Raw genomic sequence first — 72089 nt, 5'->3', positions numbered from 1 at the left:
AGAATAAAGCAGCTAAAGGCTTGAATTATGCTCTTCTTACGGCCCCCCTTCACAAAACCCTTTAGAGCATGTCGGCTCCCAGGACATGAATAGCACCTCATAGATAGCAAAGCTTGGAATGTGACTCTTCCCCCGTGTGCGGCTTGCTTCCAAGAACAGAAGCACTGTGTTCTGTTCAACAACTAGAAGATGCCTCCGCACTTTCTAAATTGCACATTGTTACTAGAATAGACCTCGAAAGTGTCATACTCGTCGGAAATGTCCATCATCATTCCGAGTGCAAAGAAACTCAATAAAAAGGGGGTGTTAAACGTGTCATAGCTGATTGTATGATATGCATTTTGTATATATATGTAACTGATGTACGTAATTCACGCTCTTGCGTCTCTCGAGGTCTAGAGAATACACGTTGCGGGGCGTGAGACCACAGTTGGCCAATTGGGACTATTTTGCTTGAAATAAACCCTAGCATTGGGAATTTTAACCTTGTGTCTGGCGCATCCTTTCGTATATGGTTATTGCCTTGTTTTCATATCACGAGGGGCCCCTGAGGGCCCCTTTCAAGATGGCGCCTGAACAGGGACCCTCCCCCACTTGCCCCTTCGTAGACGTTGTAACGGAGTAGAGGCGGAAGAACGGCGAGGACGGGACGATCGAGCCGGGATCAAGAGGTGTACGGGGCGCCCTGTAGAAGTGAGGAGAGATTCCTTCGCAGATCTGCACACATCTGATCCCTGATCGACGTACCGGGCCAGAGGGCAAAGGAGGCGAGGGTCCCGAAACGAGGCAGAAGCCAGAGAAGCGCAGACACGACGTTGGGATAGGTTGCTTCAGGACACAGGTGACTTGTTTTATCAGGTGAGTCATTCCCCGATTCAAACGAAACCCTGATTATTGGTAGAGTGTTGATTTTGCAAATTCAAACATCCAGAGTAAGGTTGGTTAACCAAGGGGAAGGTTAAAAACATGCCTGGAGTACTGTCCACTTTAGCGGGGCTTTTCCGCTGCGGTAGACAGTCCTTGGAAAATGGCCAAAGTGCACCGCCTGGGGGAACGTCGGCTTATGACATGTATGCAAAATATGGTGTGGGTGCGATAATATTTTGTGAAATTTGGCATAGGCAAATTAGAAAGCAACAGGACCATCAGTGGCCGATTAATGGTAGCTTTGAGATTGCGAGGATAGATAACCTAGAACGGGTGTTGATAAGGGAAATAGCGCAACCCGCAGCTTTTGAGACTATCAAAGATTGGAGGAGGGAAGCAATGCTCCGACTTAGGAGTAGAGAGAAGCATGCGCGTAGGCACAAATTGAAGCTTGAGGTAGCAGAAGAAAAGGAGGAGGAGGAGGAGTGGAGAGCAAGTCTAAGACGGGAAGGGAGACGTGAGCAAATGAACATAGAAGGAATATACCCGCAGCGGGAACTACACATAGCAGACAAATTAATGGAACATTTGTTAACCCATACGGGTCGAGGCCCAAAACCAGGATCGAAACCAAACACGCCAGTAGTGACTGTGCAGGCCCAACCAGTAGCTCTCATACCCCCTCCCGTAGCCCAAGCACTTCCCCTCACGCAAGCATTAACCTACGCCCCACCCACAGCTGGAGCCCTCCCACAAGCGCAAACCGCACATGCGCAATTTCCCAGCACCCAGCAAGGCCCTTCACAGATGCCACCTGAGTCACTTGTCCCATCCACACCTCCCGCTCCAGAGACAGATTCAGCACCATCCGCCCCTCCCGAAGTCGAAATTGAGACCGGGGAGGCAAGAGGCGGGGCTGAAGGAACAGGATTTGGACGGGTAACTCGCAGTGCGATCAGCAAAGAAAGAAAGGTTGAATTACAGCAAGAGGCAGAAATGTACATAGAAGGAAATGATGGGACGGCAGCATTGGCCTCATTATATGGGTACCGAAGAAGCAACGAGAGACAGGTAGTGTTGGAATACATGGGGACATTTTTGGTGGGAGAATGGAAAAAGTTACTTGGGAATTTACTGCCACAACGATTGTTAGATTTGAACCAATTTGCATGTTGTAGAATAAAAAATGAAGAAGTAAAGGAACATGTGAATGGACTTTTTGATCTTAAAAATGAAATGAAAGATAGATATGCTGAAATGTTTGCTACACCTGAATATAGTCATGAGTGTATTAAGAAAGGTAGGAAGGAGGTGTCGAGGTTGTATATGCAAAAATCGTGGCCGACAGTTTTTCCAGGTGGTGCAAAGCATTTGCCGGCACCGGGACAAATAGGTGATAAACAAAGATTGCAGGCATGGGTGGGGGAAACAATGCGATGGATGTCGAACAAAAGAACGTCAGTGGAGGAAGTAAGTGAGATGTGTAATGGGTACCCATTGGAGATGAGAAAAGAAGCTATGCGAACGATGGTAGGGGTGTTACTGCAGCAGGTAATTGGATACAATAGAGGTAGAGGAAATGCACAAGGCAGGGGAAATTTGAATAATATGCACGGGGTGTCATTGGGATTAAATCAATGTGCGTACTGTAAAGAGGAAGGACACTGGCGAGCGCAATGCCCGCACCTACAGAATAGAGGTGGGTTTGGCCAGAGAAGGCCTCATAGAGGACATCAGGGGTCAAATGGCCCAAGCAGAAATAGCATGCAGCAGCAGCAGGGATATACCAATGGAGGTAATCAAAACCAAGCTCAATAGAACCAGGCATTGAACCAAGGTGTTCCGAACCAAAATCAGGGCGGGCAGGGCCAACAGAGAAATGATCAGAGTGGAAGACACCAAGGGGGAAATGGGAATATTTTTGATACACAGCCAAACACGTATTATAGCAGCAGCGGTGACTACACATCGGACTATGTGTTATTTTCGCAATAGGACAGCCCACGGCAGGGGTCGGAACCAGTGTCTATTCCCGTGAATCAGAGAGGACCCTACGTAGAAATGGAATAAGGAGCACCGTTTCCTTGTAGATACAGGGGCACAAAAGTGTTCGATAGACCACCACTTGGTTCCGGAGATCCCACTGTTGGGGCAAAGTAATGTTTCTGTAGGGTTCGCAGGTACCCCAGTAATTAACCCTTTGTCCGAAGCTGTCCCAATTACAATAGGACCATTTATGGAACAGTGTCCATTTCTTCTGACAGAAAATTGTGGGGAGAACTTGCTAGGATTAAATTTGTTGAGAAAAATGGGGGCAGTTATACGTTGTACGGCCGATGGGGTGTTCCTCACGATTTGGTCTCATGATGCACCGGTGACGGAATTTATGTCAGAAGCGTTACCAGAAGAGCTAAGTAGAGTACCAACCTGTCTGTGGGCAATGCATGATAGCGATGTAGGATGCTTGAAAATAGAGCCAGCAAAAATAACTTTGAAAGAAGGTGTTACATTACCACGAATTCCCCAGTATAAAATTTCTGTTGAAGGTGAGAAGGGATTAAAGAGTATTGTTACTGACCTGGTGAGATTGGGGGTGGTTGAAGAAATTGCAGGTAGCACGTGCAACAGCCCGATTCTTCCAGTTTACAAGAAAGGAGGCAATGAAGTACCATATCGTTTCATAATTGATCTGCGCGCATTGAACAAAGTGGTAGACCCACAATTCCCTTTGGTCCCAGATGTCACAACAATACTGACAATGATACCGGCCACTGCAGAATACTTTAGTTTAGTCGACTTGAAGAACGCGTTCTTTAGCATTCCAGTGGATAAAACCAGTAGATATCTGTTCGACCTCCCAGAGTGAACGCGATCATTCACATTCACACGCATTCCACAAGGATACACAGAAAGCCCAAGCATTTACAGCAGGGCACTAAAGGAACAGCTAGATATGCTAGAACTACCAACAGGTTACGCACTCTTGCAGTACATAGATGACTTGTTACTAGCTGCTGACACAAAAGAGATCTGCAAAGAAAGTACTATATTACTATTGACACACCTAGCGACCCATGGTCACAAGGCAAGTTTGAAGAAATTCCAGTATAATCAAAAGGAGGTGTCTTATTTGGGTTACCTACTTTCGAAAGAAGGTAGAAGATTAACACCAGAATGCATAGAAAGTATTTCTAGTATGCCTATTCCAAAAACTCAAAAAGGAGCGAGAGCTGTAATAGGCATGGCCTCTTATTGTCGGCAGTGGATCAGTAATTTTGCGTTGATTGTGAAGCCGATGATAAAATTAACTAAAAAGGATGTAGTGATGCCTTTACAGTGGGATGAAGAATGTCAGAAAGCGTTTGATCAGTTGAAAGTGGCTTTATATTCAGCGCCAGTTTTAGACCCTCCTAACTATAAAAAGATCTTTAGACTATTTGTGAGCGAGAGTGAAGGATGTGCATTGGCGGTTTTGACACAGGAACAAGGTGGAAGAAATAGGCCGTGCGGCTATTATTCTTCCATGTTGGACCCTGTAGCGCGCGCACTACCACGATGTTTGCGATCTGTTGCAGCGGCTGCTGCGTCAGTGAAACAAACAGAAGGAATGGTATTGGGGCACACTTTAATTCTGATGGTGCCACATGCCATAGACGTTCTATTAAATAGGACACAGACGCAACACCTCACCTAAGCTAGACTGACAAGATATGAGCTCATCTTGTTTGCACCCCACATCCAAATTATGAGGTGTAGCGCCTTGAATCCTGCAGAATTGCCCATAGCAGAAATTGGTGACAACGAATCACCACCCCATGATTGTTTAATGCTCACTGAGGAAGAAACGAAGGGAAGAGTTGATATGAGTGACACCCCACAAAAAGAGCCGGATGGGGAGTTTTTCAAATTACCAGATGGCACGTCAACTGCCGCGTATGCTATCACTACTCTAGAAAGGGTTGTGGAAAGTAAAAGAATCCCATATAATTCAGCACAAGCCGCAGAAATTATAGCCTTGACTAGAGCTTGTGAACTCTCTGATAATTTGAACGTGAAATACGGACAGCCAGTACGCCTTTGGCGTGGTTCATAACTTTGGCCGACTCTGGGCTGAGAGGGGCTTCTTGACATCACATGGGGCCAGGATTCAGCATGGCCCTTTGATTGTGCGGTTGTTGTCTGCACTCACGTTTCCAAAGCGCCTGGCAATAGTAAAATGCGAAGCGCATAAAAAGGTGACATGCAAAATAGGAGAAGGAAACGCATTTGCAGACAGGATTGCGAAACAAACTGCCACTGACCTACATAATAAAATGATGACAGTACAAACAGAGGAAGTACCTTGTATGATAGAGAATGGAGTTGCCACAGTCAAAGAAATGCAGGCTGAGGCCACGACCGAAGAGATTCAGGGGTGAGCTGAGGGCTCTGCTTAGTTTGATTTGGAAGGATGTTGGGTGGACAAAGAGACCAAGAACTGGATGTTGCCAAATTGTTACGTAACCGCAATGGTTACAATGGCGCATAGCCCAACCCACATTTGCGCGAAGAAGATGGTACAGCATTTACCCACAGTATGGAAAAATGAGCACATAAAAAAGAATGCAGAAAGGCTAGTGCAGAATTGTATTATGTGCCTGCAACACAATGTAGGGAAGGGAACCGTGACTCCAGTAGGTAGTTTTGGCCCACCCTCTATGCCATTCGAGGTGATCCATTTTGATTTCATAGAAATGGAAAGGTGCCAGAACTAAAAATATGTGTTAGTGGTCATTTGTACATTTAGCAAGTGGGTGGAGGCATATCCTTTAAAAGACTGTACTGCCATGTCAACGGCAAAAGTAATGTTGAAGGAGTATTTCTCCCGGTTCGGGTTGCCTTGTGTCCTGTGGTCAGATAACGGCCCACACTTTGTGGGCGCAGTAGTACTACAGATCTGTGCAGGTCTGCAGATTGACAAGCGATTCCACAGCTCCAGGCATCCGAGTTCCGCCGGACTTGTTGAGAGACATAACGGCGTATTAAAGTCAAAAATAGCAAAAATCTGTGCTGGGAGCAAGTTGAGTTGGGTGAATGCATTACCCCTAGCGCTATTGTGTATGCGCACGTCTGTGCAGGCTAAAACTGGGCTCTCCCTATGAAATTATCATGGGGAGACCGGCAAATGTATGGTGCGCACCGCAGCCCAAAAGATTATGTGAGGTTGAGCATCCCGTGTTAAGCACGTACTGTGGCCTTTTAATGCAGAAGTTGCGTTTGATTCATCGCAGGTGCAGGAGGCGTTTCCAGTGCGATACACCAGACTGGGGCACGCGCTGGAGCCTGGTAGCTGGGTCCTGATTAAAAACTTTCAACGGAAGACGTCATTAGCACCCAGGTAGTGCGGCCCTTACCAGGTACTTTTGGCGACACAGACGGCCATTCGAGTGGACGGTCGCAAGGCATGGATCTATGCGACACATGCCGAAAGATTCCCAGGACTGCTGACAACCTCCGACGACCAGAGAAAGGAAACAGTCTCGGAAACGAAAGCAACTGTTGCCAGTCCACTGCCACAGCATCAGCCTGAGCGAGAAGTGAAACTTGAAACAAAGCTAAGCGAGAAGTGAAACTCGAAACAGAGCCTGAGGAGGCTGCCAGAAAGGGGAAAAGGCGAAAAGTGCCCCAACGTTGCCCAGCAGATGCAACATCACTGCCGAGCGACCAAAACTCTGCATTGCAAACACCAGCAGAAACAACGCGTGTACCCCTTTGGCGCCCACCAGCTTCTGCAAACGCACCAGAGCCAAAGAAAGAAACTACATCATTGCCACGGTGCTCATCGCTACCCATCATTGCACCGCAGGCTGACACCGAGCCTGATACTGGAAGTGCATCGGCACTGTTCACCGATCACACAATACCAGGAGTAAAACGTTACGATCTCAGGCCTCGATAGGCAAAATGATCCACAGATCTTTGGTGCTTTTCTTTTGCCTTTGGTTCCACTCACAGACTGAGTAGGAGCCAGGGTGTAGAGGAGAGAAGTGTGAGAGTTGTGCAAGTCAGACAATCCAAGACTCGCGGCTCCTCGGTGCGCTTATAATAGAGTACATGTGTCAGGAGCCAGAGCGGGACAAGCTGGATGCACATAGTACTCCGTCAACAAAGAACTGTTCAGAAATAGTTTGAGCAGTGGAAGAAAAGACAACTAATCTTGCTTGGAGTGGATAAGTGATTGAGGTTGTGGGAAAAGCTGGCAGAATTGAACTGTGACATTTCCGTTGAACTTTTCTGGCATCAAGAACAAGAGACATTTGCGACGAACTTTGCCAGCAAGAAGAAGGACAATGAAGAACAAATCAAGACCGGTTTCAGCTTCCTCCTGCACCCCTGCTGAAAAGATGATAGTTTTAGAGACTGTAAATTTAGGGAAAAAGCATGGTAAAAGGAATAAGGTACTGATTTGGACATTGGTCCTGTGTTCTCTAAGTATGGTAGTACCAACAATAATAGCTATTACACTATGGTTCCTGGAGTCCGCGCATTCATTAGAAACACTTTTGCCAAAAGCAGCTACTGAAAGCCCGGTTCATGTAATCACTGGTACTTTGTCCCAAATGGAAGAAAGACATAGAGAAGGGTATGGCAACAATACATTGTTGCTCATCATGAACATGACCTATGCGGTTTTAAAGAAAAAAGGTTGCTGGGTTTGTGCCCATTTACCACAGCACGGTGGGAAAGGGATAGGCTGGTATGTACAACCGTTACCAATGAGTTATGCATGTGAAGTATCGTTGAGTGCAATGTTCTTTGGGAAATGGAACAAGAGTAGTACGGGCCAGCTAGATGAGAACAATATGAATGAATTTGAGGAAGTGATCATGAGACCTGTGGGTTGTTCCATATTCCACAAAGCTCGCATGTTTTCACCAGATCCCATGAGGAAAAATACACGAAAGACAACCAGACTAGATAGATTACATAGGCAGAATAGACCGACCCTGCCAGCAGAAGAAACATCAGTATTGACATTTCGAATGAGTGATGAATGGAATAAAGATGCTGTGCCCCCTGCCTATACAGTGGATTACAGCCCCAAAACTGCTCCCCTATGTTTAAAGAAAAAAGGTTCCTATAAAGTAGGAACGTTTAGCAGCTGCCTGAACGCAGTGGTTTTTAAGCACGAAATAGAACCCGTGTACGTAGGGGACCCTGTTTACTTTATATGTGGGGAAAAAGCATATCCATGGTTAGCTAGGAACTGGGGAGGTACGTGTTACTTGGGTCTACTATTCCCAGAAGTGTTCCTCTTAGAAACTGCAGAAGTAGTAAGGCGATTAAAAGGTAGAACCCGAAGGAATAGTGAAGATGGAATGATAGCAATGGATGTAGCCAAATCGTTTATACCATTCTTGGCCCAAATAGAAAATTCCTATAATATAAGAAAACTGTGAATATTAAAAAATACAATAGATTCAACAACGGATATTTTATTCAATATGACGTTAGAAGAGAAAGGAATAAGACTAATGGCACTACAAAACAGGATGGCTCTCGATATAATATTAGTTGATCCTGGGGGAGTTTGCAAACTCGTAAAAACTGCATGCTGTGTGTTCATAGATGACTACTCCCCTACCATATTCAGAGCCATCAGGAAACTGCATGTTCTTAGTTCCACACTCTCTACTGAAGAAGGGGGTTGAGGGGATAGGATCCTGGTTTTGGGGACTATTGCGTTCCTGGGGATGGAAGCTAATTTCGATACTAATGATGGTACTCGGGATATTCATAACATGTTGCTGTTGCATACAATGCCTACCAATAGTTTGCACTGAGATAACTGAGGGATGTACTAAGGGATGTATGCACATGGTGTTGAGAGGAAAACAAACGCATGGCCGAAATAACAGAGACACTGATGAAACAAAAACAGTAAAACAATTCATGGCTATAGACATTAATGATGAAGATGATGCTCATGATAGCATGAGGTTCAGACATAGATACCCCAGACTTATACTCATCAGAGGAGGATACAATGAATGAATAAGACGTTTGGCATACGGCCAAAAGGAGGGGTTTGTCAATCTGGAAAAATTAATACCCTTCATTTTGGATGATAGATGTATCTTGATGGCCGAAGGCCAACCGTCTTATGCACAGAATTATAGAAATACAGACTGCTATGCTTGACCAACAAGCGGCAATTTTAAACGTAGCAAGAATTGCCATTTTGCTTGTTAACCATTGCTCATTGCTTTCTGTCTAAACTGCTTTGCAGCTTGCAATTCTTGTGAATTCTGCTTACTCTGCTCAACTGTTAACATTGTTGCCTGAATATGAAAGGGCAAGGCCGCGGGACTGAGAAGTTCGTTGAAACTCCTCATGAGCAGCCCAGAAAGGAATGCCCACGCTCCCTCTCTGTAGCCTTGAGGGAGAGCTGCAGTGCATTTAATCATTTCACAGCTGCCAGCCAGTCTCGTACTGTGGTAGAATATGTTAGAATAAAGCAGCTAAAGGCTTGAATTATGCTCGTTTTACGGCCCCCCTTCACAAAACCCTTTAGAGCGTGTCGGCTCCCAGGACGTGAATAGCACCTCATAGATAGCAAAGCTTGGAATGTGACTCTTCCCCCGTGTGCAGCTTGCTTCCAAGAACAGAAGCACTGTGTTCTGTTCAACAACTAGAAGATGCCTCCGCACTTTCTAAATTGAACATTGTTACTAGAATAGACATTGAAAGTGTCAATTGTCATGCTCGTCGGAAATGTCCATCATCCCGAGTTCAAAGAAAGTCAATAAAAGGGGGGTGTTAAACATGTCATAGCTGATTGTATGATATGCATTTTGTATATATGTAACTGATGTACGTAATTCGTGCTCTTGCGTCCCTCGAGGTCTAGAGAATACACGTCGCGGGGCGTGAGACCACAGTTGGCCAATTGGGACTATTTTGCTTGCAATAAACCCTAGCATTGGGAATTGTAACCTTGTGTCTGGCGCATCCTTTCGTGTATGGTTATTGCCTTGTTTCCATATCACGAGGGACCCCTAAGGGCCCCTTTCACTACTTCCTCTCGCCCCTCCAGAATGGCCAACTCTAATCTCCTTCTGGTGCCCAGGTTCAAACTTACAATGGGCCTCATTAGGACCCAGGCGGTAAGGGGTTTACGGCGGTGTAAACAGCGCCGACCCTTACCGCCTGATTCCGAGGTCCCTTAGCGCCATGGAGGATTTAACACCTGCTTTTAGCAGGTGTTAAAATCCATGGCGCTAAGGGACCATGTTGTTAATTACGCCACCGTAATTTACGGTGGCGTAATTAACGCCTTCCCACTCCCATTATGCCCTATGGGGCAAAAATGGGAATGGGGAAGGGTAAATGGGGATTGGGGACTTACCGCCCCGCCAACCTTGGAATGGGGCGGTAAGTCCGCCAACCACCATGGCGTAAACATAGTTTACGCCATGGTGGTAAAGGTACGACCCAGGCGGTAACTTGCCGCCTGGGTCGTAATGAGTCCCAATGTCTGGAGGGAACAGCTTTCCGGTAAAAGCAGCACAATTCTGGAACTCCCTTCCTCCTACTTGCAGGGAGGACCTTCCCTACCGCCAATTCAGATCTAAGACCATCTATTGGCTCAAGGCTCACGACACATAAAGACCGCCTGCTCTCTTGCTGCCCTGATGCCCCACACCACTATGATTGTAAATATGTACATTTAGGTTGTCATCTGCTCGGCGTAGATATCTCTCGTGAGACAACCGGCATCTTGTATATAATATTGCTTATATTGTCTATCGCTATAATTTATGCCTCCTCAGCGTGCATTGTTTCTATTTTACGCGGCCAGCACTGTAACCACAGCTGGACCGCGTACCTATGTTTGTAACCAAGCTTTGCAATCCTCTTTATGCCTCTGCGCCTTGCTACCTCTCGGTTAGGTGCGCAATATAAATAAATAAAATACAAATTGAAATAAGGTACTGTGTTCTGCTTGGGGAAACTGGGTGAATCCCTTTTCTTCATCTTCAAGGCTTGCCCTTGTCTTCCCTCCTTCTTATAACTTTTGCTTCCGAACATTGACAATATCAAAGTACTCTTGGCTACGTTGAATCGTGAACTGTCTGACTGTGTGATCTTCGGCAACTGGTCTCCGGTGTCACTTGACCCTGGCTCTGGCCCTTTGACTTTTGAACTCCTGTCTCCGAGTGTTTTTCGATTCTGTCTGCCTAACCAAAATATTGCCTGTGATTTTTGCCTCCAACTTCCTCTAGGTATCTCGGGTGCTAAGTGTGTTTTTGCCCCGGTAGCATTTCATGTCACGGATAAGCGTTTATTTGGTAGACCGAACTGTCAAAAAGTGATCGCAATCGTATTCGCGGTAACGTGTTTTGTTCGTAACACCGGTCCATTCAAACACAGGGTACTTACCTTGAGAAATACTGTACAAAGTGAATTGGTTAGTTGTAGTATAATTGACGTGTGGTTTGTGTTTAAGTTTAATAGAAGTGTTGTGTTTATAACAGATGGTTTAAAAATAAATGTACTTATATTTTTCTACCTGAAACCTTGAGTCAGTGTTTGCTTGAGTCACAGTAATTGTGGTCCCTTTGTGTAATCTCTGCTACTGCTGATATACTCTTGAGATAAGCCTGGCTGCTCCGCCACTGCTACCACTCTGACATAGTAGTACAGGCTTGTACCAAAGGTAAACTTGTATTGCCACTTGTAGTCTTAATTGTGTGTAGTGGGTCCTAAGGGCACTGCACAGGATTCTGGCTAACAACTGTCAGTGATTTGGTGCCTCTGTCTCACATCATCGCCTCGTGTATGCCTGTGTGTTGTGACACACTGCTTCTTCCCATGCACAACCACGCCTGGCAACTGGTGTTTGCCCTGTTAAGCTGGAGGAGCCGACAGCGTGTTATAAATGGAGCGCACATGGAGTCGGTTCACCTCGTCGCCATTGTGATGCTCTCTCTACCTGGCCTTTGGATGTTAGCAGTGGAGGCCAGGGATGAGCATATGCTGTGCGCGCACTGTCAGGAGCGCTAAAATAATACACCTGCACACATTGTGATTGTACTCGGCTCTGCCGTATTTCCGGTCAGCCTGTATCTTTATTATCCTCCTCCTCCCCTTGTCACGTAGGTGACCCCCCCCCCCTGCTCAGGTGACTCGGTTCTGCCTATTCTCTGGGTTTTTACGTTCTTCTCCGGGCCCCCATGGAACAGCGTGGAGTCTCTGGGGTTTCCCACAATCCAAGGAAATTCGCCCACACCTCAATGTGATTGACTACAAACATACCGTCTGTGGTCAATCACATCAAGGTGTGGCTGGAAACTAAGGATCTGCGACAGATCTGAAGGCCGGCGCCGTTAGCAGCATCTCCTGCACTGATGTGAAGAGCGTGACACCCAAGCACATGCACAAAAAAAAGACTGGTCCAGTGGGGGCGGGCGGGGTAGGGGCAGGGCATCAGTGACATCATTCCCCGGGTTTCCCTTTTGGGAACGTAGACCGCATACCTGCCTAACCTCTGGGTTTATCCCGGGGACTCCGGGTTTTCACGCTCTTCTCCGGGTCTCCAGGGAAGAGCGTGGAGTCTCCGGTTTTCTGCTGCAGACCCAGTGTTTAAATAAACATACTCATCTGCAGGCATTTCACATTCATTGTTAGCTGGGGCTCGATTTACTGTGGTGTTGGGATGGGCAAAGAGCAGGTGGGCCATGTTTCAAGAGATAGAAATCTGCAACATCCTGGGATTAAAAACAGCTGCCGGACACAATGCCCTGTGATTATAAGCGGCTGCCAGACACAATGCCCTGCGGTTATAAGCGGCTGCCAGACACAATGCCCTGCAATTATACTCGGCTGCCAGACACAATGCCCTGCGATTATAAGCGGCTGCCAGACACAATGCCCTGCAATTATACGCGGCTGCCAGACACAATGCCCTGCAATTATACGCGGCTGCCAGACACATGCCCTGTGATTATAAGCGGCTGCCAGACACAATGCCCTGCAATTATATGCGGCTGCCAGACACAATGCCCTGTGATTATAAGCGGCTGCCAGACACAATGCCCTGCAATTATACGCGGCTGCCAGACACAATGCCCTGTGATTATAAGCGGCTGCCAGACACAATGCCCTGCGATTATAAGCGGCTGCCAGACACAATGCCCTGCGATTATAAGCGGCTGCCAGACACAATGCCCTGAAATTATACTCGGCTGCCAGACACAATGCCCTGCGATGATCTGTGAATTCTCATGGTAAACAGATGCAGGCGACTGACACAGCAAACCGAGACGTGACCCCAGGCAGTTACCTAATCTATCCAGCTTGAACCACATGGAGTAAAATGACTCAATGCACCAAAAAGAAGACAAGCGCATTGAAATTAGAAGTGCATTTCTGCAAGTGCAGTGACAAACAGCGCATACCCATTAAAAACAAATCACTTCAGGGAGACAAAATTAAGATCCAGGAACCCAGGGAGGCCTTTTGCAGCTTCTATTCACATCACACCAGTCCGTTTGCCTCAGCTGTCCCAGTGGACCTTACCAATAGGTAGATCGCAAAGGCCTGGCCCCCACCTTGGGAAGATACCACACATGGCTGCCTGTTGCAAAGAAGTCAGTGCTGTTGATGTGCTGCACCTGCTTGCAGCGTGTTTTGCTTTTGATTGTGTGGATTAGTGTAAGGCTTCCAAACGCAAAAGGGCACTCCAACAATGGTAAATGCGTTTTCTGAGAGCACAGTTTCATTTAGTGCAGTTTTGTGCACATAGCCGATCACACATTCAATATATTTTAAGGAACTGAAAGCATGAAATTAGTGCAACCTAGGCAAATAACTTTCTTTTGAGGGGGCGGGGGGCAGTGGTGTGGTGCACAGATTATAATAGAATTTCGAATACTGCAAATATGTTTCTATAGCAGCTACAACAACTGAGTTTACCCTTTTGACATGTCGGTGGAGCCTTGTACAATTGGGCGGAGTCTTGTGTGGCTGTGGGTGGGGCTTAAATCTCAGGGTTTTTGATTTTCAAATGTAGGCAGGTATGGTCATCATCACTGGGGGGCTGTGTCTCCTGCTCTGAGAGGCAGTGTCTCGTGCTCTGGGCTTCTATATTAGATTAAATAAAGGGGTTCTGGGGATGTGGTGCTGCCTCTGAGCGTGGGAAGGGGGGGGCAGTGCCTCAGGCTCCGTGCTTCTGCATTAGATTAATTATTGGGGTTCTGGGGATGTGGTGTGCTTCTGAGCATGTCCTGGGGGGGGGGGGAAGTGTCTCGGGCTCTGGGCTTCTGAGGGTTTTGCGAAAGATGAGGAGTGATGGCTCTGCTCTAAGTTCGCTGGGAAGTGCATTCCATAGTTTGGGAGCTATGTGCGGGAAGCCTAGACCACCGGCCTTAGCTCTTATAATGAGTGGGACTTTCAGCTGGTTGGTATGTTGACTTCTTTTGGGGTGGGTGGAAGCGACTCTGTTGATGGATTCAGTTAGATAGGATGGTGCTGAGTGATTCAAGCATTTGTGCGTGATGGTTAGAATTTTGAAGCTAACACATTCCTTAACAGGTAACCAGTCAGCATCTCACCTGACTTGAGTGATGTGCATTCTTTTGGGAATGCTGAGAGCTGCGCGTAGTGCATTGTTCTGCACTATTTGAAGCCTAGTGAGGTTTTTGGCTGAGGTGCCTGCAAGGATGGCATTGCAGTAGTCCAGCTTAGCACCTATAGTAGAACGGGCGATGGAGAGGCAGTTTTGGGGGTTCAGGAAGGGTTTAATGGCATTTATGAGTTTGGTGGTCTGGGCAGAGGCTGAGGCAATGGTGCTGACCTGTCGTGTAATATAGAGGGTTGAGTCGAGGTAGACTCCAGTGTTTTTACGGAGGTGGAGGCGGGGATCTTGGTGTTGTCGATAGTGAAATTATCATACTTTTTGTTACGTTTGGGCAAGATTTCTTTGGGGCCAAGGAGTATGATCTCAGTTTTGCCCCTTTTGAGGCATAGACCATTTATTGCCATCCAAGTTTGGATGGTGGTGTATATTTGGAGGAGGGCTGTTGCGTATTGGTCTTAGTCGCCAGAGAGGGGGGACAGTACTTGTGTTTCATCGGCGTAGTTCGTGTAGGCTATACCGAGCAAGTCCAGTAAGTCAAATAGTGGTTTAGTAAATAGGTTGTAGGGTGGGGCTGTACAAGAACCCAGGGGCACTCCGCAGTGAATAGTATCAGGGGCTGCGTTGGCCTGGTCCGAGTAGACTTTCATAGCTCTACCTTCTAAGGAGGAGGTTATCCAAGAGGTTGCTTTTTTGGAGAAGTGTGCTGCGTTGGAGAGGTGTGAGGTCAGGATGTTGTGATCAACAAGCTCAAACGCAGCCGAGAGATCTAGGAGAAGCAACAGGGCTGGTTTGCCCTTGTCCATAATGTTGGTGATTTGGGTTTTGAGATCCAGTAGTGCGGTGTCTGTGCCATGACCTTTGTGGAAGCCAGATTGTCAATTGCCCAGGGTGGTGTTGGATTCCAGATATTCTTGGATTTGTAAGTGGGCCGCTTTGTCAAGAATTTTAAGGAGGAAAGGGACTGTGGTGATGGGGCGGTAGTTGTTGGGGCAGGTGGGATCAAGGGAGGGTTTCTTTGAGAGGGTGGACCCATGCTTCTTTAGGGCTCCGAGGTACAGTTCCTGTGGCGAAGAGGGCGTTGATAAATGCAGTGATGATAGGAGTTAGCGAGACAGCACATACCTTGATGACAGAAGGTGGGCAGATGTCGCCGTTACAGGTGGAGGGTTTGATGTGGTGGTGGAGGAGATCAGTGACTTCCTTTTCTGTGACGTTTCTAAATGAGAAGAGAGGGGTGTCAGGATGCTGGATGGGGCGGATGGGCGGGGGCAGGTTTCCCTGGTTAGGTAGGGCTTTGCGTTGGGAATGGATCTTTTCTTGAAGAAGCTTGATTTTGTTAAGGAGGGCTGCTTGAATGCTAGAGCACCAGGCTTCATCTTTAGTTATTTCATCTGAATTGGTGGGTGGGGTGATGAGATCTTTGAAGATAGTGAACATTTCCTTTGTTTTGGAGTTCGCATTGTTTATTCTGTGATTAAAGAATTTGGATTTGGCTTTAGAGATAGCTTTTTTGTACATAGAAGAGGTAGTTTTGAAGTCTGTCATGGTGGAGGGGCTTTGCGACGATTGCCACTTAGCTAGGGCAAGGCGTTTGTTTTTGCATAGAGTAGCTGGATCTTCAGTGAACCAGGAGTTGGAGTGCATGGATTTTTTTTTTTCTTTCTTCTCCTCTGAGGGAGCTATGGTTTCAATGGCATTAGTAAGAGTGAGGGAGTAGATGTTGGCGAGAGCTGTGGGGTTGTTGACAAAGGGTGGTTTAAGTTCGGGGATGTCCAGAAGGGGAAGGATGTTGTCCTTGGTAAGTTTTTGAGCTTCTGACTTTGGCGGGTGGGGTGTATGAGAGAAATTTGGTGGTAGGCTTAGCGGGGATGGTAAATTGAATGCAATGATGGTCCGTCCAAGGGAGGGCTAAAATCTTGGTGATGTCAACTGTGCAATTATGGTCAGCAATCCAGTCAATGGTGCAACCTTTGCAGTGAGTGGGCTCTGCTACTTTATGAGCGAATCCTAGGTCGGTGAGGTCTTTGGCAAGTGATGAAGCTGATTTGTCCTTCGGGTCATGGAGGCCTAAGTTTAGGTCTCAGAGTAGGAGGGTTTTGGTGGAGGTTTTTAAGTTGTTTCCAAGAATTTGTAGGAGGAGCTTTTGGTAGTCAGGGGCTGTGCCAGGTGATAAGGAGATTTATAGTGCAGTTAGGGGAAAGCGTGAGCTTAGCATGCACAAGGTCAGCATTATTTTCCCAATGTTGATTGCAGAGTCTAATGGAGAGGGACTCTTTAGCAACGAGTGCTACACCTCCTCCTTTGGAGGTTTTGCAGTCCTGTCTGTGAATGGTGTATCCTGAAGGAAGCGCAAGAGAGATGGCTGGGCCTGAGGCTTCATGTAACCAGGTTTCTGTGATAGCCAGCAGGTCGAGGTCTAGAGAGCTGATGAGCTCATTGATTTCTAGGGCGTGTGCTGGGAGAGAGTGAGCATTGACCAAGGCACATTTAAGGGCAGTGGTGCATTGTAGTTTGCCGGGCGAGTTGGTGTTAGCGGGGAGATTATGATTGGCAAAGGTGAGCTGGGCCTGGATGGGAGGTAAGCAAGCTGGTGTGTAGATAGGTTTCTGGTGCAGATGGGCTGGTGTGAGTGGTGTGAGAGAGCTGAGTCTGCAGTTTCTGATGTGAGAGGAGAGCGGGATGTCATGGTGCACGCTTGGCTCTGAGCGAGCCCTGAGCCTCGCGAGTCTGGTGAGTGGTGTGATGCGATCCTTAGGAATGGATGAGATTTTGCTGTGGAGCAGGGGTAGCACGAGGGAAGTAGAGGAGAGGTGCTGTGGAATTTGTGGTAAAGTGCATGAGTAAGTAGAGGGCATGGTGTCAGTAAGGCGGCAAGGTATGGTTGGGAGGAGTGTAAGCGCAAGGAGGAGGAGTGTAGTGGTGGTGATGAGTGATATTTGGAATGGGGACTGGTGGGCAAGGATGCGGGTATTGAAGCCAATATAGCGAGTTTGTCGCTATATTTAGCGATTATTCAGGGCCCTCCAGTGACTTTTTAGCAGATTTTAGATTACGTTTGATTTGAAAGTAACTTGAAAGCGAAACTCGCTCAAACTCTCACACTTCGTTGTTCGTCCGTGACCGTCCCCTGCCCTGCCACAGGTGGGGCCTTCTAGTCCTGACCCGTTAATCCGGTGGTCCGACTCGAGTGTGTCTTGGTGCCTGCCCTGGATCCTTCAGTCGCCACTGCCGTGCAGCTACAATAAGTCTCCAGGACCTTACTGTAGGCGCTCTGATGTGCGTGTGTCGGTCTTTGGGCCTTTATTTGTTGTGCTTATGTTCTGGGTCCTATGATGAGTTCATGAAGAGCCAGTAAGATGCTGTTCTGGGAGGAGGGGGTTACAGCAGGGTAAGGGAGAGGGGGCTACTCTGGTGAGATTGCAGGTAGATGGTGAAGGTTCCAGGGATGGATGAAGGAGAGGGGAGTGAAAATTCCAGGGAGAGATTTTTGGTAGGTGGTTAGGACGCTCATGGGTTGTAGAATTTTGAAACCCAATTGGGAGATGGGGTCGTACCATTGGGCACACTATTGTGTATTTACACTTTCATAGAACAAAAAAAGTTATTTCCAAACTCAGAAATACTGTTTGCATTTAGTAGTTGATTAGTTTTCTTTGGAATGTGTTTTTTTGTCGGATTACTGCACACATACTCTGTAATGTGTGTGCCTAGGCCCCTTTCTTTGTGTTTTATCACATATATTTATAAAGATGTTATATAATGCTTGTCAAACTGGTTAATCACAAATTCTGCTTTTGTGAATTAAACTGTGGGCTCATGGGTGGCAACTTTTGATTTTCAGTACAGGGGTAGAACATATCCTTTGAGCACAATCCAACTGCCAGTGCCAGCCCTGCCTCCTCTAAACTCAACCACAGCCCGGCCCTTGTGTGATTCCCCTTTTAAATTTGTTTTAAATGTGTTCCATTTCCACCACTGGGTAGCACCTCAATCAGGCCAGATTATGTATTTCGTAAACAGGATGTTTGTTGACTCTTTTATTATACCGTGCACTTGCCCAATCGCAGCGTGCCAACACGCCTTCTCGGCTCCCAGGATGTAGCCATGGACCTATTAGCTCCATGGCCGCGTCCAAACCGGGCTCCATTACCGGCTTCCTGCAATGGGGACTTACCGGGTCATTCCGACTTAGGAGGACCCGGTAAGTCCTCCTTGCAGGAACCATTACCCATTCCCATTGAGCCCCCATAGGGCTCAATGGGAATGGGGATGGAGGTAACAACGGGCACATTACAAGTGTCCCGTTGTTACCTCCCTCTACCCCTTGCGGGACCTGTAAAAGATGTCTGGTTTTACCAGACGTATGTTCCGGGTCCCGCAAAGGGAACCTCGTAATACGCGCTCCCGGAATGAAGGGGGCCGGTCCCGTTCCGGCCTCGTTCCGGCCTCGTTCCGGCCCCCTTTATTCCAGTTGCGCAAGGGTCGTAATGAGGCCCCATGTCTCTGTAACCAAAGCCTGGCTGTGTGGGCAAAGATTGCTTGTGCAAGGGTGCTGAATGATGGGGGGCAGTTGGATACTGTACTACTATGGCAGCCTAGTTATGACATGTGCCCTCATTCCGAGCTTGGAGGTAAATTCAGGTACTTACCGGCATGGCGGAAAGAATTAGACCGACCTGGTGACAGACCGCTAATTGTGGCCCATTACGACCTTGCGGGCACAAGCTTTTCGCCATGCTGGTAAAGTACCTAGCGGCATGCCGCTAAATGGCCCGCAAAATCCCCTACTGGCATGCTGCGAGACGTACTTAACAACACCGCCACGGAAGCAGCGACATCTGTAAATAACGGTGACCATAATTTACGGATGCCGTAAATTACGGTCACTGCAAAATAACGGAACCGGAAATATCGTCATCGCACAGGAACGGGAAGGAGCGTGGGGGCCATCTTTAAAAACACAATCCATTGCCATACTCATCAGGCTGCACCCTTGGGAGCAATCTGAAGTTTGGTAAAGGCCTACACACCCGGTACCAATGCCAAAAGCCCCGAAGAAGTCAGCGGACCGGCTCTGCAAGAAGCTGCAGGCCATAGTCGACACCCTGACGGCGTGTTCAGCAGCAACATGCAGCGAGAGGCAGTGCTCTGCAAAAATAACATCTGGACACAAACCGCCCAAAGGGTGAGCGCAGTAGGCACCACCCCCTGCACCTCCAAGGACTGCCACAAGCAGTGGGATGACTTGCGGGTGAGGGTGCAGAGCCTCCTCTCCACCAACCGAAGTCAGGCACTGCAGACTGGAGGGGGCCCAAGTTCCCCAATGAGACTGGAGCCATGGGAGGAGACATGCGCGTAATTGATCCGGACCAAATCCATAGAGGGCGTCGGCAAAATGGAGTGTGGGGCACCGTCGTCTGCCGATGGAGGCGAGTGTCCAAAGTCAACACTGCCAATGGCAATTACATGATGAATACACCCCCAAGGGCCATCCAAGGCACCTTGTCATGGTGCCCTCCCCCATCCAAATAATGCCGAGCCAACTGCCACGCAATCAAGGGGCAAGTGCAAGTACATAACGCACATCAACCATAGTGCACTAACTGGCACATCCCATTATGCACATTGTGCAGCAGGTTCAACAGTGTGCGAGTCAGACTGCACATTTCCAGGACAGGATGAGTTACTCCGACACCTGCTTACATATCAGACACATGCATATGTACTAGTGCTGTTGCAACGCCCAAAAGGCCACAAACCCCAAATGACTGAAATGTGAATGCACACATTGATGTAATTAGCGTCTCAAACATTCACTCATGTCCTCCCTCTCTTCTATCCCCACAGGCACTGAGCATGAGAGCGAGGAGCCTGAGACGAGCTGTCCCACCACCTCCACGGGCAAAGGCAGGGTCTGCCGCATACCAACCCGGACAAAAACACCCACCCCAGCTCCCCAAAGGTCCATGGAGGATGCACCACCCCAATCCCTCCATGCATCGGCGCCTGCCACAATGGCCACCCCAAGGTCGGAGGAGTCGAGCATTGCTGGGGAGGTGGCAGCCACGGCCCCCCTGGAGAATGTGTACAGCCCCTTGTCCATCTGTGGGGCGTCCGAGGAGGACTTCTACCCCACCATCCACACCCCAGAGCCCAGCAATGTCCCCCAGGCATCGTGCAGTGACTCGGGAGCCTGAAACACCTGGCCGAAGTGCACATGGCGATGCACAGGAAGACGCCGATCCCGGGCCCAGCTCCCCAGTCGAGCCCATGCCAGGGCATGTAGGCCCAATCCCCTGCAGGGATGAACCACCATCACTGGATGCACTTCCTGCGACACCGCTGACTGCCCTCATCACTGGGTTGATGGAGGACAACCGCCAGGCCAGGGTGGAGTGGCTAGACGAACTTGGGGAAATGCGTCAGTTGGTCACTGAGAGCACGAACCGGTTATGCGACGTCCTAGGATGCATTGCAGATGCCCTTGAGGCTGCGCATCCCAATCAGCCGCCTCAGCAGGAGGACACCCCCTCATCCAGTCTATCCACCCTGGCAAGCCCACCGCGACGCACTCTGCGTTCCATGCAGCGCCGGTACATGGCTCCCCCGGGAGCATGGAGTAGTCGGCATTGCTGCCACATGTGGCCTTGATGGACAACATGGGACTACTGTTGTGGAGTTGGGGGGTGCGGGGGGTGGGTGGTGAGGGTTTGTTGTGGAGTTGGAGGGGAGGGGAGGGGAGGGGGGTGGGGGTGAGGGTTTGTTGTGGAGTTGGGGGGAGGGGGATGGGGGGTGGAGGGAATGTTCACACTTATCCATTTAAATTTACAATACACTGTTGGAGTCGCAAAGTTTAGCCTGTGTCGACATTCATCATTGTGCATGTGTATTATGACGTCTGACAGTGCATGGTCTACAAGTATCCACACACCCAGTGCCCTGTGTGCCCATGTAATGCCACCCTCTGCTGACTTGTGTTCTGGTTTTGATGTCCAATCAATGTTTGCCACACGACATGTCCCTCCCGCGCACCGCCTCCATGATGCTGTCTTGCCCCTTCCCCCTCCTTCACTCCATCTTCATCTGGTGCTAGCAGTCCCATGTCAGGGGACAGGGCCACGTTCTAAGGGATGCACATTTTGTTCAGCCTTACACAAGACATGGGGGTCTTGGACACCTACACATTGCAGTAGATGGGTCCCCCACCAGTCCAGCTTCGGCAACTCATATGCAAGCCAGGTGGCTGCTTCATCTGCACGCATGCACGGGTATGGGCAGTATTGTAGGCCTCCTTGGGCCTGTTCTGTGGGTTTGTGACAGGGGTCCTGTACCATGGTGTCAAGGGACAGCCACCAACACCTGCATGTGTAGCCAATGAAGGTAAGTGTCTTGACTGTCATGGTGGAGTACTGGACTTGTCTTACATGGTAGCAGGTCATTGATGCCCATACGCACATGTCCATGGATGCATTTACCCCATTCATGGCCCCAATATGTGTCCTATGCAATGGAATGCTGTAGGGGGGAGCGTCTTCGAGATGGTCTATGAACAGTGGCCCGCACATCTCGTGGTACGTGCTTCGTTGATACATGCAACAGTCTTGATGTTAGATCCATGAAGTGCTGTGTACTGTGTGAATCCGTAGTTGGGTGTGTTGGCTGTAGTCAGTGGCTCATATTCATCATACTGCTCTGATCCATACTATGGTGTATTCCACCACTCCTATGGGTGTGCCAAACCGGTGATGTCGTGTGGTATCCCTGCTGCCCTCAGTTCTCCGGTGTGGTGACATGCTGGAGGCTGCCACATTCTGCATATGCTGTGTGTCTTTCTATATGCCCTTACGGTTGTTGGGGCCGCCAATGAGTGGTGCATGTGTTGTGGGATTTGGCCTTGTCAGATGTTGGTTATGTTGTGTTTGGTGTGTGCCTTACTCCATCTATGTGGGAATCTGTACTCATGTGCCGTTACACTGGTTCTGTGGCACGGTGTTTGGTGTGGTGAACATCGTGCACTGGCTTCATCATTTCGACCCAGTTTGTTTATGCAGGCACCCACCTCATGGTACCGATGCACTGGCATGACACAGTCAGACGACTCACCAAGCAGCCAATCACGTCATCCTGCATGTCGCCCCATGCGGCAGGGTAGCGTGGAGGTCAGCTGGCCCATTGAGTCATGAGTTGTTCCTGGATGTCGGGCCCACCCATGTGTGATGTTCTTGCTTGCATTACATTCCGTCTGCACGTTGGTGGAGTGGTATTGCTTGCGGTTGCAATCCGCCACCTGCATGCCTAATCCACGTGGGTGCAGTCAGGGGCACCCATGTCATTTGGCATGCCTGCCAATGCATGGGGGGCAACTTTGGTGTCGTATATCTCCTGGGTAGTCCATGTTAGGGATTAGTAGCCCCTTGTGTGCTTGAGGAGGTGATCCAGCACTTGCTTCTGCGTCCGTGAAATGGACGGTTGTGACATGCCATGCATGGGTCCCACTGTGTGTTGGTAGGTGCCTGTGGCATGGGTGTGGGGCACAGGCACCACCTTCAGTTGAGCGGGGATAGTGGTGTGTATTTGTATGCTGCTCGCTTATCTCGTAATATCTCAGGCCAACTATGGTGGTGATGGTGTCACAGTCAAGCTGGTAGGGGGTGTGTATCTGCTCAGGGGTTTCCTTGAGGGACCGGACCTGCTGCATGGGTATGGGGGCTGCTGGGGTGGTGACGGAGGCTGCACTGGTGCTGCATGCTGGGCCTGTCTCACCCTCCTTCTCCCCCTGTGTCTCCTCAGTGGTGGGGCCTGGTGGTGTTGGTGTTGTTCTTGTGGTTGTGCCCTTGCAGGCAGGGCCTCCTGCTTCATGTACTGCTACCACTATTGGTATCATCTTGGTGTGGGAGAGGGTGTGGTGTGTGGGTGTGATCCTTTTCTGCTGTGGCAGACTCCATTGCCTCCACCTGTGCTGATTGTGTGCACCTGTGGCTCTGGGAACCACTGCTCAGGGTTTTTTACTCCTTCTCTGAGATGCCTGTATGTACTCCATGCCGGTAAGGTACTTTACGGGCTTGAGGAGGCTGCTATTTATGTGTGCGTGTTACTTATGATCAGCTCCGGTTTACGCCATGCCGCTAATTTCGGCATGGTGGGCCGTGCGCACGACCCAAGACGGATAATTACGGCATCGTACTTTACGGTACCATAAATAGCGGTCTAACAGGTCAGAATAGCCCGTAGCGGTAAGCGATGCCGGTAATCCTTTACCGGCATTGTTTTTCCCTTACCTCCAACCTCGGAATGACCCCCATAACCTTTTACCTTCCTTTTTCTTGTAGCTCCTATCGGGCTCCAGGGTTTCTTGATGGTCCTTCTGGTCTGTCACGACCCTTAGGGACTGAGACCACTTGCACTAGGCAGCAGCAGCAGCAGTCCCTCCCAGTCGCACTGCTGTCATTCAGAAAAGAAGGATATGTCAGTGTTCACCCATCGTCCAGCGTACACGGCAAATGAATCATGCATGCAGGAAGCTCCGCTGACTGATCCCGCCCCATCTTACATTCAGAGTAAATGTAAAATGTTCTTTGTGTCTAATATAATCACTGCATTTCACTCACACAGGCTCAGTCACTTACGCACCTCGTCCACTGTGTGTGTGCGCCTCTCTGTGGCGTACGCTAAACATCTAGCTGGCTAGCTCATTATGTCTCAGTCTAAACTGTACACGCAAAAATACAGAAACAGAAAGGAATGAGAATCAAACCCTGAATTCAAAGCCATTTATTGGAGATGGACGCGGGCATACTGCCTGTATTGTAAGGCTGATTTCTACGCCAAACTTAGTGATGTAAAAAAAATACATGACAACTCAAAAGCATACTCAAGAGGCAAGCCTTACAGTTCCACCGAAAACAAGCTGCCATTTATGGTTAAAAAAATTGACTCTGCAAAAAAGGCTGAGGCCCCCATGGCATTAGCTATCGCTGAAAAGTGCTCCATGATGGCATGTGATTACATTAGATATGCATGTAGAGCTGCTTTTTCAGACTCACTCTGCTGCTGCTACCCACTTCCAAATGCACAGGACAAAGTGTACAGAAATGATCAATGGTGTTCTAGCACCACACTTTCTGAAAAAGCTGGTCGCAGACGTGGGTGACCAGCGTTTCAGCCTCCTTGATGAGTCCACAGATGTAAGTGTTTCTGAGTACCTGAGGGTTGTGATAAGGTACTTTAGTGACAGCAAGCAGACATTTGTGTCAACATTTCTGGGGCTTGTTGAGTTGGAGGGAGAAGATGCTAGATCTATAGCCTGTGCTTTTGTGGTTTTCCTCAAGAAGTGCTGTCTTAAAAAAGAGAAACTCCTGGGGATAAGGACTGACAATGCCTCTATTATGACGGGGATTAACAATGGGGTCCATAAAGTGCTGAACGAGGAGTATGGCCTCAAAGATCTAGTTCTTATTCACTGTGTGTGCCACTCTCTGTAGCTCTTTGTGTTGTCTGCACTCTCTGCAGCTCTCTGCACTCTCTGCACTCTCTGCAGCTCTCTGCACTCTCTGCAGCTCTCTTCAACTTGCTGTAAGTCATGCTTCCAATGACACCATCCCCCGTTGAGTAGAGTACTTGGTACGAGAGACTTATAACTGGTTTTCAGCGTTTCCAAAGCGCCTGGAGGCCTTCAAGCCACATATGAGACCATCAACTGTGGGGAGAAACTTTTACAGATAAACAAGGTGTGTGGCACATGTTGGCTCTCCATTGAACCCGCGGTTTCATGCATTTTGGACCAGTGGGAGGAGCTTAGGCTGCATTTTGCAGTCACCAAGTCCAATGAACACTGACCGCTACATGGCTGAGGCTTTATACTCCATGTACAGTGATCCTAGCAACGTATTGTATCTGACTTCTTTAAAGTCAGTGCTGGGCGAGGTACAGTTGGCCATCAAGGCTTGTGAGGGAAAGCATGTAGATCCTCTTAAGCTACTTGACAGCCTGGTTAGCCTGATCAAGTCTGTGAGCAGCAGGGTGCTGAATCCACTGGCAAATGTGGATGTACTCAAAGGGCCAGTAGATGGTTACATCAGTCCCCAACCGTACCTTGGTTACCTTTCTGAGTCCAAGGCATCTGAGCTCCACCTTCCGCCCGAGGAGGAAAACAATGTCTGAAAGCGGTGTGTATCCCTCACCATCTCCCTCACTAATGAGCTGAGGTTGAGACTGCCGGACAACATCAAAGCATTGCAGTACATGTCAGTTTTCAATGTTCAGGAAACTCTAAAGCACAATAAGAGCCCTGGAGAAATAGAAAAATAGCCAAGCTCCTTGGTTACTCCCCTGCAGAGATAGACAAGATTGTCCAACAATGGCGTGCCATCCACCAGTAAATGGAACGGGACTAAAATCACACTGGGTTTCTGGAGTGAGGTTTGGAAGCTCAGGGATATAGTTGATATCAACCTGTTTCAAGAACTTGCCATGACTGCTGTGTCTTTGTTGTCCTTGCCACACTTGAATGCTGAAGTCAAGCGAGTATTCAGCCAGATGAGTGTGGTAAAAAGCAAACTTAGATATCGGATGTCCTTGCAGACCCTTAACTCCATCCTCTACATCCGAGCTGTCTGGTGAGACCTGCTATGAGTCCTGTACATCCGATATGGACTGAAGCTGTCTGGTGACGCCCGCTGTGAGTCCTGCACATCCGATATGTACTGAAGTGGTCGGGTGAGGCCCGCTATGAGTCCTGTACATCCGATATGGACTGAAGCGGTCTGGTGACGCCCGCTGTGAGTCCTGCACATCCGATATGTACTGAAGCGGTCTGGTGAGGCCCGCTATGAGTCCTGTACATCCGATATGGACTGAAGCTGTCTGGTGACGCCCGCTGTGAGTCCTGCACATCCGATATGTACTGAAGCTGTCTGGTGAGGCCCGCTATGAGTCCTGTACATCCGATGTGGACTGAAGCGGTCTGGTGAGGCCTGCTATGAGTCCTGTACATCCGATATGGACTGAAGCGGTCTGGTGAGACCTGCTATGAGTCCTGTACGTCCGCTGTGGCTTGAAGCGGTCTGGTGAGGTGTGCTATGAGTCCTGTACATCCGATGTGGACTGAAGCGGTCTGGTGAGGCTTGCTATAAGTCCTTTACATCCGATATGGACTGAAGCGGTCTGGTGAGGCCCGCTATGAGTCCGATATGGACTGAAGCTGTCTGGTGAGGCCCGCTATGAGTCCTGTACATCCGATATGTACTGAATCGGTCTGGTGAGGCTTGCTACGAGTCCTGTACATCCGATATGGACTGAAGGGTGTCCGGTCAAATGGTCGAAAACAAAGGATCGAATGACCATTTGATCGACAGTCAAATGATAGAAAAAAATGTATATGTTTTAGTTTGAGTTGGTAAAAAAAATGTTTTTAATAAAGAAAACAGGGGGCTGGGGGGGAACCCCCCCCCCCCGCCCATAAAACACACAAAAAAAAAATCGACCCTTTTTTTCGATCATTTTACTGTCGATCAAAAGGCATTCGATCCTTTTGTTTTCGACCATATAGCTGGCAACCGGACTGAAGCGGTCTGGGGAGGCCCGCTATGAGTCCTGTACATCCGATATGGACTGAAGCGGTCTGGGGAGGCCTGCTATGAGCACCAGCTGCCTGATAATGCTTTGCAGCTTTTTGGCAGCTGCTTACTCATTGAAGTCAGCCCCCTCAGTTGCTGAACCTGCCATGGAGACCCTTGACGAAAATGACGATGGCCCACTCTTTCTGTGAGCCAGCACAGCCTGTGTGTGTGTGTGTGTGTGTGGAGAGTCTGGAGAAAACTGGAGAAAAAAAAAATGGACCTGCATTAGGGCCAGGCTAGTTAACATCATTTTCTGACATTGCCATTGACAGTTTTTTCTATTGTCTTTTGGTCCATTTAGATTGTTAATAACTTGTCCATGTTTTACTGTGACTTGTTGAGGGGTCCTAACTGGACCATTAGGTAAAAAACCAAGCCAAACTCAAGAAAACGAAAATAAAAAATAAAAAAAAGAAACAAAAGTAACTGCGCAGGGTGTCAGTGTGTCTCTTTTGGCTCACTTTGCCAGTCCCAAGCCGGGATAAGGAGGAGGGTTGAAAATTGTGACATTAAAAAAAACAAGAATCGACAGAAGGCAGTTCCTTTGTTGTTCTAAACATATTTAGGGTGTTTTTTTACTCGCTTTCTGCGTCTCCCACTACGTTATTCCACTTTCCTACAGCGCCCATTACACAACATGCACGGGCAATCATTCAAATTAGGTGATGATGTCATTTAGCTACTTCTGGTGACATTTTTGGACATCCAATAGCTACTTTCCTTACTGAGGAGTTGGCAACACTGATGACAGCACATGGCACAGAACCAGGAACACAGGGCTTGGAGCGGATGCTCGTGCATGTGCCTCCACGAGCAGTGGAAGGAGTTCACGTGTGACTGCAGTCAGGTGTCGCTAATACATCTGATGCTTTATGAAGATAAATAAAGCATCTTCAAGTCTCATGAGTATGCATTTACTTTTCTGCAGTTTGGAAGAAGGTGGGATGAGTGTGAGTCAATACCACACACGCCTCAGACTGACGCCCAAAGAGAAAACACAAAGGGAAAAGCAAGAAAACGGGGAGCACTTTGACGAGACAACATGCAAGGAGTCACACCACCACCGACATTTCTCCAAGCTCCGGGTGAGCCACCAGTCCCTTGGAAGCAATGGAAATCCCAATTGCACCCATATCTAGAAGCAGTGGATGGGGTGGATTTCACACTGCAGAGATAATCTCAGCTACTAAGAAAGGCTCTAGGAACAGAAGGTCAAAGATTATTCACATTATCCAAAGTATCAAGGAACCCTGATGGGTGAACTCACGATGACGCGTGTGAAGAAGCAAGGGCCATGTTGGAGTCCCATTTCAGAACAGTCCCCAGCATAGGGCTGATTAGACACCAGATTGCAAACAATGTCAGAATCGATAGATGACTGCAGAGCTGTCCTTAAAGCGTTAGCAAGCATGCGTGCCTTTAGAAACATGGCCGACCAACTTATCAGTCAGCAACTTCTAATGCTTTGCCGAGGCACTAAGACTCAAGAAGCCTTATGGATGAGCAAGCGATCACCATTGCTAAAATAGTAGAGCGGTCACTTCGCTCCGTAAGAGAAGTAAGTCACGCAAGCATCAAAGAAGAGGTGTGTACAGTGAGAAGGCACCCACACAACGGGGACGAGAGAGGACCTCCACGGAACGCAGACCATAGGGTGAGTCCCAAGAGAGATGTCCTCCAGACAGCAGGCAGTCAGGAAGGAATCAATCATGCTTCAGATGTGGTGATTGAAATCACACAACCAGCGACAGCTCGTGTCCTGCAACAGGGAAAGATCGTACAGAGTGTCACAAGATAGGTCATTTCGCCGCCATGTACAATTCCAGAAGAAGATGCACAAGACAATTTGGATGATAACGAACCCAGTGAACACTTCGAACAGATAGTGCTCAAACAAAGGGACTGGGGACAGGAAGCCTTACTGCGAGATCAAGATTGATAAGACACAAAGGTGTTGACAGACGCAGGTTCTGACTACACCATCCTGCCTTTCCCAAGCTCAAAGGCTGCCGTCGCCGCGCACCAGACATTAATCCAGGAGAATAAAGTGACCACAAGATTGACTTAATTGGGTTCAGAAGAAGCACAGTTTCCATCAAGAAGGGCAGCACAGTCATAGAGGTGTATCATAGAGGTGTATGTCTCGTAGAAAGGCCCAGCAGGCTTCACCACGGGCATAGAGGTGTATGTCTCGTAGAAAGGCCCAGCAGGCTTCACCACAGTCATAGAGGTGTATGTCTCGTAGAAAGGCCCAGCAGGCTTCACCACAGTCATAGAGATGTATGTCTCGTAGAAAGGCCCAGCAGGCTTCACCACAGTCATAGAGGTGTATGTCTCGTAGAAAGGCCCAGCAGGCTTCACCACGGGCATAGAGGTGTATGTCTCGTAGAAAGGCCCAGCAGGCTTCACCACAGTCATAGAGGTGTATGTCTCGTAGAAAGGCCCAGCAGGCTTCACCACAGTCATAGAGGTGTATGTCTCGTAGAAAGGCCCAGCAGGCTTCACCACGGGCATAGAGGTGTATGTCTCGTAGAAAGGCCCAGCAGGCTTCACCACAGTCATAGAGGTGTATGTCTCGTAGAAAGGCCCAGCAGGCTTCACCACGGGCATAGAGGTGTATGTCTCGTAGAAAGGCCCAGCAGGCTTCACCACAGTCATAGAGGTGTATGTCTCGTAGAAAGGCCCAGCAGGCTTCACCACAGTCATAGAGGTGTATGTCTCGTAGAAAGGCCCAGCAGGCTTCACCACGGGCATAGAGGTGTATGTCTCGTAGAAAGGCCCAGCAGGCTTCACCACAGTCATAGAGATGTATGTCTCGTAGAAAGGCCCAGCAGGCTTCACCACAGTCATAGAGGTGTATGTCTCGTAGGAAGGGCCAGCAGGCCTGGGTTGGGATGACCAGAGACCCATGCTCACCAGAACAGGTGTTTATAATTCATCAACAGTCGGCATCAGACGTATGTATTCGATTCTCAGAGGGACATCTTTCGCGAGGAATTGGGAATGCTCAAACAGTATGTCCACAGAATAATACTGCGCAAAAGCGTTGCACCCGTGAAGCACAAGGTTAGGTCAGTTACGCTGACCGCATGGAAACAACTCACGTTATTACTTGGGGAGTTCCTTCACCAGGGTGTCATTGAGCCAGTAGAAGCCACCGAGTGGCTAAGCCCAATTATTCCCACAAACAAGCAAGGCAGCGTCAAAATGCAAATGTGTTTGGGCCTTTGCAGTCTAAACGTGATCATTGGGCCTCATTAGGAGGCAGACAGCCACGTAATGAACAGTGCCAGTATGGGACCGGCACCGTTCATTACGGGCTGCCCAATTAAGAGGACTGCTAGCGGGACCTGCTAAGAAATGCCTGGTCAGACCATGCGTCCTTAGCGGGTCCTGCTAGCAGTCCGTTAACGGGCCCGTTGTCAGCATCCTCCCCATTCCCATTGAGCCCTATGGGGCTCGAATGGGGAATGTTTTTTTCCAGAGCCCAGAAAAGGGCAATAACCGGGTCCGCCAAGGTCGGCATGACCCGGTTATTGACCTTTTCTGGGTCCCGGAAAAAAATAATTACCGGCGACAGCCGTGCCCTTAATAAGCCGTCATGGTCCTAATGAGGCCCATTGTGTCAGATTCATATCCGTTACCAAACATCACTGAGTTGCTATTACTCATCCAAGATGCAAAAATGTTGACAAAACTTGATTAGAAGAGTGGCTACCACAGGTCCGTCTTCATCCAGAATACAAACATCTCACAGCGTTTGTGAGACCGGAAGGCACCTGTTAATAAACGGTACTCAGGCATTGTTTCGAAAACATAGTTTCGAATGCCAAAGTTTCGTGAGAAAAATGCAATGAAAAAATGATTTTTTTTGTAAGTACAGGTTTTTTTATTACTATAATTGGTTTTAAGGGGTAAAAAAAACAGGGTTGGGGGGGACCCCCCATTAATATTTCTTTTTTTAAATGCATTTTTCCATGCATTTTATTTCGAAAATTTATCATTTCTAAACTTTAGCTTTCGAAACAATCACTAGGAACCCTAAAAAACACAAATGCCATTCAATCTCTCCTCCATGGCCGCAGGTTTCCAACAACTCATCACCAACCTTGTTAGGCAGAATCCACTGCAGTTCCCTTGGGGAGCACTGCAGCACATTAAGACTACAGGTATATGCATTAAATCCCCTTTGGTATCAGTCTGTACCACAAGGATTTAGTTGGTAGCTGTGTCTGAGCAGTCTGACTTATCTCAAGAGGAACATGATCAGTATTCAGGGTTGACCCCCCTGTTAGATAGTACCTCCTTAGGAAACCCAACCCTGGTAAAAATACTTCCCAGGCTCTTGCCCTTCAAGCTGAGAAGTGGCCTCGTGGCGAAGACCTTCCAGAGTTGGACATTCTCTTTGTCCCCTACTGTAGTCTGCCCTCTGGGGCCCACCTTCTGCCAGTAAAGACTGCAGCTCAGGATGGTCCACAGGGTCCAGATCTCCAATAAGATCCTGGCCTCCTACTAGATCTGAATCCTCAAGCTCTAGTTCAACCACACGGGGTGGTACCTCCCTCTCAGCCTCAGCTGGAGGAGGAATCACAGGTGTGATTTTGGACAACCTAGGAGATCTCCTGGTTGGAAGCACTGGAGTGCTTTCTGCTGGTTTCTTTTTGGAAGTCTAGGGTTTCCCCTTTGCTTCTGGTTGCTTAGAGATTGCAGTTAGTAACTCCAGTGGAGTAGGAGTGATTTCTGTTTCTATCATCTCCTCAGGAGAGCCCTTCAAGGTCCTCTCCCTTGCAGGTCTGGTGAGCTCCTGTAATCTTTTACTAGGAGGTCTGGGAGTACTTGATACTACTCTAAGATCTTTAAGATCATTGCCCAACAACACCCTTCCAGGTACTTCAGTTTGGATACTAACAGGTATTCTGACAGTCATGTCATTGCACTGGATGAGAGCTGGTAACTGGGGAAGCATCTGCACAGGCCCTCCAGCTAACTTGGTGAGGCATTTGGGTGCCTTAGCAACATCCTCTACCTTGAAAAAAGATTCATCCACCACAGTTATGCTGGACCCAGTGTCTCTGATGGAAGGGGTTATCTGACCATTCACTAGGACACTGTCCTTATAATACTCTTTAGTATTATTTGGGATAGAATTATACACATTGTTAGGCAGAAACCTGTGCAGTTCCCTTAGGGACCACTGCAAAAGATTTAGGACTACAGGTGGTTGGCAGTAAACCCATTTGGTAGCAGTCTTTACCACCTGGATTTACCTGGTAGCTGTGGCTGAGCAGTCAGACTTCTCTCAAGAAGAGTTAGGCAGTATACAGAGCATGCACAATAGGTACAGACATACAGTAACACAAGCAAACACTGACCAGAGCTTTGGTATAAAAGTATATAATTATTTATTTAAAGACACACTTGTAAAATACTCTAGCACTAATATGGCAAGCAAGTTCAAAACACAGTCACTATTAATATATATATATATACACCCTGATTACTTATAGGACAAGCCTTAGTTAAAACATCACTTATTTGTAGACAGAGGTGAGCGCTTAACCTAACATGGCACTCCAATAAGTTATTTAAAAAGGGAGGGAAAAAGGCAGGATTACGAGAGCACACAAGATCAACACTTTTAAAAGAACCACTGTAAGTCAGGAAGGCAGAGTCTGCTGGGGAGCAAGGAAGTTCATATGCCAGGCCAACTCTGGGAGAGAGCCAGGCGAAATGTGCCCAAGATCACACAGTGGAGTTATGCTAAAGTCTTTGCAAATGGTTCAAAAAGCGTTGGATCAGTTCGTAGAAAGTTAGTTAACAGGCCCCAGGCCAACCCAAGTTAGAAAGTCGAGGATTTACCAGTCACCCCGAACAGTCTGTTGCAAGGGAGGCCAGGCGGGACACAGTACCTGAAATGGTGAGAACGCTCCAGTGTGGGCAGTTGTTCCTGGCAGCGGGTGCAAGTCAGTATTTCGTCCAGAGGAAGAGGAGGCCTCGACGTGCAGGAAAGTTGAAGGTCATTGCACTGCCAGGGAAGAAACCAGCCGCAGTGTTCTCCGGTTAAAGGTACTACCCTTTGATTCGCGGTAGTGGTCAAACGTAGCTATCTGCCCGCCGGGGTGCTTGGCACAGGTGATTCGACCACAGGATGATGCAGGCAGGCGAAAAGAGGGCGAACTGGTTATCCCCACCAGTTCAAAGGAAGAAGACTCTCCGGGATGAAAATCTTCTCTGTCGTCGGGAAGTGGTGAGTCGGTTCCGCAGGGCTCCACCGGGGGTGTCGTCGTGGCAGGTCGGCTCAGCTTCTCCCTCTTTGGATTCTTTGGTCATGTGGCGACTTCTGAAGTTCCAGTCCCCAAAGCCCTGCTTTTATGCAGCAAACCCCCATTCATCAGTCCTAGCTGTCACTCAAACATGCTAAGTGGTGAGCCGGACAGCTCACCACTGGGCCAATCACACAAGAATGTGACTTGAGTTGCAGAGGCAACTCAGTCCAGGGTGCCTAAACCCCCCTCCCACACTCCCTGTGGTACCCAGACAGAGTGGCACCACTTTGGAGGGCTTCTGTGCAGAAGCCCGCCAAAAGTGGAACAAAGGGCTCAACCTTGGGTTGGAGTCACAGAAGCGAACACACTCGCCATTTTGGAACTGAGTTCTGGCAAAAAAATACCAACCAGGTAATTAATATTAAATAAATAAACCAGGGTTTTGTTTGAGGCTATGTTAAAAGTATTAGCCTCGAACAATGGGAAAATCCCATAGGAATATATTCGCTGTCGAATATAAAAAGTAGTATCCACTGCCACCAGCCAAAACTTGATCAGGGGGGACTGGGCAGTGGCCCCTCGAACAACAGACCCAGGGGCAATCGAATTGCCCCTACTAGTATGTCCACAATAAGATGGTTTGTACTGGTTCTTTTCACAATGTGGGACTAGTAAAGCCAATGGTGACTTTACATGCCCTGGGAGACAGTAGTCAGTCCCAGGGTATGAAGTCTATGTTGGGGAGTCTCTAGGACACCCCTGTGTGACGGCACAGAAGGTGCTGTGTAACACACATACAAAAACACATGAAGCCCTATGGAGTAAAAGACCCCATAGCCCATTAAACACATACAAAGTCAAAGAATCACCTCAAATCATGTCTAAGAGTGGGAGTAAAAGAGTCTCGCTCTTAGCAGGAGAAAAAAATAAACCCCAAAAATCCAGCAAAGCTGCTGGGGGACTCACTAGGTTTGGGAAATTAGCTTTTACAGAGAATTCTCCCTAACACACATCTAAATTCTGTTGTTCCCACAACCCCAAGGATACTAAAGATACACTAGCTGAGACTCGAATGGGGTCTTCAGCTAGTAGTTGAAAGTTTCCACTGGTCATTGGTACTTCCTCATCTGGAGTGAAGGCTAAGTAGACTGTGTGGATCCCTGAAGGTTTACCCTTACATCTGCGATCCCCTTTCACCTGGTCATTTGAACCACAAACATAACATTTTCCAAATGTCTTTATGAATGGTGGTTTGTTCTGACCCCATTCTGGTCTGGGATCAGAAGGTGCACTAGCCTGATTTGGTTTCCCTTGTGGCTTACCCTTAGAATTTTGTTTGTGGCCCTCTTTGGAATTGGAATTATTGGAATTCTCCTTGTTGTCTTTCTTTGGCTGCTTTCCCTCATCCTTTTTCTGAGTGACCCCTGAATCCTTGTGAGTAGCACTGTTGGCAACCCACAAGTCAGCAGCCTTAGCTAGCTTCTTAGAATCCAGTTCTTTTGAATCAGCAAAGTGCTGTCTGAGCTTAGGAGAGCAGGCATCATAGATAGACTCCAACATTACAAGATTTCTCATTCCATCATAATGTTAGTAAAGGATTTTAAACACCTCTAGCAGTACCCCTCGAAACGGGAGGCCTGGCGGAACAATGTACCTGAAAAAGTGGAAGCGTCTCCTGCGGTGGCGGTGGTTCCGGGCAGTTCCTGCAGTTCGTGTTGTCCAGCAGAGGAAGAGAGGCTCTCGTCATGGAGGAAGGTTCGAGTTACTGCACTGCCCAGGGAAGAAGCCAGCCGCGGTGATGCCGAAACGGATTAAAAGATACGCTCCTTTAAATCACGGTCGTGGTGGACGGGTGCCTGGCTATCCAGTCTATGAGTGCAGGGCACTGGTGATTCGACCAAGGTAGGTCCGGGAAGGTGATTGACGAACTGGTTGGCCCAACCAGCTCAAGGGAAGAAGACTCTTGCAGGTGAAGATCTTCTCAAGTCGTTGGAGAAAAGTGGTGAGGATCTGCAGCAGGGCTTCACCGGTGGTTCAGTCGTCGGAGATGTCTTTGGCTTCTCTCCTCTTCGGCTTCTTAGTTCCAGTGGCGACGTCTTGTCCTCCAGTCCTCAGGACCCTGCTTTTATGCAGCAAGACCCCCATTCATACAGCCTAGCTGTCACTCACGCAGTGGGGTGGCTCTCCTGGCGGGAGAACCCCCCAACCTACCAGGGCAGAGTACGACTTGGGTTGCGTAGGCAACCCGGTCCAGGGTGCCTATCCCCCGTCCCACACAATGGGTCTACCCCAGACTCAGTGGCGCCAAGAGGAGGGCTTCTTGGCAGAAGCCCGCCAAAAGGACAAACAAAGGATCCCCGACCTGGGTTAGGATTTCAGAGAAAGACACGAGAAAGAAATATTATTAAAGTTCTGGAAAAAAAAACAGATTAAGGTTAATAAAAATATAAACCGGCGGTTCGTTAGAGGCTGTCACTAAAAGTGGTAGCCTCGAACAATGGGAAAATCCCATAGGAAAATATTTGCGGTGGAATATTTACGGTAGTAACCAGTGCCACCAGCCAGAAACTTTTGAGAGAGGCACTGTGCGGTGCCCTCTCGAAAATGAACATAAGGGAAAAATGATTAACCCTTTCCAGTACTTCGATTGTAAGCTGGTTTGTACTGGTTTTGTTCATAACATTTGACTAGTAAAGTCAATGGGGACTTTACATGCCCTGGGAGACAGTAGTCAGTCCCAGGGTATGGAGTCTATGTTTGGGGGTCACTATGACACCCCTGTGTTACTGCACTGAGGGTGCTGTGTGACACACATGTATAAAGATGGTTACTATGAGGGTGAGAAAAACCCCATAGACATTAAACACAAAAATAGTCTCAAACACACATAGCAAAAATGCCTAAGAGTGGGAAAAGAGTCTCACTCTTAGCAGGTAAAAAGAAACAAACCCTTCAAATTCAGCAAAGCTGCTGAGGGACTCTATAGGTAAGGGAAATTAGCCATAGAAGGAGAATTCTCCCTAACAAACATTCTCAAGGTCATTCCCCATGTGGCATTCTTTCAGGATGACATCGTAGTATATGGGAGAGATGAACATTCTTACAATAACACTCTTGCACAAGTCCTATGCACCCTGGAGGACAGCAGGCTCGCATTGCACAAAGAAAAATGCATGTTCAAGAAGTCAGAAGTCGAATATCTTGGATACGCCATTTATGCTGAAAGAATACGTCCCAAAGTGTCACTGATGGAAGAAATTATGAAAGCTCCCAGACCAACCATGGAAGAACAACTCCGATCCTTCATGGGATTGCCAAAGTACTATGCGAAATTTTGGGACGCATTCTCAGCAAAAACCAAGCCGCTCAGACTCATCTTAAAGAAAAATGCCCCGAATGGTCACCAGCATGTCAAAATGCATTCAATGTAATTAAATCCAGCATTCTGAGTGCTCCTACTCCCAGCCCCCCTTTCATTCCTTGCAAGCCCACAATCATCACCACAATGGATGCCAGTGCCTAAGGTTATGGGGCGACCATGATGCAGAAGGAAAGAGAAGGCTACTCCATAATATCATTTGCATCTTGTGCCCTCACAGATTCCGGGAGAAATTACAGTCATCAATAAAGAGATGCGCACGGGCGCCTGGTCCACTGAGCACTTCAGAAACTACCACAGACCCCTTATTAAAATGTTGACCCCAGGGAAGACAAGTAAAGTCTCATTGAGGCTGGCAAGGCTTGCTGCAAAGCTCCAGGAATTTACGTTCGCCATTGAATGTCTCAGGCTGGCAAAACTCACAACCAGATTGCTTGTCCAGGCTACCACTGCTGCACAGTAGCATCAGTACAAGATGCGGAGGAACGCACAGCTAGCAGCATATCAGCGGATCAATGGATGCAGCATACTAAGGCTGACACTACTACGTAATGGCCAGCTGACATCGCAAGGTCCTACGTAATGGCCAGCTGACATCGCAAGGTCCTACGTAAGGGCCAGCTGACATCGCAAGGTCCTACGTAATGGCCAGCTGACATCACAAGGTCCTACGTAATGGCCAGCTGACATCACAAGGTCCTACGTAATGGCCAGCTGACATCACAAGGTCCTATGTAATGGCCAGCTGACATCACAAGGTCCTACGTAATGGCCAGCTGACATCACAAGGTCCTACGTAAGGGCCAGCTGACATCGCAAGGTCCTACGTAATGGCCAGCTGACATCACAAGGTCCTACGTAATGGCCAGCTGACATCACAAGGTCCTACGTAATGGCCAGCTGACATCACAAGGTCCTACGTAATGGCCAGCTGACATCACAAGGTCCTACGTAATGGCCAGCTGACATCGCAAGGTCCTACCTAATGGCCAGCTGACAACACAAGGTCCGGATGGCCATCAGAAAAAACATTCAGCTTCAGCCCTGTCCCTACAGCAAGATACTCCTTTTCTATCCAAGCTACTGCAGCGTATCGTTTACTCTCAAATGTCATTGTATCTTCATTTTCATTCTCTTCTTCCCCCTCTTCAGTCTAGTTTCAGACCTGCTCATTCTACGGAACCAGGTCCCTGATTCTCTTCTTTCTGCATGTCACAATAAGCGTCCGCAATCCTGATTTTACTTGATCTATCAGCGGCCTTTGATACAGTTGACTACCATACTCTGATGAATCGAGTGAGATTATCACTATAAACCCGGTATGGGCCTCTTCTCCTGTGGCCAAGGAAAGGCAGCCGCTACCTGGGGGTGTTTTCATGTGGGCGGATCACATGGAAATAACTTATGCCAGGAAACAGTGGGGATCTCCTCATCTCACAATTCCCTTATAATTCCTAAATTAACAATGGCTTATTGTAAAGTGGAGCAACTTAATGTTATGCACTCTTTTATGGACTTCAGTTCCCATAATGCTAAAAGTACTGGGACGAGGGAGAGGAGCTCAGAGGCAATGCAAACTCAGAATGTTGAATATTCAAAGGTGTGGTCTAGTTGTTGTCAATCAAAGCACCTGAGCAGGATATTTAAATCCCAAGATGGGGCCCAGCTGAAGTGAGTTGTTGAAGCTGAGGAGAACGAAGAGAACGAAAGCGCAGCAGAAGGGGAAGTTAATGGCCGTGCGGGAGACGTAGCTGGAAAAGCTGAGGCAATCCGGGTGCAGGAGAAGCCACGGAAAGAAGCCTGCAAGCAGAACTGCAGAGTACGCGCAGCAGAAAGCAGCTTACTAAGAAGAAGCCCAGCTGAGGAGAAGTGTTCCCGAAGCAGCGATTACCCGAGGCTCGCAGAGGAAGAGAAGAAAGTTGACTGGACGCTGAAGGACTGCAGTGAAGCAGGAGCTGCCGCAGGGAACCGCTGAGTTGGCAAAGTGAATGCTAACCCTGGGGCGCTCTGTATGCAAAAGCTGTTAAAAAGTAATTTTGAATACTGAATAATTGATGAAGCAAAGCAAAACTCATTTATTGAAAGCAGAACAATTAAAGAAAACAAAGCTAAGTGGTCGTATGTGTGCCGTCTAGGTGATCATATACATTTAATATTAGAGTACAACTATTACCATCACGAAAGTTCTTAGTCTAAACTGCCGAACCATCATCACACGGTATGCCAATATTGTACCTTATTGTCTCATAACCTTGTCTAAGGCCTACGCATAAGCCACCCTTAGATCTTCCCTTCCAAGCTCTAATTGCTGGTTGAAAGAATATTTGACAACCATCCATTGAGAAGGTTGATGCCAAACAAGTTTCTTGTAACATGAATATGTCAGATGTAGCAAGGGCTGAGTAGCCAATAGGTTGAGTGGTGAATGATCTAAATCCCCTTGTATTCCAAGATAGGAGTAGACCCAGGCTGGGGCTGGCCGACGGTCAATACCACAGCTTGTCCGCCGTGGACACCCAAGCCTTATTAGACAAGGTTGGTTGTGCTGATTTAGTTTGTTGTCATAGCTGGCCAACCTCTTTTTGGACCAAGCAGGCTTTGTTGCTGCTTTCCCTCCATGGTGTATGCAGGGGTCTTGAAGTGTTTCTCTTCCGGTGTGCCATAATATAGTTGCCCATGGTGTACATTTCATCGACAAATTGCATGAGCTTTTCCAAAACCACACAACTGACAAACCTTACCACCACCCAATTAAATTGGCAGTGATAGCCGGGTAATTCAACCCTTTCAATATCATACGAAGTCAAGACGGACAACTCCTCAATTTGTTGGAACAATGTCATCAAGTTTCCTCTATTTAGAAATGGGCTATAGCTGGCAGGCTCAATTTCCTCAATGCAAATGTAATGTGGATAGTATGCTAATTTGACATGTTGCCGATTATAGCCTTGAGTCTCCCCCAATGGACCATTTTCCAGCAAGTCTTGTGTGGGGCCTATTTGGTCCTCGACAATCCTTGTTTTATGAGTAGGGGCCTAGATTAGCTCATTATCAGAGATTGGCTTAAACCTTGACCATAAGGCCCCGGTCTCAGTTGTCCTCTGAGAGGAGTCTTTGACGTGGTCAGTCTACATTGAGTACCCATATCAGATTTTGTCTGTTGCACACTGGAGGCTTGACCTTAAACCCTTTGTGTGGATGTGTTTGTACATTTCGCTGCAAGCCCGGGAGCCACACTCTCTTTGGGAAATTATAGCCATTTATCCAAGATACCGGTTCGTCGCTTAAGCTGTTTATTTCCGACAGTGATGTTCCGGGAATTGGCTCTATTAGTCTTCATTGATGTCACCTTCTTGTTTACATTCGGAATAGCCGCCAATGCTGATGCATTCTTAGGCGCTTCCGCATTTGCTGATTTTCTATGGGTAGACAGTTGTTTAGTTTTGTTTCTCTTTCTTGGTTTAGGTGTCGTTTTCAAACGATTATTTGGTGATGACCTGCAGGCTGGGGAAGATTTTATAGCTGGGTGTTCCTGGAGAAGCCTCCTGTGATTTGTATCCACCAATGACAGTGAATGATCAAGAAGCGAAAGAGGAGTATTTATCAAACTTCACTCACCTGAGGATTCTTCATTCACCCCTTCTACAAAGTCGGCTTCTAATATATCTCGCGTCTGTCCCTTATCCTCGACACTATTCGACAAGATCACGTCCACTACCCTGGCCAGAATCTTTTTTATCGCTCTCTGTTCATTTGCCAATGTGGAACATAGCCAACGATGGCATCCATTGTACTGGCAATTGTATTCAAGCTTGGCCTAAAGGTAGAGCCATTGAAATTGGGCTCATCTTGGGTCGTGCTTTTGATGTGTCCAGACTCGTAATAAAGTGGGTATTCACAATTTATTTCGAGGTCAGGTGTTATCGACAGGTTGGTGGGGGGTAGAGTTGCAGAGATTTCAATGTTGGGAGCGTTTCCTGATAAGGATGTTCGTCTTAAGTTCAAACACATGTTTAGAAGTGAGTTATTGTTATCAATGTTAACCATCGTGTTAGGTGAACTCGCTACTACAGAAGAGTATCCAGATCTTGTCATGGGAAGAGTTGGGAAGAAATGTGTTATCTTCTCTTGCTCCGGTGACTGGCCGTCTACTAGCCGTGTTGGCCTGGCATGCTGCAAGCTTTTGTGCTTCTTAGTATGTTCAGGTAACACAGTCAATGTTACAGAGGGGCTATCTCCTCTCTTTTCACGCAATGTTTCATCACTGATGTTAATATTCATCCTCTTGATAATAAGGTCAGTAACCCCTATGCCTAGGTCGTGATTTAGTCATGAACTGGTTTCTTTTGCGAACAGACCTGTGGCAAAGCCCCTTGCCTGTGCAAAGAATATATACAAGGGGTGGTGGTTTAGCAATGGTCTTCTTGCTTCGTAGTCCTTCAATTTTTGTCATTAGTCTCAAAGTTTCTAGTGTAAAGTCAGAATTAACGTTATGTTTGCTAGGATACAGGCACCACTCGCCCTCAAAAAAGTCAATGGGCAACAGTCCCTCAAGTACCAAATAACCCCCACCCAGTCAATGGTGGCAGCCAAACCATAAACTGCAGAGACTATCAGGCAAGTATCCGTTCAGGCTAGTTGCTAGTTGCTCCAATTTTTGATCAAAGACCAATCACTGGACTAGTGACCAATTAGTGGAATTTAGCCTATTAGTAATCTTACCCCAGTCAGGGATCAAGCAGTAATCTTACCCCCAGTCAGGGATCAGGCAGTAATCTTACCCCAGTCAGGGATCAAGCAGTAATCTTACCCCCAGTCTGGGATCAGGCAGTAATCGTACCCCAGTCAGGGATCAGGCAGTAATCGTACCCCAGTCAGGGATCAAGCAGTAATCTTACCCCCAGTCAGGGATCAGGCAGTAATCTTACCCCAGTCAGGGATCAGGAAGTAATCTTACCCCCAGTCAGGGATCAGGCAGTAATCTTACCCCCAGTCAGGGATCAAGCAGTAATCTTACAGGTAAGGGGGAGAAGCAGAGCAAAAGTACCTCCTGCTCCAATAGGCCAAAGCCAGCCCAATTTAGCCCCACTGCGATATGCTCCACACCACACAAGCCAAAAATAAGGAAAAAGACCTTAACAGGTCACCACCAACACGTCGAGCCGCACCTCCTCACCTCTCCTGTCCCATACAACACAGAGGCTGCTTCCGACACGGGTGGCACAGTCAGTGTAGAGAGAAGTATTACCGACACGTTCAAAACAAATTGAGCTATATTGGTCTTGTAATTCAGGGGATACACATACAAATTCACTACAAGGCACCAACCGCAAAGTTGAGAAGTTAGAGGTGTGTCTTTGCTGCCTTCACAGCCTCACTGCTTCCAAAGTCTTCCACTACTCTGCAGACCTCCTACATCATGGAAGCAGCTGAGGCCTGCAACTCGCTCACAGCAGCTCAGAGCAGCTTGCTGCAACTCGCTCACAGCAGCTCGCTGCAACTCGCTCACAGCAGCTCAGAGCAGCTCGCTTCAACTTGCTCACAGCAGCTAACAGCACCACACAGCAGCACACTGCAACTCGCTCACAGCAGCTCACAGCAGCTTGCTGCAACTCGCTCACAGCAGAACACAGCAGCTTGCTGCAACTCGCTCACAGCAACACAGCAGCTCGCTGCAACTCGCTCACAGCGGCTTGCTGCAACTCGCTCACAGCAGCTTGCTGCAACTCGCTCACAGCAGCACACAGCAGCTCACTGCATCTCGCTCACAGCAGCTCCAAGCAGCTTGCTGCAACTCACTCACAGCAGCACACAGCAGCACACATCAGCTTGCTGCAACTCGCTCACAGCAGCTCCCAGCAGCTCGCTGCAACTCATTCACAGCAGCACACAGCAGCACACATCAGCTCGCTGCAACTCGCTCACAGCAGCTCGCTGCAACCCGCACACAGCAGCTCACTGCAACTCGCTTCCAGTAGCTCACAGCAGCACACAGAAGCTCACTGTAACTCGCTCATATCAGCTCCCAGCAGCACACAGCAGCTCGCTGCAACTCCCAACAGCTCGCTGCAACTCACTCACAGCAGCTCACAGCAGCACACAGCTGCTCGCTGCAACTCGCTCACAGCAGCTCTCAGCAGCTTGCTGCAACTCGCTCCCAGCAGCTCACTGCAACTCACTCACAGCAGCTCACAGCAGCACACAGCAGCTCGCTGCAACTCACTCACAGCAGCTCACAGCAACTCGCTGCAACTCGCTCACAGCAGCACACAGCAGATCGCTGCAACTCGCTCACAGCAGCTCGCTGCAACTCGCTCATAGCAGCTCACAGCAGCCCAGAGCAGCTCGCTGCAAATCACACACAGCAGCTCACAGCAGCACACAGCAGCTTTCTGCAACTTGCTTACAGCAGCACACAGTAGCTTGCTGCAACTCGCTCACAGCAGCTCACAGCAGCACGCTGCAACTCGCTCACAGCAGCTCCCAGCAGCACATAGCAGCCCACAGCAGCTTGCTGCAACTCGCTCACAGCAGATCCCAGCAGCACACAGCAGCTCGCTGCAACTCGCTTTAAATACAAATTAAACTTTGACAGGATGCCATTACTCTATCTCCTCAATTAGTCTTTGCGGTCTCGTTCTGGCTCGCTGCGGCCTTGCTCCTCTACTTTCCAACAGTTCAGGCACTTCTCCTACTACCGTTGGAGTGGGCTCACCCATGTCAGAGTCTTCTCCATCACCTCGACAATATTAATCTGAAGAGTAGCTGTCCACGCTCTCTCGTGCAAACGTCGTTTCCATGGTAATTCTGCGATCACCATTCTTTTAAAGTGCCACGAATTTCTAGTGATTTGTCGTTAGTCCACTTTGGCAGTAATCATGGAGCCTTTCCGTGGGGTTATGATGAGGGGGTCCTCATGGAATGCGGCCATGTGTTTGCTGGTCCGAGGCTGCTTGACCATCACTATTTACCCTACTTCCAGCCAACAGTCCTTGGCTCTCCTTCTGCCCTTCTGCCCTTGTCTCTTTCTCGCAGGTCTTTATCACCTGTGTAGTGGTCGCCTTCCTCTTGATGCTGTGGCAAGCGTGTGTGGATGTTTCCTCCGAACATTACTTCTGTGGGGCATTCTCCTGTGGAACTATGTGGCTGTTGCGATAGTCCTACAGCATTTGATGCAGCTTGTGTTCATAGGGTTGTCTCGTGAGAGGTGCAATTTGAAGAGCTCTTTTCAGATTGCCCATCAAACGCTCAATCACCCCATTAGCCTGAGGCCATAGGGCGGCATCTTCCTATGTTGGAACCCCATGTATTCCCCGAAACTCTTGAAGTCCTGGCTCGTAAATGAGGGCCCATTGTCTGTCTTGACTTGTCGTGGGGTGCCATATGCTGTGGACGACACTATTTGGGCATCTAGGAATCGTGAGTATTCGGTCATGATGGCCAGCATATATTTTCCACCCTCAATGGGACCAAAGAAATCACCTCCCCAATACCCTTTGAGAGTTCCGACATCACCAAAGGTTTGGGATGTCTGGGGGGTGTGATGAGACAACATGTGGGACATGCTTGCAGTAGTTCCTTCGACCATGGAGTCAAGTTTCGGGAACCACACCTTTTGCCTCCGTATCCTCTTTGTGGAGACAATCCCTCGGTGACCCTCATGGGTAATGTCTAGAATCTGTTTCCTCAATAAGGCCAGTATAACTAGATTGTTTCCTTTCAGAAGTAGGTTCTCTTCTGATAGCGCTAATTCTTCTTTTACTAGGAGCATTCTATCTAGATCTCTCCATACACCCTCCTCTTCCAAGCGACCCCTTTCCTTTGCTCTTTTCCACCTGCCCGACCTTGCTCCTTCAATGACTATTTGACAAGGCAGGCCCGTGTCCATCTCCCTGGTGAAATGTGTGGGGTCAATGCCTTGTGGGATGGCTTGTTTGATCAAATACCTAATGTATCTGCCTGCTACTGAGGGCTCCGGTGCCTCTCCAGTCCTCTGATGTCTCGATAAGAAGTATACTGGGTTTTCATCCTTACCCGGCTTGTGAATAATGTCCAACGCATAGCCTTGAAGTCCCAAATCCCACCTGGCGATGCATGGTGGCATTTTTGCTTGTGGAGTTCCATAGAAGAATAGTAGAGCCTGGTTGTCTGTGATGATCTTGAATGGCCTTCCATATAGAAATAAATGAAAATGCTTGCAGGCCTAGACGACTGCCCTGCTCTCTTTCTCTGCCTGGGAGTAGACCGGCTCTGTTTTTGACAAGCTTATGCTGGCATATTTGATTTATTTTTCTATTTTATACATGCCGAAGCCCGCAGGCATCAGGGCGCGGAAGAGATTGATTGAAAATGAGGAATAAAAACAACGGACTAAAGGCCAGATCTCGGAAAAGAATACCTAATAAAATAGGGTCTTTAATGCTTTTTTGAAGGTAGTTAGGTTTTCTTCACGGTGTAGGTTTATTGGTAATTTATTCCAAGCTAGAACTGCCTTCACTCGGTACGACCGTTCTTTGCCCTTTGCCCGTCTGTATCTAGGACATGTCAATTGCATTGAGTCCTTAGATCTAGTTTCCCTATTATAGTTCTGAACGATAAAGCGCTCTTTGAGATATCTAGGTGCGTTTCCAAACAGACATTTATGCATCATGATGTTGATTGTAAACTCTATTCTGGCCTCTATAGTGAGCAAGTGCAATTCTCTCCTGTGCACTGATATATGTTCATGTTTTAGGATATTTTTTATAACTCTGACAGCGTCGTTTGTCAAGATCTGTAACTTTTTGACACAGGATTTGTGTTGCTCCACATAACGAGGCATTACAGTAGTCAAGCCTCTGCATAATCAGAGCTCTGACCAAAATGACGCAGTTGATGTTAGAAATAAAAGGCCCACAAGGCGCAGAAGCCTCAGTTAGTACTGAGTGTTTTTCATTACACTCGCAACTTGGTCATCTGCATTAAGCGAGGCCTCAATTGTGACACCAAGTGTTTTAACCGTGTTTACTGTTTTTATAGGGTGTTGATCTATACAAAAAGTTTGCATAGGGAGTTCCCAGTTTTCCTCTTGCTTGAGATGATCCCAAGACCAGGAGTTCATCTCCTCCCTGTTGAGACACAAACCATTTTCTGCCTTCCAGATTCGTATCATTTCATATGTAGATGCAACAAAGCTAGCGTCCTTTGCGAGCTGCGTATGGTCTGCATAATTAGTGAAATGGAGTCTGATGGAATCTAAGAGATCACACAACGGACGGCAGAAAATATTAAAGAGAGCGGGAGATAAACATGCTCCTCGTAGAACTCCACATGTGATAGCCTCTGATCGCGCCTTGAAACACTTGTGTATAGGCGCGTTATAAATGCCATATCATATCATTTCATCTAGAGGAGCATTTCCCCAAACAATCTTGGCCATCCTATTACTAAGGAAAGCCTGAAACCACTCAACTCTGCTTACAGAGCAAATGCCAATTTCCTTCAATCTTTATTAGTTTTGTGTGATCTACAAGGTCAAAGGCTGCTGAAAGATCTAAAAGCATCAGCCGCCCCGGTTTACTTTCGTCCATAGTGTTCAACATTTGAGTTTGCAAGTCAAGCAGCGCAGTCTCCGTCCCGTGTGATGTCGTAAAACATGATTGTGAGTGTGAGATATCTGACTTCTCCAGGTGTTTCTGAAATTGAGTAGTTGCTACTTTATCAACCGCGTTCAACAGAAAGGGGATATTTGTAATAGGTTTAAGATTAGAGTGGATTGCAGGGTCTAGATATGGTGTCTTTAACAATGGGATGACAGTTACACTTTTCAGACGGTCAGGCACATCGTTATCAGAAACCGAGGCGTTGATAAAGCGAGTCAAGAAAGGTGCAAATATGTCTGGGTGTTCTTGAACAATTTTAGACGGAAGGACGTCTGTTTGACAGGTCGTAGGGCGCATTTCTTTCAGAGTTTTAACAAGGGAGTCCCATGTAATAGCTTCAAAAGAAAATAATGGCGTTTCATGGGCTTGGGCTTCAGGTCCAGGAGTCTGGGAGACAGGTTTTGCATTTGCCTCTTTCCTACTAGCAACACTAGATGGTGCTTTGCTAACTTTATTAGCTAAAGCTTTCTGTATCGCCTCACAGTCTAAGTTGCTGGGAGTATATTGTTTTGTCTGAGCTTTAGGTTTTTCCCATGTCCTAATGATCTCAAACAGTTTCTTAGTATTATTCGTAGAGCTAGAGATTTGAGAGTCAAAAAATATCCTTTTAGCATGAAAAATGTCCACTCAGTAGTTTGTTCCAATGATTTTGCATTTGTTTTTACTGTCTTGTGATTGTGTTTTTGTCCATATCCGTTCAGCTTTCCTCTTCTCTTGTTTAAGAATGGCAAGATGCAGAGTAAACCATTTTTGGTTGTTTTCCCTGTCTCTCATTTTCTTCTCTTTCAGAGCTCCTACTTGATTTAGCATCCTAGGAACACATTCAACGTAGTTGGACGCCAGTGGAGGGGATAAGTCTTGGTTAGATGTGGAAGTCATCAACCCATTGAGGGCTTGTTGCAAGTCACTAGGTTTAATTTTATTAAAATGTCTACTTATTACCCTTTGTAGGTTATTAGTCTTTTGGGCAGCCTTTTTGGGAAGAGTAATCTCAAAAGTCACTGTATAATGGTCAGACCAAATACAGGGTTTAATATGGAGCATTTGTAAGTGTACATTTCTAGCAGCAACCTAATCCAGGGCATTACCCTGTGCATGCGTCGTTCTTTACTCAATATTATAAACTCATTGCTATTGAACAATTGCTCCAGCTCGGTAGCTACAGGGTCTTTGGGATTCCCTAATTTAAGGAAGGCATGGTATCAACAGTAAGACAGACACAAGTGACCACAGGTCAAGGGTCTTATTGAATTTCAACAAGGGTATGATAAACGACAAACCTAAATCTACAGATGGGAGCAAGGTACGACCGTCAATTAATAATAATGCAGTCCTAGTGGAGTCTTGTCAAAATAAAAAGGGCATATACTAAAAAACCTATTGCCAATCCTTACCGCTAACTTAGTGTGGGGTGATGTTGATGAAAAAGAAAGAAGTGTTCACAAAATGATATGTCGTTTGCCTCCCATGCCCATGTTTTGAGCTTGGAGCAAGGCGGTTCACTATAGCAAAGCACATACTATGGCTTCTGCAGCACGAGGATCTAGTTCCATTACCAGCATCAGGACCTTCTATGTCCAAGTCTCTTTTCAGAGGGCCTGATGTACAAAAACAAGATGCAAAAGTTATTTTCTTCTTACCAATATTCTATTTGAGTGTTCACCCTGGAACCCCCTCAGCCGGGCTAAGATCCCTTTAAAAAACAAAAGTTCAACGTTGGATCACCCTCCAACGGGCTCAGGTCCGCTTATTACAATGTTCAGAGAATATTCTTTCTCAGGTGATTCACGCTTCACCCCGGATCCCCCTCAACCTGGCTCAGACCCCTTTCATTTACTCAATTAGTCTCTGTCGGCCGGGCTCAGACCAATTGCATAGGTACATTAAACTATCGAAGACTTTCGAATGTGCACAGGGTTTATCTTGACCCATTGCAGGACCACTTCGATCTCAAGATGCCCTTTTCTCACATTCAGCATCAGTTGGATACCTAACAGAGATTTTCAAATGAACACCCACGTGGCACTGGACCACTCTGTCTATGGTATCTTTTCTTGGCCTCACAAATTTCAATCAGTCCTTTGGTTTCCAATTATATTTGTGTTGCTCGTCACACACTGTTCTCTTTTAGATTTCTTCATACAATATTGCCGCTTGCAACCTTGGTTCAAAACACAGGCGGGTTTGGTATCAGTCTCTCTGACTCACCGGCTAGGCTGTCTTTACTGACGCTGCTTTGTTGTAGGAGCCAATGCCAGCACCACGGCGGCAATCGCTCCTCCCCGCCTTGGTTATCGATACAGGAGAGCCCTGGGCACCTCCAACACACAGTGCAGGTTTGACCAGCTTTAGTTCCTGGTCTTGGGTTTCTTACTTTCCAAGGTTCGTGAAAGTAATAGTCTTTAAAGGTCAAGGGCACTCCTTGCAATCCTCTCTGGTCTCGCAGTCTTTATTCTCGTATTAAACTGCCATCTTGGAACTGCTGTTTCCTTGCATGCTTTGCCTTGCTTAGAGTGTGCTTTCGTGCTCCCTCTTTATTTTGTTGGGGATGTGTGATGGAAGTCAGGTGTCTGTAATGATCAGTAATTGCCTGACCTTGCCTGACCATTGTACTGGGACATGTCAGGTATACGGCTCTGGTGTTAGTCCGTTGTCGCTCACGGTGAGCTGTCCATGAGAACATTTTCATGTCGGGAAAGGGAGGTTGAGTTCCTAAGTATCCTACCTGGTAGGATGGGGAAAAGGTGTTACAAGGAAGGGGATACCGCGTCTCACCATCCAGTGTCTCACTTCCACTCCCCAAAGACCCCTCATCGAAGTGATCCTCCCGCACTGGTCCACCCCCAGGAACTGGATCCAAAAGTGATGGCCAGGTCCTGGCCACCTGCATGACAGATTCCCGGGGAATAGCGGGTGAGACACCTTCAGGTTTCTCACACTAACCATCTATTAAAATCTTCAAGTATAATTGTGGGGCTATGAGGCTTATTAAAAGTCAATAGGATCCAGATACCTCTTCCGGTCGGAGGACGATAAATCAAGATGAGATTCAGGCAGTCGTTAGGAGTAGTGTAACTTTCAAAAGCATGATTTCACACCCTGTACATGCAATCAGTGCCTGAAAGAAGTCCATACCCTGTTTGGCAATAATTGCCACCCACCCTCCTCTACCGTTTTCTCTGTGTTGTGCATGGAATTGGTATCCATCAGGAGTGGCAAGATCAATACTAGGCCCGCTTGAGTCTCTGAGCCACGTTTCCGTGATACACATGATATCTATGTGTTCATCTAAGACGTGGTTAGAGATATTGATGCATGTTAATCCAAGGATCTGGTATTTAGTAGACAGATCTTTAGGGATTGCCTGTATTTCACTCAAGTTAGATGTATTGCCCATAGTGCTGTCTATGTTATTAGTTATGGGTGAAATAAGGGAATCAGTTTCTTTCTTAGCTGCCTAGTAATGTAATTATAATGTAGGAAAGGAACTTCCTATAGAACTTAGTTGTTCTGAAGGCAAATGATATGGGTTAGAACCAGAAAATATGTGTTTAGAGGGACAACAACCCAACTCACCTAGAAGCTGGTCTCGAGAACCCCTTCCGTGTCAACCCGACGTGCCGGGAGAAGCGTTAGCACATTAGCACGTCCTGCGCGGATTCCCGCAGACTAGCACGTCCCAGACACGCCGGCGCTGAAGCGCAAGCCCGGTAAGAAATAGGGCCAGGAACTGCAAAACTGTAGGGAATCTTAGTTCGTTGATAATAACGGCACAAGCGTTATTAAACAATGTGCCTTTGAGCTGAGTTGTCCTGCCTTTGAGCTGAGTTGTCCTTGTCCTTTTGAGCCAATATCGCACCCAACCCCACAGGGCTTGCATCCACCGAGAGTTCTGATTCCCTGTCTGCATCAAAATATGCCATATTTTCTGCCTGCATGATGCGTCTTCTGATGTCCATGAACGCCTGTTGGCATTCTGTTGTCCATTGGAATGGTATGTGTTGTTTAGTGTGTGCTTGAATTGGCTCACTGATGGTGGTAAAGTCTTTAATGTACCAGGTACAGTAACTTTTGAGCCCTAAAATGACCTGACTCTGAGACAGTTGTCGGTGCTGGTTTTTCGTTTAGCACTGTTACTTTATCTGGGTCGGGGGTCATGCCGTTTTCTGAGAATATGTGTCAGAAGAAACTGAGTCTTCCTTTCCTGACCTCACATTTGTCTTTGTTTAATGTGAGGTTGGCTACTCTGGATAGTGTTTAGTTGTGCTTCTCCACATTGGTGCCAAAAACCAAAATGTCATCACTGTAATTTATACAGTTAGGTATGTACTGTGTTTCTTTGGCATGGACACAATAGGGGGTAGCAACGTGGTGAGCCCCACTGCTGGCTCGATAATGTCCTGCTCTAGTAGTTTATGGAGTTCTTCCTCCACTTGGCATTGCATGTTTATAGGGATGCCTCCGTAGTGCTGTGCCACCGGTGATATGTCTTTGTTAATATGTAGTTTAATTTGTCGATTTCACAATTTTCCAATTCCCTTGAACAGGTTGGGATATAGGTGACTGATTTTGTCTACAGTGTCGATGTATTCATGCACCATTAATTTGCATAGTATGTGAATCAGACCCATGTCTATGGCTGTTTTGAAGCTTAGAATACACCCGCATTTGGTTGTGTTAGAAATGATGTGAATGGGAATTGTCTTTTCTTGTGTTCTGTACTGGCATTTTGCCTCAAATTGACTGAGGCGTTTGAGAGGTGTCTTGGCTCCATAGCGGTATATGTTCACACTTGTTGATCATAATCTGGGCATCTTTGGTAGCATCTTGTATATTGTTTCACTGATAACATTTACGGTGGCACCGGTGTCTATAAGAAATTCAATCGGTTTTTCATTTAGATTCATTAGCAGAGTGGGATTATGTTCTCTTACTGTTTTGTTCCCTAATGTGTACAGGGACCCCTTTTTCCTCTGCCCTCCTTCTGCGGAGCTTAGCTCGGTCTCCGATGGGGGTTGCTCAACCAGATATTGCATGTGGCATCTGGTACGTCTTTCTGGTCTTGATGAGGCGACGGGCTATCTCCTGCACTCCTTCCTTTGTCACATGCAGACACTATGGGACAGCCAATGACAGCTGGGCATGGATACTCACATGCAGATACTCTGCGACAGCCACTGACAGCAGGGCATGGATACTCACATGCAGACACTATGGGACTGCCACTGACTGCTGGGCATTCATACTCACATGCAGACACTGTGGGACAGCCAATGACAGCTGGGCATGGATACTCACATGCAGATACTCTGCGACAGCCACTGACAGCAGGGCATGGATACTCACATGCAGACACTATGGGACTGCCACTGACTGCTCGGCATTCATACTCACATGCAGACACTCTGGGACAGCCAATGACAGCTCGGCATGGATATTCACATGCAGATACTCTTTGGCAGCTACTGAGAGCTGGGCAAGGATACTCACATGCAGACACTCTGGGGCAGGCACTGACAGTTGGGCATGGATACTCACATGCAGACACCCAGAGCCAGCCACTGACACCTGGGCATACATACTCACATGCAGACACTCTGGGGCAGCCACTGACAGCTGGGCATGAATACTCCCATGAAGACACTCTGGGTCAGCCACTGACAGCCGGGCATGTATACTCACATCCAGACAGTCCGGGGCAGGCACTGGCAGTTGGGCATGGATACTCACATGCAGACCCCCAGAGCCAGCCACTGACACCTGGGCATATATACTCACATGCAGACACTCTGGGGCAGCCACTGGGAGCTGGACATAGATACTCACATACAGACACTCTGGGACAGCCACTGACAGCTGGGCATGGATACCCACGTGCAGACACTCTGGGGCAGCCACTGACAGCTGGGCATGGATACTCACATGCAGACACTCTGCAACAGCCACTGACAGCTGGGCATGGATACTCACATGCAGACACTCTGGGACAGCCAATGACAGCTCGGCATGGATATGCACATGCAGATACTCTTTGGCAGCTACTGAGAGCTGGGCAGGGATACTCACATGCAGACACTCTGCGACAGCCAGTGACTGCTGGTCATGGATACTCATATGCAGATGCTATGGGACAGCCACTGACTGCTGGGCATGGATACTCACATGCAGACACTATGGGACTGCCACTGACTGCTGGGCATGGATACTCACACACAGACACTCTAGGGCAGCCACTGACAGCTGGACATGGATACCCACATGCAGACACTCTGGGACTGCTGCTGACAGTCAGGCGTGGATACCTAGATGCAGACACTTTGGGGCAGCTGCTGGCAGCTGGGCATAGATACTCACATACAGACACTCTGGGTCAGCCACTGACAGCTGGACATGGTTGCTCACATGCAGATGCTCAGAGACAGCCACTGACAGCTGGGCATAGATACTCACATGCATACACTCCTCAGCAGCCACTGACAACTGGGCATAGATACCCACATGCAGACACTCTGGGGCAGCCACTGACACCTGGGCATGGATACTCACATACAGACAATCTGGGGCAGCCAGTGACTGCTGGTCATGGATACTCACATGCAGACACTCTGCGACAGCCACTGACAGCAAGGCATGGATACCCACATGCAGACACTCTGGGGCAGCGTCTGACAGCTGGGCATAGATACTCACATGCAGACACTCTGCAACTGCCACTGACAGCTGGCCATTCATACTCACATGCAGACACTATGGGACTGCCACTGACTGCTGGGCTTGGATACTCGCATGCAGACACTCTGGGGCAGCCACTGACAGCTGGGCATGAACACCCACATGCAGACACTCTGGGGCAGCCACTGACAGCTGGGCATGGACACCCACATGCAGACACTCTGGGGCAGCCACTGACAGCTGGGCATGGACACCCACATGCAGACACTCTGGGGCAGCCACTGACAGCTGGGCATGGACACCCACATGCAGACACTGTGGGGCAGCCACTGTCAGCTGGACATGGATACCCACATGCAGACACTGTGGGGCAGCTGCTTGCAGCTGGGCATAGATACTCACATGCAGATTCTCAGAGACAGCCACTGACAGCTGGGCATGGATACTCACATACAGACATTCTAGGGCAGCCAGTGATTGCTGGTCATGGATACTCACATGCAGACACTGTGGGACAGCCACTGACAGCCGGCCATGAATACTCACCTGCAGATACTATGGGACTGTCACTGACACCCGGGCATGGGTACTCACATGCAGACACTCTGGGACAGCCAATGGCAACTCTGCATAGATACTCACATGCAGACACTCTGGGGTGGCCACTGACAGCAGGGCATGGATAACCAAATGCAGGCACTCTGGGGCAGCCACTGACAGCCGGGCATAGATACCCACATGAAGACACTGACTATACGACATGCATACTCACATGCAGATGCTCAGAGACAGCCACTCAGAGCTGGGCATGGATACTCACATACAGACACTCTGGGACAGACACTGACAGCTGCGTATAGATACTCACATGCAGACACTGACTATACGACATGCATACTCACATGCAGATGCTCAGAGACACCCACTGACAGCTGGGCATGGATACTCACATGCAGACACTCTGGGACATCCACTGACAGCTAGGTAGGGATACTCTCATGCAGTCACTCTGGGACAGCCACTGACAGGTGGGTAGGGATACTCACATGCAGACATGCTTGGATAGCCACTGACAGCTGGGCATGGATACTCACATGCAGACACTCTGGAACATTCACTGGCAGCTGGGTAGGGATACTCACGTGCAGATACTCTGGTGCAGCCACTGACACCTGGCAGAGATACTCACATGCAGACACTCTGGGGCAGCCACTGACAGCTGGGCATGGATGCTCGCATGCAGACACTTTGGGACAGGCACTAGCAGCTGGGCATGTATACTCACATGCAGACACTCTGGGACAACAACTGACAGCTGGGCATGGATACTCACATGCAGACACTCTGTGACAGCCATTGACAGCTGGACATGGATACCCACATGCAGACACTTTGGGGCAGCTGCTGGCAGCTGGGCATAGATACTCACATGCAGACACTCTGGGGCAGCCACTGACAGCTGGACATGGTTGCTCACATGCAGATGCTCAGAGACAGCCACTGACAGCTGGGCATGTATACCCACATGCAGACACTCTGGGACTGCCGGGCATGTATACCCACATGCAGACACTCTGGGGCAGCCACTGACAGCTGGGCAGGGATACTCACATGTAGACACTCCTCGGCAGCCACTGACAGCTGGGCATGTATACCCACATGCAGACACTCTGGGACAGCCACTGACAGCTAGGCATGTATATCCACATGCAGACACTCTGGGGCAGCCACTGACAGCTTGGCATGGATACTCACATGCAGACACTCTGGGGCAGCCACTGACTGCTGGTCATGGATACTCACATGCAGACCCTCTGGGGCAGCCATTGACAGCTGGACATGGATACCCACTTGCAGACACTCTGGGGCAGCCACTGGCAGCTGGGCATGGATACTCACATGCAGACACGCTGGGGCAACCACTGACAGCTGGGCATGGATACTCACATGCAGACACTCTGGAACAGCCACTGACAGCTGTGCATGGATACTCCCATGCAGACACTCTGGAACTGCCACTGACAGCTGTGCATGGATACCCACATGCAGACACTCTGGGTCAGCCACTGACAGCTGGTCATGAATACTCCCATGCAGACACTCTGGGACAACCACTGACAGCTGGGCATGAATACTCCCATGCAGACACTCTGGGACTGCCACTGTCAGCTGGTCATGGATACTCACATACAGACACTCTGGGGCAGCCAGTGACTGCTGGTCATGGATACTCACATGTAGACACTCTGGGACAGCCACTGACAGCTAGGCATGGATACCGACATGCAGACACTCTGGGACAGCCACTGACAGCTAGGCATGGATACTCCCATGCAGACACTCTGGGGCAGCCACGGACAGCTAGGCATGGATACTACCATGCAGACACTCTGGGACTGCCACTGGCAGCTGGACATGGATACTCACATGCAGACACTCTGGGGCAGCCATTGTCAGCTGGTCTTGAATACTCACATGCAGACACTCTGGGACAGCCACTGACAGCTGGGCATGAATACCCACATGCAGACACTCTGGGACAGCCACTGACAGCTGGGCATGGATACCCACATGCAGACACTCTGGGACAGCCACTGACAGCTAGGCATGGATACCCACATGCAGACACTCTGGGACAGCCACTGACAGCTGGGCATGGATACCCACGTGCAGACACTCTGGGGCAGCCACTGACAGCTGGGCATGGATACTCACATGCAGACACTCTGCAACAGTCACTGACAGCTGGGCATGGATACTCACATGCAGACACTCTGGGACAGCCAATGACAGCTCGGCATGGATATGCACATGCAGATACTCTTTGGCAGCTACTGAGAGCTGGGCAGGGATACTCACATGCAGACACTCTGCGACAGCCAGTGACTGCTGGTCATGGATACTCATATGCAGATGCTATGGGACAGCCACTGACTGCTGGGCATGGATACTCACATGCAGACACTATGGGACTGCCACTGACTGCTGGGCATGGATACCCACATGCAGACACTCTGGGACTGCTGCTGACAGTCAGGCGTGGATACCTAGATGCAGACACTTTGGGGCAGCTGCTGGCAGCTGGGCATAGATACTCACATACAGACACTCTGGGTCAGCCACTGACAGCTGGACATGGTTGCTCACATGCAGATGCTCAGAGACAGCCACTGACAGCTGGGCATAGATACTCACATGCAGACACTCCTCAGCAGCCACTAACAACTGGGCATAGATACTCACATGCAGACACTCTGGGGCAGCCACTGACACCTGGGCATGGATACTCACATACAGACAATCTGGGGCAGCCAGTGACTGCTGGTCATGGATACTCACATGCAGACACTCTGCGACAGCCACTGACAGCAAGGCATGGATACCCACATGCAGACACTCTGGGGCAGCGTCTGACAGCTGGGCATAGATACTCACATGCAGACACTCTGCAACAGCCACTGACAGCTGGCCATTCATACTCACATGCAGACACTATGGGACTGCCACTGACTGCTGGGCTTGGATACTCACATGCAGACACTCTGGGGCAGCCACTGACAGCTGGGCATGAACACCCACATGCAGACACTCTGGGGCAGCCACTGACAGCTGGGCATGGACACCCACATGCAGACACTCTGGGGCAGCCACTGACAGCTGGGCATGGACACCCACATGCAGACACTCTGGGGCAGCCACTGACAGCTGGGCATGGACACCCACATGCAGACACTGTGGGGCAGCCACTGTCAGCTGGACATGGATACCCACATGCAGACAATGTGGGGCAGCTGCTTGCAGCTGGGCATAGATACTCACATGCAGATTCTCAGAGACAGCCACTGACAGCTGGGCATGGATACTCACATACAGACATTCTAGGGCAGCCAGTGATTGCTGGTCATGGATACTCACATGCAGACACTGTGGGACAGCCACTGACAGCCGGCCATGGATACTCACCTGCAGATACTATGGGACTGTCACTGACACCCGGGCATGGGTACTCACATGCAGACACTCTGGGACAGCCAATGGCAACTCTGCATAGATACTCACATGCAGACACTCTGGGGTGGCCACTGACAGCAGGGCATGGATAACCAAATGCAGGCACTCTGGGGCAGCCACTGACAGCCGGGCATAGATACCCACATGAAGACACTGACTATACGACATGCATACTCACATGCAGATGCTCAGAGACAGCCACTGAGAGCTGGGCATGGATACTCACATACAGACACTCTGGGACAGACACTGACAGCTGCGTATAGATACTCACATGCAGACACTGACTATACGACATGCATACTCACATGCAGATGCTCAGAGACACCCACTGACAGCTGGGCATGGATACTCACATGCAGACACTCTGGGACATCCACTGACAGCTAGGTAGGGATACTCTCATGCAGTCACTCTGGGACAGCCACTGACAGGTGGGTAGGGATACTCACATGCAGACATGCTTGGATAGCCACTGACAGCTGGGCATGGATACTCACATGCAGACACTCTGGGACATTCACTGGCAGCTGGGTAGGGATACTCACGTGCAGATACTCTGGTGCAGCCACTGACACCTGGCAGAGATACTCACATGCAGACACTCTGGGGCCGCCACTGACAGCTGGGCATGGATGCTCGCATGCAGACACTTTGGGACAGGCACTAGCAGCTGGGCATGTATACTCACATGCAGACACTCTGGGACAACAACTGACAGCTGGGCATGGATACTCACATGCAGACACTCTGTGACAGCCATTGACAGCTGGACATGGATACCCACATGCAGACACTTTGGGGCAGCTGCTGGCAGCTGGGCATAGATACTCACATGCAGACACTCTGGGGCAGCCACTGACAGCTGGACATGGTTGCTCACATGCAGATGCTCAGAGACAGCCACTGACAGCTGGGCATGTATACCCACATGCAGACACTCTGGGACTGCCGGGCATGTATACCCACATGCAGACACTCTGGGGCAGCCACTGACAGCTGGGCAGGGATACTCACATGTAGACACTCCTCGGCAGCCACTGACAGCTGGGCATGTATACCCACATGCAGACACTCTGGGACAGCCACTGACAGCTGGGCATGTATATCCACATGCAGACACTCTGGGGCAGCCACTGACAGCTTGGCATGGATACTCACATGCAGACACTCTGGGGCAGCCTCTGACTGCTGGTCATGGATACTCACATGCAGACCCTCTGGGGCAGCCATTGACAGCTGGACATGGATACCCACTTGCAGACACTCTGGGGCAGCCACTGGCAGCTGGGCATGGATACTCACATGCAGACACGCTGGGGCAACCACTGACAGCTGGGCATGGATACTCACATGCAGACACTCTGGAACAGCCACTGACAGCTGTGCATGGATACTCCCATGCAGACACTCTGGAACTGCCACTGACAGCTGTGCATGGATACCCACATGCAGACACTCTGGGTCAGCCACTGACAGCTGGTCATGAATACTCCCATGCAGACACTCTGGGACAACCACTGACAGCTGGGCATGAATACTCCCATGCAGACACTCTGGGACTGCCACTGTCAGCTGGTCATGGATACTCACATACAGACACTCTGGGGCAGCCAGTGACTGCTGGTCATGGATACTCGCATGTAGACACTCTGGGACAGCCACTGACAGCTAGGCATGGATACCGACATGCAGACACTCTGGGACAGCCACTGACAGCTAGGCATGGATACTCCCATGCAGACACTCTGGGGCAGCCACTGACAGCTAGGCATGGATACTACCATGCAGACACTCTGGGACTGCCACTGGCAGCTGGACATGGATACTCACATGCAGACACTCTGGGGCAGCCATTGTCAGCTGGTCTTGAATACTCACATGCAGACACTCTGGGACAGCCACTGACAGCTGGGCATGGATACCCACATGCAGACACTCTGGGACAGCCACTGACAGCTGGGCATGGATACCCACATGCAGACACTCTGGGACAGCCACTGACAGCTAGGCATGGATACCCACATGCAGACACTCTGGGACAGCCACTGACAGCTGGGCATGGATATCCACATGCAGACACTCTGGACAGCCACTGACAGCTGGGCATGGATACCCACATGCAGACACTCTGGGACAGCCACTGACAGCTAAGCATGGATACCCACATGCATACACTCTGGGACAGCTACTGACAGCTAGGCATGGATACCCACATGCAGACACTCTGGGACAGCCACTGACAGCTGGGCATGGATACCAACATGCAGACACTCTGGGACAGCCACTGACAGCTGGGCATGTATATCCACATGCAGACACTCTGGGGCAGCCACTGACAGCTTGGCATGGATACTCACATGCAGACACTCTGGGGCAGCCACTGACTGCTGGTCATGGATACTCACATGCAGACCCTCTGGGGCAGCCATTGACAGCTGGACATGGATACCCACTTGCAGACACTCTGGGGCAGCCACTGGCAGCTGGGCATGGATACTCACATGCAGACACGCTGGGGCAACCACTGACAGCTGGGCATGGATACTCACATGCAGACACTCTGGAACAGCCACTGACAGCTGTGCATGGATACTTCCATGCAGACACTCTGGAACTGCCACTGACAGCTGTGCATGGATACCCACATGCAGACACTCTGGGTCAGCCACTGACAGCTGGTCATGAATACTCCCATGCAGACACTCTGGGACAACCACTGACAGCTGGGCATGAATACTCCCATGCAGACACTCTGGGACTGCCACTGTCAGCTGGTCATGGATACTCACATACAGACACTCTGGGGCAGCCAGTGACTGCTGGTCATGGATACTCACATGTAGACACTCTGGGACAGCCACTGACAGCTAGGCATGGATACCGACATGCAGACACTCTGGGACAGCCACTGACAGCTAGGCATGGATACTCCCATGCAGACACTCTGGTGCAGCCATTGACAGCTAGGCATGGATACTACCATGCAGACACTCTGGGACTGCCACTGGCAGCTGGACATGGATACTCACATGCAGACACTCTGGGGCAGCCATTGTCAGCTGGTCTTGAATACTCACATGCAGACACTCTGGGACAGCCACTGACAGCTGGGCATGGATACCCACATGCAGACACTCTGGGACAGCCACTGACAGATGGGCATGGATACCCACATGCAGACACTCTGGGACAGCCACTGACAGCTAGGCATGGATACCCACATGCAGACACTCTGGGACAGCCACTGACAGCTGGGCATGGATACCCACATGCAGACACTCTGGACAGCCACTGACAGCTGGGCATGGATACCCACATGCAGACACTCTGGGACAGCCACTGACAGCTAAGCATGGATACCCACATGCAGACACTCTGGGACAGCTACTGACAGCTAGGCATGGATACCCACATGCAGACACTCTGGGACAGCCACTGACAGCTGGGCATGGATACCAACATGCAGACACTCTGGGACAGCCACTGACAGCTGGGCATGTATATCCACATGCAGACACTCTGGGGCAGCCACTGACAGCTTGGCATGGATACTCACATGCAGACACTCTGGGGCAGCCACTGACTGCTGGTTATGGATACTCACATGCAGACCCTCTGGGGCAGCCATTGACAGCTGGACATGGATACCCACTTGCAGACACTCTGGGGCAGCCACTGGCAGCTGGGCATGGATACTCACATGCAGACACGCTGGGACAGCCACTGACAGCTAGGCATGGATACCGACATGCAGACACTCTGGGACAGCCACTGACAGCTAGGCATGGATACTCCCATGCAGACACTCTGGGGCAGCCACTGACAGCTAGGCATGGATACTACCATGCAGACACTCTGGGACTGCCACTGGCAGCTGGACATGGATACTCACATGCAGACACTCTGGGGCAGCCACTGTCAGCTGGTCTTGAATACTCACATGCAGACACTCTGGGACAGCCACTGACAGCTGGGCATGGATACCCACATGCAGACACTCTGGGAGAGCCACTGACAGCTGGGCATGGATACCCACATGCAGACACTCTGGACAGCCACTGACAGCTGGGCATGGATACCCACATGCAGACACTCTGGGACAGCCACTGACAGCTAAGCATGGATACCCACATGCAGACACTCTGGGACAGCTACTGACAGCTAGGCATGGATACCCACATGCAGACACTCTGGGACAGCCACTGACAGCTGGGCATGGATACCAACATGCAGACACTCTGGGACAGCCACTGACAGCTAAGCATGGATACCCACATGCAGACACTCTGGGACAGCCACTGACAGCTAGGCATGGATACCCACATGCAGACACTCTGGGACAGCCACTGACAGCTGGGCATGGATACCAACATGCAGACACTCTGGGACAGCCACTGACTGCTGGGCATGGATACCCACACGCAGACACTCTGGGACAGCCACTGACAGCTGGGCATGGATACCCACATGCAGACACTCTGGGACAGCCACTGACAGATAAGCATTGATACCCACATGCAGACACTCTGGGGCGGCCACTGACAGGTGGGCATGTATACTCACATGCTGACATTCTGGGGAAGCCACCGACAGCTGGGCATGGATACTCACATGCAGACACTCTGGGACAGCCACTGACACCTGGGCATACATACTCACATGCAGACACTCTGGTGCAGCCACTGACAGCTGGGCATGAATACTCCCATGCAGACACTCTGGGTCAGCCACTGACAGCCGGGCATGTATACTCATATGCAGACAGTCCGGGGCAGGCACTGACAGTTGGGCATAGATACTCACATGCAGACACCCAGAGCCAGCCACTGACACCTGGGCATACATACTCACATGCAGACACTCTGGGGCAGCCACTGACAGCTGGGCATGAATACTCCCATGCAGACACTCTGGGTCAGCCACTGACAGCCGGGCATGTATACTCACATGCAGACAGTCCGGGGCAGGCACTGACAGTTGGGCATGGATACTCACATGCAGACCCCCAGAGCCAGCCACTGACACCTGGGCATATATACTCACATACAGACACTCTGGGGCAGCCACTGAGAGCTGGACATAGATACTCACATACAGACACTCTGGGTCAGCCACTGACAGCTGGGCATGGATACTCACATGCAGACACTCTGCAACAGCCACTGTCAGCTGGGCATGGATACTCACATGCAGACACTCTGGGACAGCCAATGACAGCTCGGCATGGATATGCACATGAAGATACTCTTTGGCAGCTACTGAGAGCTGGGCAGGGATACTCACATGCAGACACTCTGCGACAACCAGTGACTGCTGGTCATGGATACTCATATGCAGACGCTATGGGACAGCCACTGACTGCTGGGCATGGATACTCACATGCAGACTTTATGGGACTGCCACTGACTGCTGGGCATGGATACTCACACGCCGACACTCTAGGGCAGCCACTGACAGCTGGGCATGGACACCCACATGCAGACACTCTGGGGCAGCCACTGTCAGCTGGGCATGGATAAACACATGCATACACTCTGGGACAGCCCCTGTCAGCTGGGCATGGATACTCACATGCAGACACTCTGTGACAGCCATTGACAGCTGGACATGGATACCCACATGCAGACACTCTGGGACTGCTGCTGACAGTCAGGCATGGATACCTAGATGCAGACACTTTGGGGCAGCTGCTGGCAGCTGGGCATAGATACTCACATACAGACACTCTGGGACAGCCAATGGCAACGCTGCATAGATACTCACATGCAGACACTCTGGGGCAGCCACTGACACCTGGGCATGGATACTCACATACAGACAATCTGGGGCAGCCAGTGACTGCTGGTCATGGATACTCACATGCAGACACTCTGCGACAGCCACTGACAGCAAGACATGGATACCCACATGCAGACACTCTGGGGCAGCGTCTAACAGCTGGGCATAGATACTCACATGCAGACACTCTGCAACAGCCACTGAGAGCTGGCCATTCATACTCACATGCAGACACTATGGGACTGCCACTGACTGCTGGGCTTGGATACTCACATGCAGACACTCTGGGGCAGCCACTGACAGCTGGGCATGGACACCCACATGCAGACACTCTGGGGCAGCCACTGACAGCTGGGCATGGACACCCACATGCAGACACTCTGGGGCAGCCACTGTCAGCTGGGCAAGGATACTCACATGCAGACACTCTGGGGCAGCCACTGACAGCTGGGCATGGACACCCACATGCAGACACTCTGGGGCAGCCACTGTCAGCTGGACATGGATACCCACATGCAGACACTGTGGGGCAGCTGCTGGCAGCTGGGCATAGATACTCACATGCAGATTCTCAGAGACAGCCACTGACAGCTGGGCATGGATACTCACATATAGACACTCTGGGGCAGCCAGTGATTGCTGGTCATGGATACTCACATGCAGACACTGTGGGACAGCCACTGACACCCGGGCATGGGTACTCACATGCAGACACTCTGGGACAGCCAATGGCAACGCTGCATAGATACTCACATGCAGACACTCTGGGGTGGCCACTGACAGCAGGGCATGGATACCCAAATGCAGACACTCTGGGGCAGCCACTGACAGCCGGGCATAGATACCCACATGAAGACACTGACTATACGACATGCATACTCACATGCAGATGCTCAGAGACAGCCACTGACAGCTGGGCATGGATACTCACATGCAGACACTCTGGGACATCCACTGACAGCTAGGTAGGGATACTCTCATGCAGTCACTCTGGGACAGCCACTGACAGGTGGGTAGGGATACTCACATGCAGACATGCTTGGATAGCCACTGACAGCTGGGCATGGATACTCACATGCAGACACTCTGGGACATTCACTGCCAGCTGGGTAGGGATACTCACATGCAGACACTCTGGTGCAGCCACTGACACCTGGCAGAGATACTCACATGCAGACACTCTGGGGCAGCCACTGACAGCTGGGCATGGATGCTCGCATGCAGACACTCTGGGACAACAACTGACAGCTGTACATGGATACTCACATGCAGACACTCTGGGACAACAACTGACAGCTGGGCATGGATACTCACATGCAGACACTCTGTGACAGCCATTGACAGCTGGACATGGATACCCACATGCAGACACTTTGGGGCAGCTGCTGGCAGCTGGGCATAGATACTCACATGCAGACACTCTGGGGCAGCCATTGACAGCTGGGCATGGATACTCACATGCAGACACTCTGGGACAGCCACTGACAGCTAGGCATGGATACTCCCATGTAGACACTCTGGGACAGCCGGGCATGTATACCCACATGCAGACACTCTGGAGCAGCCACTGACAGCTGGGCAGGGATAATCACATGTAGACACTCCTCGGCAGCCACTGACAGCTGGGCATGTATACCCACATGCAGACACTCTGGGACAGCCACTGACAGCTGGGCATGGATACTCACATGCAGACACTCTGGGGCAGCCACTGACTGCTGGTCATGGATACTCACATGCAGACACTCTGGGGCAGCCATTGACAGCTGGACATGGATACCCACATGCAGACACTCTGGGGCAGCCACTGGCAGCTGGACATGGATACTCACATGCAGACACGCTGGGGCAACCACTGACAGCTGGGCATGGATACTCACATGCAGACACTCTGGAACAGCCACTGACAGCTGGGCATGGATACTCCCATGCAGACACTCTGGAACTGCCATTGACAGCTCTGCATGGATACCCACATGCAGACACTCTGGGTCAGCCACTGACAGCTGGTCATGAATAATCCCATGCAGACACTCTGGGACAACCACTGACAGCTGGGCATGAATACTCCCATGCAGACACTCTGGGACTGCCACTGTCAGCTGGTCATGGATACTCACATACAGACACTCTGGGGCAGCCAGTGACTGCTGGTCATGGATACTCACATGTAGACACTCTGGGACAGCCACTGACAGCTAGGCATGGATACCGACATGCAGACACCCTGGGACAGCCACTGACAGCTAGGCATGGATACTCCCATGCAGACACTCTGGGGCAGCCACTGACCGCTAGGCATGGATACTCACATACAGACACTCTGGGGCAGCCAGTGACTGCTGGTCATGGATACTCACATGTAGACACTCTGGGACAGCCACTGACAGCTAGGCATGGATACCGACATGCAGACACCCTGGGACAGCCACTGACAGCTAGGCATGGATACTCACATACAGACACTCTGGGGCAGCCAGTGACTGCTGGTCATGGATACTCACATGTAGACATTCTGGGACTGCCACTGGCAGCTGGACATGGATACTCACATGCAGACACTCTGGGGCAGCCACTGTCAGCTGGTCTTGAATACTCACATGCAGACACTCTGGGACAGCCACTGACAGCCGGGCATGGATACCCACATGCAGACACTCTGGGACAGCCACTGACAGCTGGGCATGGATACCAACATGCAGACACTCTGGGACAGCCACTGACAGCCAGGCATGGATACCCACATGCAGACACTCTGGGACAGCCACTGACAGCTGGGCATGGATACCAACATGCAGACACTCTGGGACAGCCACTGACAGCTGGGCATGGATACCCACATGCAGACACTGTGGACAGCCACTGACAGCTGGGCATGGATACCCACATGCAGACACTCTGGGACAGCCACTGACAGCTAAGCATGGATACCCACATGCAGACACTCTGGGACAGCCACTGACAGCTAGGCATGGATACCCACATGCAGACACTCTGGGACAGCCACTGACAGCTGGGCATGGATACCAACATGCAGACACTCTGGGACAGCCACTGACAGCTAAGCATGGATACCCACATGCAGACACTCTGGGACAGCCACTGACAGCTAGGCATGGCTACTCACATGCAGACACTCTGGGACAGCCACTGACAGCTGGGCATGGATACCAACATGCAGACACTCTGGGACAGCCACTGACTGCTGGGCATGGATACTCACACGCAGACACTCTGGGACAGCCACTGACAGCTGGGCATGGATACCCACATGCAGACACTCTGGGACAGCCACTGACAGCTAAGCATGGATACCCACATGCAGACACTCTGGGGCGGCCACTGACAGGTGGGCATGTATACTCACATGCTGACATTCTGGGGAAGCCACCGGCAGCTGGGCATGGATACTCACATGCAGACACTCTGGGACAGCCACTGACAGTTGGGCATGGATACTCACATTCAGACACCCAGAGCCAGCCACTGACACCTGGGCATACATACTCACATGCAGACACTCTGGTGCAGCCACTGACAGCTGGGCATGAATACTCCCATGCAGACACTCTGGGTCAGCCACTGACAGCCGGGCATGTATACTCATATGCAGACAGTCCGGGGCAGGCACTGACAGTTGGGCATGGATACTCACATGCAGACACCCAGAGCCAGCCACTGACACCTGGGCATACATACTCACATACAGACACTCTGGGGCAGCCACTGAGAGCTGGACATAGATACTCACATACAGACACTCTGGGGCAGCCACTGACAGCTGGGCATGGATACTCACATGCAGACACTCTGCAACAGCCACTGTCAGCTGGGCATGGATACTCACATGCAGACACTCTGGGACAGCCAATGACAGCTCGGCATGGATATGCACATGAAGATACTCTTTGGCAGCTACTGAGAGCTGGGCAGGGATACTCACATGCAGACACTCTGCGACAGCCAGTGACTGCTGGTCATGGATACTCATATGCAGACACTATGGGACAGCCACTGACTGCTGGGCATGGATACTCACATGCAGACTTTATGGGACTGCCACTGACTGCTGGGCATGGATACTCACACGCCGACACTCTAGGGCAGCCACTGACAGCTGGGCATGGACACCCACAGGCAGACACTCTGGGGCAGCCACTGTCAGCTGGGCATGGATAAACAAATGCATACACTCTGGGACAGCAGCTGTCCGCTGGGCATGGATACTCACATGCAGACACTCTGTGACAGCCATTGACAGCTGGACATGGATACCCACATGCAGACACTCTGGGACTGCTGCTGACGGTCAGGCATGGATACCTAGATGCAGACACTTTGGGGCAGCTGCTGGCAGCTGGGCATAGATACTCACATACAGACACTCTGGGTCAGCCACTGACAGCTGGACATGGTTGCTCACATGCAGATGCTCAGAGACAGCCACTGACAACTGGGCATGGATACTCACATGCAGACACTCTCGGGCAGCCACTGACACCTGGGCATGGATACTCACATACAGACAATCTGGGGCAGCCAGTGACTGCTGGTCATGGATACTCACATGCAGACACTCCTCAGCAGCCACTGACAACTGGGCATGGATACCCACATGCAGACACTCTGGGGCAGCGTCTAACAGCTGGGCATAGATACTCACATGCAGACACTCTGCAACAGCCACTGACAGCTGGCCATTCATACTCACATGCAGACACTATGGGACTGCCACTGACTGCTGGGCTTGGATACTCACATGCAGACACTCTGGGGCAGCCACTGACAGCTGGGCAGCCACATGCAGACACTCTTGGGCAGCCACTGACAGCTGGGCATGGACACCCACATGCAGACACTCTGGGGCAGCCACTGTCAGCTGGGCAAGGATACTCACATGCAGACACTCTGGGGCAGCCACTGACAGCTGGGCATGGACACCCACAAGCAGACACTCTGGGGCAGCCACTGTCAGCTGGACATGGATACCCACATGCAGACACTGTGGGGCAGCTGCTGGTAGCTGGGCATAGATACTCACATGCAGATTCTCAGAGACAGCCACTGACAGCTGGGCATGGATACTCACATACAGACACTCTGGGGCAGCCAGTGATTGCTGGTCATGGATACTCACATGCAGACACTGTGGGACAGCCACTGACAACCGGCCATGGATACTCACATGCAGATACTATGGGACTGTCACTGACACCCGGGCATGGGTACTCACATGCAGACACTCTGGGACAGCCAATGGCAACGCTGCATAGATACTCACATGCAGACACTCTGGGGTGGCCACTGACAGCAGGGCATGGATACCCAAATGCAGACACTCTGGGGCAGCCACTGACAGCCGGGCATAGATACCCACATGAAGACACTGACTATACGACATGCATACTCACATGCAGATGCTCAGAGACAGCCACTGAGAGCTGGGCATTGATACTCACATACAGACACTCTGGGACAGACACTGACAGCTGCGTATAGATACTCACATGCAGACACTGACTATACGACATGCATACTCACATGCAGATGCTCAGAGACAGCCACTGACAGCTGGGCATGGATACTCACATGCAGACACTCTGGGACATCCACTGACAGCTAGGTAGGGATACTCTCATGCAGTCACTCTGGGACAGCCACTGACAGGTGGGTAGGGCTACTCACATGCAGACATGCTTGGATAGCCACTGACAGCTGGGCATGGCTACTCACATGCAGACACTCTGGGACATTCACTGGCAGCTGGGTAGGGATACTCACATGCAGACACTCTGGTGCAGCCACTGACACCTGGCAGAGATACTCACATGCAGACACTCTGGGGCAGCCACTGACAGCTGGGCATGGATGCTCGCATGCAGACACTCTGGGACAACAACTGACAGCTGGGCATGGATACTCACATGCAGACACTCTGGGACAACAACTGACAGCTGGGCATGGATACTCACATGCAGACACTCTGTGACAGCCATTGACAGCTGGACATGGATACCCACATGCAGACACTTTGGGGCAGCTGCTGGCAGCTGCGCATAGATACTCACATGCAGACACTCTGGGGCAGCCATTGACAGCTGGGCATGGATACTCACATGCAGATACTCTGCGACAGCCACTGACAGCTAGGCATGGATACTCCCATGTAGACACTCTGGGACAGCCGGGCATGTATACCCACATGCAGACACTCTGGGGCAGCCACTGACAGCTGGGCAGGGATAATCACATGTAGACACTCCTCGGCAGCCACTGACAGCTGGGCATGTATACCCACATGCAGACACTCTGGGACAGCCACTGACAGCTAGGCATGGATACCCAGATGCAGACACTCTGGGACAGCCACTGACAGCAAGGCATGGATACCCACATGCAGACACTCTGGGACAGCCACTGGCAGCTAGGCATGTTTACCCACATGCAGACACTCTGGGACTGCGACTGTCAGCTGGTCGTGGATACTCACATGCAGACACTCTGGGACAGCCACTGACAGCTAGGCATGGATACCAACATGCAGACACTCTGGGACAGCCACTGACAGCTGGGCATGGATACCCACATGCAGACACTCTGGGACAGCCACTGACAGCTAGGCATGGATATCCACATGCAGACACTCTGGGACAGCCACTGACAGCTAGGCATGGATACCCACATGCAGACACTCTGGGACAGCCACTGACAGCTGGGCATGGATACCCACATGCAGACACTCTGGGGCAGCCACTAACAGCTGGGCATGGATACTCAGATGCAGACACTCTCGTACAGACTCCTACTCTGATTCCCTGCATCAATTTTCAAAATATTACAATTCCCACTGAAATAAACTATGTTTGTTTGTTTGTTTGTTTATTAATTTATATGGCGCACCAAACCCGAAGGTATCTGGGCGCAACAGAGAACAGAATACATGGATACTTTAAGCTTAGTTACAAAGTAATGCGCAAAGGTACATGAAAAGCATTTACAAGTAAATAATTGAGCAAATCTAGAGGGAGAATATATATATATACAAAGATAGAAGGTTAGGGTCAGGATGGTGTTCAGTGACTGAAGTAATTTGTGGTTAGTCCTGAGAGTCGTTGGAGTGTAACCATTTAAGAATATTACGTCTGAAACTGTACTAGGATTGATCTATTCTGATGTCAAGTGGGAGTGTGTTCCAGTACCGGGCCGCCTTAACCGGGAAAGTACTACCTCCTTCTGGGTATCTGTAGACAGTAGGAGTTTGCAGCTCTGGTGGGGCGGGTGCTGAGTCTAGGTATCTGTAGACAGTAGGAGTTTGCAGCTCTGGTGGGGCGGGTGCTGAATCTGGGTATCTGTAGGCAGTAGGAGTTTGAGCTCTGGTGGGGCGGGTGCTGAGTCTAGGTATCTGTAGACAGTAGGAGTTTGCAGCTGTGGTGGGGCGGGTGCTGAATCTGGGTATCTGTAGGCAGTAGGAGTTTAGGTATCTGTAGGCAGTAGGAGTTTGCAGCTCTGGTGGGGCGGGTGCTGAATCTGGGTATCTGTAGGCAGTAGGAGTTTGAGCTCTGGTGGGGCGGGTGCTGAATCTGGATATCTGTAGACAGCAGGAGTTTAGGTATCTGTAGGCAGTAGGAGTTTGCAGCTCTGGTGGGGCGGGTGCTGAATCTAGGTATCTGTAGGCAGTAGGAGTTTGAGCTCTGGTGGGGCGGGTGCTGAATCTGGGTATCTGTAGACAGTAGGAGTTTGAGCTCTGGTGGGGCGGGTGCTGAAACTGGGTATCTGTAGGCAGTAGGAGTTTGAGCTCTGGTGGGGCGGGTGCTGAATCTAGGTATCTGTAGACAGTAGGAGTTTGCAGCTCTGGTGGGGCGGGTGCTGAATCTGGGTATCTGTAGACAGTAGGAGTTTGAGCTCTGGTGGGGCGGGTGCTGAATCTGGGTATCTGTAGACAGTAGGAGTTTTCAGCTCTGGTGGGGCGGGTGCTGAGTCTAGGTATCTGTAGACAGTAGGAGTTTGCAGCTCTGGTGGGGCGGGTGCTGAATCTGGGTATCTGTAGGCAGTAGGAGTTTAGGTATCTGTAGGCAGTAGGAGTTTGCAGCTCTGGTGGGGCGGGTGCTGAATCTGGGTATCTGTAGGCAGTAGGAGTTTGAGCTCTGGTGGGGCGGGTGCTGAATCTGGATATCTGTAGACAGCAGGAGTTTAGGTATCTGTAGGCAGTAGGAGTTTGCAGCTCTGGTGGGGCGGGTGCTGAATCTAGGTATCTGTAGGCAGTAGGAGTTTGAGCTCTGGTGGGGCGGGTGCTGAATCTGGGTATCTGTAGACAGTAGGAGTTTGAGCTCGGGTGGGGCGGGTGCTGAATCTGGGTATCTGTAGGCAGTAGGAGTTTGAGCTCTTGTGGGGCGGGTGCTGAATCTAGGTATCTGTAGACAGTAGGAGTTTGCAGCTCTGGTGGGGCGGGTGCTGAATCTGGGTATCTGTAGACAGTAGGAGTTTGAGCTCTGGTGGGGCGGGTGCTGAATCTGGGTATCTGTAGGCAGTAGGAGTTTGAGCTCTGGTGGGGCGGGTGCTGAATCTAGGTATCTGTAGACAGTAGGAGTTTGAGCTCTGGTGGGGCGGGTGCTGAATCTGGGTATCTGTAGGCAGTAGGAGTTTAGGTATCTGTAGGCAGTAGGAGTTTGCAGCTCTGGTGGGGCGGGTGCTGAATCTGGGTATCTGTAGGCAGTAGGAGTTTGAGCTCTGGGGGGGCGGGTGCTGAATCTGGATATCTGTAGACAGCAGGAGTTTAGGTATCTGTAGGCAGTAGGAGTTTGCAGCTCTGGTGGGGCGGGTGCTGAATCTAGGTATCTGTAGGCAGTAGGAGTTTGAGCTCTGGTGGGGCGGGTGCTGAATCTGGGTATCTGTAGACAGTAGGAGTTTGAGCTCTGGTGGGGCGGGTGCTGAATCTGGGTATCTGTAGGCAGTAGGAGTTTGAGCTCTGGTGGGGCGGGTGCTGAATCTAGGTATCTGTAGACAGTAGGAGTTTGCAGCTCTGGTGGGGCGGGTGCTGAATCTGGGTATCTGTAGACAGTAGGAGTTTGAGCTCTGGTGGGGCGGGTGCTGAATCTGGGTATCTGTAGGCAGTAGGAGTTTGAGCTCTGGTGGGGCGGGTGCTGAATCTGGGTATCTGTAGGCAGTAGGAGTTTGAGCTCTGGTGGGGCGGGTGCTGAATCTAGGTATCTGTAGACAGTAGGAGTTTGAGCTCTG

General features: G+C 49.7%; 1 protein-coding gene across 1 annotated transcript; it reads left to right on the top strand.

The window, feature by feature from the left end:
- The first annotated feature begins 42169 nt into the window (after positions 1–42169).
- On the top strand, positions 42170–43324 carry LOC138525875 (streptococcal hemagglutinin-like). Its single transcript, XM_069636165.1, has one exon. The coding sequence runs from the start codon at positions 42170–42172 to the stop codon at positions 43322–43324; it is 1155 nt and encodes a 384-aa protein (XP_069492266.1).
- Positions 43325–72089: the final 28765 nt, after the last annotated feature.

Source organism: Ambystoma mexicanum, chromosome 7p, assembly GCF_040938575.1.
Source record: "Ambystoma mexicanum isolate Mex_15411 chromosome 7p, UKY_AmexF1_1, whole genome shotgun sequence".
Classification (NCBI taxonomy): domain Eukaryota; kingdom Metazoa; phylum Chordata; class Amphibia; order Caudata; family Ambystomatidae; genus Ambystoma; species Ambystoma mexicanum.
This window is presented reverse-complemented; position numbering and strand designations above follow the sequence as displayed.

Coding starts and splice junctions, on each gene's coding strand:
- LOC138525875 (XM_069636165.1), top strand. CDS start 42,170: ATGGAAGCAGCTGAGGCCTGCAACTCGCTCACAGCAGCTCAGAGCAGC.